At 46.5% G+C, this 71,655-nt stretch overlaps 4 protein-coding genes across 11 annotated transcripts; all 4 read left to right on the top strand.

Annotated features, from left to right (window-relative positions):
- The first annotated feature begins 4,612 nt into the window (after positions 1 to 4,612).
- LOC123135140 (cytochrome P450 89A2) lies at positions 4,613 to 6,431 on the top strand. Its single transcript, XM_044554238.1, has 2 exons — positions 4,613 to 5,660; positions 5,746 to 6,431. Exons 1-2 carry the CDS (start codon positions 4,614 to 4,616, stop codon positions 6,235 to 6,237), a joined length of 1,539 nt encoding a protein of 512 aa, XP_044410173.1. The 5' UTR covers position 4,613; the 3' UTR covers positions 6,238 to 6,431.
- An 8,338-nt stretch (positions 6,432 to 14,769) lies between these two features.
- LOC123135138 (G-type lectin S-receptor-like serine/threonine-protein kinase SD2-5) lies at positions 14,770 to 18,455 on the top strand. Its single transcript, XM_044554237.1, has 2 exons — positions 14,770 to 16,133; positions 17,300 to 18,455. The coding sequence occupies exons 1-2, from the start codon at positions 14,770 to 14,772 to the stop codon at positions 18,453 to 18,455; spliced, it is 2,520 nt and encodes an 839-aa protein (XP_044410172.1).
- Positions 18,456 to 28,195: 9,740 nt separating this feature from the next.
- LOC123139954 (uncharacterized) lies at positions 28,196 to 37,061 on the top strand. 8 transcript variants are annotated; one of them, XR_006469710.1, is made up of 10 exons: positions 28,229 to 28,674; positions 33,643 to 33,957; positions 34,027 to 34,239; positions 34,332 to 34,424; positions 34,542 to 34,625; positions 34,813 to 35,200; positions 35,301 to 35,358; positions 35,491 to 35,624; positions 35,726 to 35,753; positions 36,738 to 37,061. XR_006469710.1 is itself a non-coding variant. In XM_044559676.1 (10 exons), exons 2-9 carry the CDS (start codon positions 33,643 to 33,645, stop codon positions 35,761 to 35,763), a joined length of 1,227 nt encoding a protein of 408 aa, XP_044415611.1. In that variant the 5' UTR covers positions 28,229 to 28,674; the 3' UTR covers positions 35,764 to 35,767; positions 36,738 to 37,061. The 8 variants fall into 8 exon arrangements, 6 of the variants coding, with proteins under 6 accessions (XP_044415607.1, XP_044415605.1, XP_044415606.1 ...); XR_006469709.1 differs by having other exon boundaries at positions 35,726 to 35,767; XM_044559676.1 differs by having other exon boundaries at positions 34,828 to 35,200; positions 35,572 to 35,624; positions 35,726 to 35,767.
- Positions 37,062 to 40,531: 3,470 nt separating this feature from the next.
- Positions 40,532 to 41,545, top strand: LOC123135137 (uncharacterized). Its single transcript, XM_044554236.1, has 2 exons — positions 40,532 to 41,083; positions 41,196 to 41,545. The coding sequence occupies exons 1-2, from the start codon at positions 40,590 to 40,592 to the stop codon at positions 41,218 to 41,220; spliced, it is 519 nt and encodes a 172-aa protein (XP_044410171.1). The 5' UTR covers positions 40,532 to 40,589; the 3' UTR covers positions 41,221 to 41,545.
- Positions 41,546 to 71,655: the final 30,110 nt, after the last annotated feature.

The following is a 71,655-nucleotide window of genomic DNA, read 5'->3' as shown; positions in this document are numbered from 1 at the left end:
TGGAGAGTATTTCCTTCATCACAGATATGTTTCCAGGTATTTTTCCATGAAACTTCACACGGCAGTAGATTGGGAATCCAGGTTTGATATCCCCAAATTTCAGAATTTTTTGAATTTTACAGTATATTTTAGGTTTAATACTCGTATAGGGGTGTGGAGCACCCAGGAGCTCTCGTGTGTTTTCCATTTGCATAAACAGTTATTTGACTTGAAGATTATTTTCAATGACAATACCACGGACCAAGTTGGAGCCTTTGTCAGAATATTAACATGCGGCAGTTCGCTACTATATAACCATATTAAAGAGGATTGGCGTTACATCATGTAAGTACAAGATTTTGTTCTTTCCCTATATTCTTACTTTGAAACTTGCTAAGTATCTATTCCTGATAATATATTAAGACGGCAAGGAAAATCCAGAAGGTCATGTTCGTAGTGTGAACTTTTTTAAATCCTTTAATTGAATTACTGAGATTCGGTACTTCTAATGTTCTTCAGTCTTTAGAATAATTAATAAATTGCTGAGATCTTGATGTTGCAATTTTTCTCTTTGCTCTTGAAGGTTGGTTTCATATGGAGAGCTAGGCCCGTTTTGGATATCAATGTTGGTTTCTTACTTACATCATATGTTCCTTAGAATTTAATATGCAAGGTTTTGATGCTAATGACTACATCCTTAGAGTGTGAAGGGAAGCAAGAGTGGATAGCAGTAGCAGTTCTTGATATGTAACCAGTCTACTCTTCTTCAACCAAGGTAATCATATATATGATATGGACCGCAATATTTTCCAACTTTTAAATAAAGGTCGGTGGTTTCTTACAAATCAAGCATACCTTGTGAATCTTGATGTTGTTTCTTATATAGCATATCTAAATGTGATGTTTTATACAGGTGTGATGCTTCTAATAGGAAAGCCAGATAGAAGGGGAATGTGTGAACTTCCAAACATGGGTAAAGGGGCGAGATTATAACAACATTGGCATTGGCTCTATTGGTTTGATGTTGCCGATTTATTAGTTGTCAACGATCAGACTCACATTTGATAGCAAGCGCGCCTGAGCGTTGTTCGTCCACCTCCAACAGTTTTTGCTTGTTTCATCTTATTCTTCATAGTCCCTCAAGGCAACTATCACTGAAGTCTAACAATGGCCTCTTCTCACTTTTGTGAACAACACTTGCATCTTCTCAATTCTGTGAACTGACACTTGATTTGTCATAGTAATAGTTCTTTACTATTGTTGATACATAAATGGTTCTTTACTTAAAGGTACTTGTATGTGTGTATGGAGAATTGTGACGAGCCTTTTAAACAATTCATTGTCCAACAAGGGGATACTAATATTTGATTAGATTGCACTATAACCCCTGTTCAAGAATTCTTCCGATTAACCAGTTAACTTGCCGATTAATCCCTACTCGTAGGGTCACCGAGTAGCCGATAAACCGATAAATCGTTCGATTAATTGATTAAATGACTGATTAACTTGCCGATTAGCCTTTTAATCCCCTACTCGCCAGCCAGCCGAGCAGCTACCAGTTAACGATTTCCTCAACATTGACTATAACAATATGATTAGCAAACAATCAAACGGTTGTATTTGACACATATTGCAACGGGCCGAAGCCTGCCTGGATATTTTATTTTAAAAAAGTGTCGTGACTTTAGTTAACTGAACTAAAGTATCATTTACGTACCCATGGCTAGAGCTATCAGCGTGATTGTCGTGGCCATAATTAATTTTAAACTGCCCTGCAAGTTTAAGATGATGTACACGTATGTGTTTTTTTATATAAGCACGCATTATATTAAATATATATAGTGCAACCCGTACAAACATACGTGGAGACTGCTAGACAAATTGGACGAAGACATATATCCCAAAAATTATGCAGCTAGGATCCCAAGAAAATAAAATTTACAAAAGGTTTCCAAGAGATCTCTGCACACATCGAAACCAACAGCTGCCTCCACACTCCAGTATGTGTTGTTGCCACTGGCCACTCAATCACTCGCTGCGGATCGACACTACTCTATAAAATAAGAAGAAGAAGGTGGCTAGCTTAGGCATCTTGAGGCATGGAGGACTGGCAGTTTGGTTCGTGACCTCGGTTGCATGCCTGGTAAAAAGCACTGCCTGAAAGTAGCCTGGGAGAGCAGCCATTTTCTGCCTGATGAGGCACGCATGAAGCTGGAGCGTCTGGACATGCGTCTGACTGATCATACTATATATAATCCACTCTTTTTTGCTTCATGTCGGCCATCATGACCAACTGAAACTGATTAAACCGGTAGGTCTCGACCTAAATTGGTGCGTGTGACCATGAAAGCTTGGTCTGTTGTTCTTACAGCCTCAACTAGCTAATTTTATTTTAAGAAAATGATGTTGTATCCTTCCAATTATTGTTATTTAGATCTTCTTTTTTCTGTTGTCAATCAGAGTACAAATGTTATGAGAATTTCAGGAATTTTTTCATATCTTTCTCTCAGTCGCCTTAATTTTGTAAATTGTGTTCTAATTCAATTTAGATTTTCTTTTCAGAAAAGCCTACTTTAAAGCTGTGTGAATCCATTATTTCCTTGGAATTTTCCATGGAGGTAAGTTGGGAACCATTTTTAAACTTGGTGGATGTACTGTTGTAGTGACAGAGACTTGCCTGAATGTTGCTTTAAGTGTAGATTCATTCGTTTTGCTCCGTATGTAGTTTATATTAGAATTTCTAAAAAAACTTATATTTAGATATGGAGGAGTACATAATTAAAGTATGTAGTGCTTATATGAACCGTCGCCTATACATGCCTATAAGAAATACTCATCGTGCGATCGTATGATCAAACCAGGCGAACCTGCGTAGTTTTCCCTTGTCTTGGCTTAGCTGCGGGGTCATGCCAAACTAACAACTTGGACCCATGCTGCCATGCATCACAAGTGTTTGTTTCCTGTTGTGCTGTGTATATGTCAATTACTCCCTCTGTTTCTAAATATGAATCCTTTTAGAGATATTAATAAAGACTACATGCGCATGGATATAGACGCATTTTAGAGTATAGATTCACTTATTTTGCTTCATATGTACTTCCTTTGTCCCATAATGTAAAACGGTTTTTGACTCTAGTATAGTGTCAAAAACCGTCTTACATTATGGAACGGAGGAAGTAGTCTCTATTAAAATATCTAAAAGGACCTATATTAAGAAATGGAGAGAGTACATGTATAGCAGATGTGAGATGCGATGACCGATCGACCAGTAGTGATGGATGGAGGACCAGCGTTAGCTGTACCTCAGGGTGGACACGGTCCGGGCCGGTCCGGTCCCGGTCCGAGCCGTCGTTTGGACCGGCCGCCGGCGGTCCGGACCGGACCGGACCGAGCATCACGACGGTCCTGATTTCTGGGACCGGACCGGCAGCGGCCAAGCCCGGGCCGGACCGAGCGGACCGGCCAACGACCACCGGCGGCGACTTGCACGGGTGCAGCGGCGAGGTGTGCGACGTGCGCTGGTGCTGTGACAAGGTGGGCGAGAGCGCCGGCGGCAAGGTGGGCGAGGTGTGCGCTGGGCGGCGCGCCTGTTACCCACGAACCTGCAGATATTTGTTCATTAGCAGTTTTCCCTATTGCATGCAAGTAATGTAGAACGAGTATGCGGCCAAGATTTTCTGTTTATGGGCCTTGCCGTGATTAGAGGATCAAACCTGACGTCGAGTTCTTCCTCAAATGGCGCCATGAGTTTCGGATCAAATCGTGATTCCGTCGTATTTTTTGTTTCCATCTCGACTGCATAAAAAAGGAAACTGCAACGTGGGGTGATGGCCCATGATTATAGGAATTGGGCGCTATTACATCTACTCCTTGCCTTTCAAAAATACTTGCCTGATTAGTTGGATGCGAAAATCACGGTTGAGCTTTTCTCCCACGATCAAAAAATCACGACCGATCGATTGTTGCTCCCAGATGGTGGCTTGCGTTACGTTCGTGCTGTGCTGAAACGGCTGCCATGGTTGCTCTTCCAAGAAAACTGTATTTTCTGACGAAACTGAAGAAAACTGTATTGTCTGACGAAACTGAATTCTAACATCTTACTGCTACATCTGACGAAACTGTATTTTGTGAAACTTCGACAGCAGTTGTAAACTGGCATGATCGACGGCGGCCAGACGTAGAGGAGGCAGTCTACTACGGGCAGGTGAAGACGGCGACGGTCGACGACGGCGGGAAGGTGCAGCGCTCCCTACACTGCTCCTCCACTACTCCTTTCGCGCAGGTCGCCGCTGGGATTGTCGGTCTGCTCGGTCGGCTCGGTCAAAAACAGGACCGGACCGAAGATTTCTCAGGCCTGATTCTTGAGCTCGGACCGACCAAGTATTTTACCGGGCCAGGACCGTTCGGTCCGGTCCTTCGCGGGCCGCGAGCCGGGCCAAAAGCCCGCTCGCCACGTCCAGCCTGAGCTGTACCCATGGCAAGAGCTATCAGCGTGATTGTCGTGGCCATATTTAACTAATTTTAAACTGCCCTACCAGTCTCAGAGGACGTACACGTATGTGTTGCTGCCGATCGACACTACTCTATAAAAAGGAACGAAGAAGCGAAGGTAGCTTAGGCATCTTGAGGCGGCTATGGAGGAGTGGGTGTACTACTCCCTCTCCATCACCTTGTGCCTCACCCTGTCCCTTGTGTTCTCATCCCTGCGCAAATGCAAGGCGGCGGGCTCTTCGTTCCTCCCGCCTGGGCCGACCTCGCTCACAGCTTTTGGCCCGCTGCTGTTGCTCGCCTGGACAAGCGTGAACATCGAGTCGGTAGTCCGCGTGGCACGCTCATGGTACGGCCCCGTCTTCACGCTCTACCTCCTCCCATCCTTCCCCGTCGTGTTCGTCGCCGACAGGGCCGTGGCGCACCGCGTCCTCGTGCAGCTCGGCTCCGCCTTCGCCAACCGGCCTCCGGCCAACCTGGCCACCCGCATCTTCTCTAGTGATCAGCACAACATCACGTCTGCAGCGTACGGCCCGTTGTGGCGCGCGCTCCGGCAAAACCTCACCGGCCGGGCGCTCCACCCGTCGAGCATCCCGCGGTACGCCGCCGCCCGGGGCCGCGCCGCCTCGGGCATCGTCGACGGCATCGCACGACAGATGCGAAGCGGCAAAGGGGTCGTCGTCATCGAGGGGCTCCTGCACGACGCTGTCTTCCACGTGATTGCCTGCATGTGCTTCGGCCAGGGGCTCGACGATGCCTCCATCGCGGCACTCACGTCGCTGCAGAGGCAGTTTCTCAAGGAGGTGGTGGGGTTCCAGGTGTTCGGGTCAAGCCCCAAGGTGAGCAGGCTCCTCTTCTGGCGACGGTACCAGAGGATGCTGTCCATGCGCCGGCGGCAGGAGGAGGTGTTCATCCCGCTGATACGAGCGTGCCGTGCGCGGCGCAACGCCTCCGGCAAGAGCTTTGAAATGGATTGCTACGTCGACTCGCTCATCAGCCTCCGCATCCCGGAGCAAGATGGCAGCAGCAGGCACCTGACGGACGGCGAGATCGTCGCCTTGTGCACCGAACTCTTGTCCGGGCCCGTCGACTCTACGGTAAACATGTTGCAGTGGGCCATGGCGAACCTCGTCACACGGCCGGACATCCAGGCGAAGCTCCGGGCCGAAATAAACAGCGTCGCCGACGGCCAGGTCTAGCTCGGGCAAATTTTGTGCGAATTCAAAGAACACATTTGATTTTTTTTTATTTTTTCTTAAAGAACATAAACTTTTACAGGTCCGGGAGGAGGAGCACCTGCCGTACCTCCGGGCGGTGGTCCTGGAATCGCTGAGGCGGCACCCACCGGCACGCTTCATCCTGCCACACGCGGCTGCCGGTGAGAACGGCACGGTGCTAGACGGCTTCACCGTGCCCAAAGAGGTGTCAGTGAACTTCACGCTGGGCGACATGGCCATGGACAAAAAGGTGTGGCCGGACCCCACACAGTTCCGGCCGGAGCGGTTCCTGCCCGGCGGCGAGGGGGAGAACCTGGACCTCACGGGGAGCAAGGAGATCAAAATGATGCCGTTCGGCGCCAGCCGCCGGATGTGCCCTGGCATCGATGTTTCGCTACTGCACGTCAACCTCCTTGTGGCCACCATGGTGAGGGCGTTCCAGTGGAGCGAGGTGCCCGGCGAGCCGGTGGACTTCACTGAGACGCTGGAGCTCACCATAGTCATGAAGCGCCCACTCCGTGCCAAGGTCGTGCCATGCCATGCTACTAGCTAGCAGCAGCTCTCAATCGCCGTCCATCATGCATTGTCCCGTCGGAGTAACTACATAAAATATACATATGCTGCCAGCTAGGCAGCTTGATCTATTAGCTCTCGATCTAGAGTTTAATAACTTCAAGACATAAATATTTGTATCCAAATAAAATGTTATGTGTACCACTATATTTGTTTGGGCCGTCCCTATGTTTCCGAAGGCCCTAGGGCAAACTCAGCGACATAGGCCCCCAGGTCCTATGACTATATGTGTGTGCGCGCCTCACGGGGAGCAAGGAGATAAAAATGATGACATTCGATTCCCATCGGCACCACCACAGGCGTCGCCGCTGGGACGCTGCGCCGCCGTGGGCCAAAGTAGGGGCCGCACCTCCGTGAATTTGGGCGCCCGTGCCACCCATGGATCCGGGGGAGAGGGGAGAGGCCCTCCGCCACCGCGTCGCACGCACGGGCTTAGCCCTGCGCCGACCACCTGCGGCAGCAGAGGGGAGGACGGGAACGGGAGGAGTCACTGGCGGCGGCGGCGGCTAGACCCCCCCGAGTCGCCCGCGAGGGGGCCGACGCGAGAGGCGCGCTAGTCGTTCACTCGATAATAATACCTCTACTGGATCGCTAACACTTATTCTTAAATGATTAATATACAATTACCAATTTTAGTTTTCACCGTATACATTAGCTGTCATGTGTGGCCGGTCCGAGCGTGGCGGTAGCGCGGCGAAGAAGGACTTGTGGCGGCAACCGAAGTTATTGGTCGAGATACCGTGGAAGGGGCCGCGGGGGAAGAAGTACGGGAGGAGGAGCTTGTGGGCGTCGACGATCCCACCCACGGCTGCAGACGTGCCGAGACTTGGCCGGCAGGCGGAGAACGTCGAGGAGCACGTCGTACGGGAAGCCTATGTTGTTGCCGTCGATGCTGCCGTGGGTCCGGCCCATCTGGGTCTGGCCGGCCGTCGAGGAGGCACCTAGCAGATCGATCAACTCGATCGGATCGAGAAGGCGCCGATGGAGAGCAACGAAGAGGATAGGTGGCGATCGATGGAGGCGAGTTGTATATAACAAATAAATAGTTTTGCCAGATCGTGTCCGTTGGTAGTTGAGCCTAAGGTCGAATTGTGGTGTGCGTGGTCCAAAATCTCTGCACGTGCTACGTCTCTTGGAAGATATTCAAGTTGAACCGATCCTTCCCGACTCATATACGGTGCTGGCAAGGCGTAAAAGAAGAGAAGAGAAGCCTTCATCGCAATAGAGAAGACAAGACAAGACACGCCTAACCCAAACCCTAGCTAGCAAAACCTCGTCCGGCCGGCAATCCATCCATGAGTCGACCAGTCCGGGTTCTTGGCGGGGAGAAGCATCTTCGAAAATTTCGTGTACGCCGCCAAGGTGATCCAGTGCTGCCATAGGTGTAGCGCCCCCGCTCTTGTCTTCAAGCTCGACTTTGCCAAGGCATTCGACTCGGTCGACTGGGGGGCGCTCCGGAAAATTCTCGTGGTGCGCGGCTTCCCCGACAGATGGTGTGCCTTGATGGACTTGATCTTTAAGTCCTCCTGGTCGGCAGTTCTCCTCAACGGTGTACCTGGGAAGTGGTTTACGGTGCGCCGCGGGCTGCGCCAGGGGGACCCGAGCTCGCCCTACCTCTTCCTCATCGTCGCCGACGTCCTCCAGCAGATGATCCGGCAAGACGACGAGCTTCGCCACCTGCTCGTGGAGCCCCCCCCCCCTTGGTGCTTCAGTACGCCGACGACACACTGGTCATCCTCAGGGCGGAGAGCGGTGCGGCTGCCCGCCTTCGCCGCATCCTCGACGACTTCACGGCGGCGACGGGGCTGGACATAAACTTCTCGAAGAGCACACTTGACCCCATGCACGTGTCTGCCGAGGTTTTGGAGGAGACCGTTGGCGCTCTTGGTTGCGCCGTCCAGGGGTTCCCGCATGCCTATCTCTGACTCCCGTTGTCGTGGGAAAAGCTCACCTTCGCCGACTTCCTCCCCATGCTTGCGAAGGTGGACAAGTACCTGTCGGGCTGGCGGGCTCGGCTCCTCTCCCCTGTCGGGCGGATGGTCCTGCTCAGCGTGGTGCTGGACGCCCTTCTGACGTACGCGATGGTGGCCATGCTCCTCCCACCGGCGGTGCTCAAAAAGTTAGACTCGCTTCGCCGCCCTTCCTCTGGAATGCAGCAGACCGTGCCACCGGCGCGCAATGCCTCGTGGCCTGGGAGCGGGTCTGCAGATCCAAGGAGGAGGAGGGGCTTGGCGTGCGGGACCTCGCGACGCAAAACCGGTGCTTGTTGATCAAAATGCTGCACCGTCTCCGGGAGGCTCCCATGTCCTCGCGGTGGGCAACGTGGGTGTGGGCGGAGCTAGGCGGGCACTCCCTGCTCTCTGCTTCGGGCTCCCGGTCGGCCGGAGAGCACGCCAAGTCGCTGTCCAAGATGATGCCGCTCTATCGAAATCTGACGACGGTGGCGGTCCGTGACGGGCGGCGGACGTCCTTCTGGTTTGATCACTGGCTGTCGTGCGGGGCGGTCTCGGCGGCCTTCCCTGCCCTTCTGTCGCACGCTATGGACACGGAGGTCTCTGTGTGGCAGGTGCGTGCCCACGGCCTCGACCGGGTGCTCGTTCCCAGGCTCACCACCGCCGGGGCCGCCGAGCGGGGTGCGCTTCTCGCATTGATCGCTGAGGTTCGGGCGTCCCCTGGCAACGACGAACGCTGCCCCGTGCTGTGCCGGAGCGCGCGGGGGGGGGGGGCATCTCAACGGCTGCCGTCTACGCCCTGGAACGCTTCGGCGGCACGCGGGCCTCCGTCGCCGATTTCATCTGGGGATGCTCTGCGCCGTCCCGTGTCCGGTTCTTCGGGTGGCTCCTCGTGCTACGGAGGACTCACACGAGAGATGTCCTGCTTCGGAAGACTATTGTGATGGTTGAGGAAGCTACGTGCCCCATCTGTGCACGTGTGCTCGAGACGGCTGACCACCTGATCTTCGATTGTCCCCTTGCCCGCTCATTCTGGCTGGCCGTGGGCGTTGAGGTGGTCGGGAAGGGTTACCATGTTGGAGCGCTTCAGGCCCTGGACGTGCGGGGCGTGGCCGGTGGTGCTGCCAACGCCTCCTTCACCCTCCTGTGCTGTTGGCAACTGTGGAAACATAGAAATATCGTGGTGTTCCAGGGCGCCCGGCCTTCCCTGGCCCATTTGCTCGGGTGCTGCCAGGAAGACTCGGTCCTTTGGAAAGGCCGTTTGAAAGTGGCCGACCGGCCGTGCGTAGATAGGTGGCTGCGCGCGTTCTCTCAGGCGAGTTAGCCTTTGGGGCTCGGTTTTGGCGCATGTGCCACCCCCCCCCCCCCCTCTCTATCTCTCTCCCCCTCCCTCACATGTGTAAAACCCGTCCCCTTCCCAGGGGTGTGATGCAATAGAAAAAGGAAAAGATTCAGGTGGAGGGCAAAAAAAAAAAAAATCCATCCATGATCCATGGCGCTGCGCAAGCTGGCCGCCAAGTTGCGGATCCCCACCTCTGCTGCTGCCCGGCTCCCGTTGGCCCCCGACCCAGCTACTTTTCGGCTCCCACCGGACCCTAGCGTTTCGCGGGTGTCCATTAATCGGTCCCAGGTATACGTATGCCGGCCCCTTCTCCTTGCCTGCTTTGACATTGTTGCATTGTCTGAAAAACTTTTCTCGTTTTGCCTTTGCACGAGGCTGCTAGTCAGAATTTTGTAAACTACCTATATCAGCAGTACTTTTCCATATTTGAATGAGAGGCAAATAGGTTTTGATTTATTATTAGTGTTATCAATTCGATGGTTGACAACTTTATTTTGGGATGATAGTAAAATCCTATGTCTTGTATATATAGTGTATGTTTTGTAAGATCTGATGTTAGAGCACTAGCAGTACTTTTCCATATTTGAATGAGAGGCAAATAGGTTTTGATTTATTATTAGTGTTATCAATTCGATGGTTGACAACTTGATTTTGGGATGATAGTAAATTCCTATGTCTTGTATATATAGTGTATGTTTTGTAAGATCTGATGTTAGAGCACTAACAGTCAAAGGTCTGACATTACTTGGAGTACCAACAGTCAGGAACGCTCCCTTAATGAATTTCTTTTTGCAGCCGTTAGTTGAAAGTTTTGAACTTAGCTCTAGTGTAATATGTGACCTTATCTGCTGTATGATTTCAATACCTTCTAACGCTGCAAATACGGTCTCATGATATTTTCGTCCCCCTTTTATCCTTACACATGAGGATAACAAGGCTAAATCTTGCACTGGTTATCAATTCGATGGTTATTATTAGTGTTATCAATTCGATGGTTGACAACTTGATTTTGGGATGATAGTAAATTCCTATGTCTTGTATATATAGTGTATGTTTTGTAAGATCTGATGTTAGAGCACTAACAGTCAAAGGTCTGACATTACTTGGAGTACCAACAGTCAGGAACGCTCCCTTAATGAATTTCTTTTTGCAGCCGTTAGTTGAAAGTTTTGAACTTAGCTCTAGTGTAATATGTGACCTTATCTGCTGTATGATTTCAATACCTTCTAACGCTGCAAATACGGTCTCATGATATTTTCGTCCCCCTTTTATCCTTACACATGAGGATAACAAGGCTAAATCTTGCACTGGTTATTACCTTCTCAGCTTCTTTTACCTTGTTGAATTGTATGTAGGCCGCTAGAGACTGGTATGAGTTTCAGCGAACACGTTATGACGATGTGACAAGAGAGTTCAAAAACTTCAGGTAAAAGCTAGAACAACTAACATTTCTCTTTAGTACTGTTCATCACTACTACTACTCAAATGATTGATTATTACGACGTAATGCCTCATCTTTTTGGCAGGCGTGAGGTTGTGTGGTCTGAAAGGGCGGCTATCTTTTCTGATTTGGCTTATAAGCTGGGTTGTCCTTTGGTCGTTGGTACTGTGGTCATAAAAGGGATTGTTTATCAGACCATGAGACCGTGTAATGTCCATCCGCCGTTGTAGACATGAAGGTTCATTGGCGCAGATGCATGTGCGCTCGTTGTAATTAAGCACTCTCGTTGTGGCAAAGTGGTAACAGAAGATAACCATGCATGCATGTACAGATAAGGGATTGTTGCATATATGTGTCTTGATCCGTTGTGTGTCTTGGACCAGTGGTTATGACTTTATGTAATTCTGTCTAAGCACATATACTTGTTCCTCGTAATGTTTTTTGCACTTGTTTGTTTGGTGAAGACTGTTGAGTTTGCTTTCAACTTTTGTTTGTGCTTGTGAAAGTGCCGAGTGGTTTCTCCTGTTGCACTTTGTTCAGGGGCCTGGTTTATGTACACTGGACTTGTCCAATTTGCCCTGGTTCAGGGGCTTGAACCGCTGTGCATCCATCTTATCCATAGAATTCTGAGGATGTTTATATCAGAGTAAAATACTCATGGATGTTATAAATAATCACATTCGTGTACGATTTCTTTGCGAGTAGCATATGGTTACTTTGTTGGAAACTTGAGAGATCATCTTTGGAATGTTTTCAAAACATTTATATTTACGAAGCAACTAAGCAAGATGCCTGGGGCTGAATTATCTTGCATGGGCCAAAGTATTTATCAAATGCTAATCGTATGCTCCAATAACAAGCTACTAGGCTGATAATTCACACCGTCTTTTCTTTGAGACGGAGTCGCAGCCTTGCAAGGGTTCTCAGTCCTTTCGCAAAAAAAAAAAGGGTTTCTCAGTCAATGAAACTGCGATCCCGGCGACGTCGTAGTGGTCCAGACCGCCTCACCGCCCTTCCCAACGACCTGCTTCTCGTGGTCCTCGTGCGCTGTGCACTGCATCCGTACCACCGTCAGGACGCCCAACCTCATCTCACGTAGGTGGCGTGAGCTCGGGAGTAGCCTCCTCCATCCTGTCGACCGCGATGTCCTGCCCGCCATTATCAGGGCGGCACTCGACCGTTTTGTCGCTTCAGAACCACCGGCGGTGTCAATGTTCCATGCCTGCTTTCCGATGAGAAAATATATGGCTTGAATTCGAGCCGAGCCACCTCGACTAGCTAGAGATAGATAACAAGATTAGTCAAAGCTTGGCTCGGCTTGAGTAGTTAATATAATGAGTTTGGAACTTCGGATTCAAGCTTGCCTCTGCTCGTGAAACTCGTGATTAGTTAATTTTGGTTTGGCTTCAACGTAGTCAAGAAGTTAAGATTTAGTTACCCATTTTTGCCGAAAGAAGTTCAGAGATACCCATGCCGGGCACAGTCTAAAGATCTGAACAAGCTGCATCTAGCAGAAAGAAGTGCAGAGATACCCACAGCACGGCCGACACAGTCTGAAGTTTTCAAGAAGCTGGATCCTAAGTGATCACATCCTCCATCGGTGGATCAGTTTCATCAGGTGCAACCCGCAGCTGAGCAGTTGGTGGCGGCTGGATTTAGGCAAGAACTATCGAGCAGCTCCTTCATTTTTCTCGCGCTCTTGTCCGCCTCCACTCTCCCAGTGAGGGGTCGTCAGAGCATTCCACTGATGCGGCAGGCGGGGGCTGCTGCTGTTAGCTACCCTAGACAACGTCTCGGGATTTATAAAGAATAGTGACGAATGGGGATTTATATTGGTGTTTGGGGGTAATGCTACCGATCAAATCTAAGGGCTCTCTTGGGTTCAAAGTGTTTCACAGAAATATTTTGGAAATTTTTGAAATTTGGGAAATTATTCTATAGAACTTGTTTGGTATGCAACACTAGAAACTCTACTTTGCATACATCTGAACATGTCAAGCATGGCAGCCCTCGAACAGACTTCAGAGTTCAGATATCCGGGAAGTAAACTGTCATGTGCGAAGTATATATACTCTCTGACTAAATATACTGCACTTTGAAGTGTGCCATACGTAAACTATATATGTTGCGTAATGTTTGAATAAAGAACGTTCAGTTTTTATGATTGCAGAATGTATTCTTCGGCGCACCGCCCGGAGAGAGTCGACAGTTCCGCTAATAAAATTAAACATTTCAGGATCTTCTTGAGCCTTCATTCTAAAAAAAAGAGTGGGTCATCAGGCAACAAGTTAACGCGCTCCAGCTTACCACTGGCAATATGTAAGGACTTCTTTTGCAAGATGACAACATATGGTGGTGCACTCAACATGTGGGAGATATTTAATCATTACAATACACGTAATTAATTTGGCAAATTTGCCAACCCAAAAAAAAAATCCTGAAGAAAAAATTGTCTCTCGCGTAAAGCTATAGACATCCTGTACTCATGGGGTTGCCACCGTCAGGTTGACATAAAAAGTAATTGCAAGCGCTGTCCAAATTAAAAGCATGTAACAATCTTGTCACTGCTAAAAAAACCTTGCAGGATCGTAGCGGCTTATGGAACCCGTCTTTGATGAAAATATCCAGTGGATACCACATTATGGTGAGAAGTCCACGGAACCATCAGGACATATCCGTCCCCTTTTCACTCCTGTTGAAGCTAATACGAAGTTCCCTATGAATTCCTGGAGTGACCTGTATATATACATATATAGACAGCGGTGACCGTATTTCAGTCAAATGGACATGACAGTTTATCAAATCCATGCAGAGGTGTGAACGATGAAATGAGAAGATTATATGTACCAAACAATGCCTTTGTTGGTCTAACAAGAGAGCAAGCTCCTCTATGTTCCATCTCCAACTTATTCTTGTGTCTGTCATAGCAACACATGAATGAACTAGTGCAAATTTTGCAAGGGCATCTTTAACGAAACACATATAACCTGTCTATATCACCAGAACTCTGAGCCATAAATACCAACTAAGCTGGCAGTGCTCAAGCTCTGTATATAATTTCACACTTTTCCACAAGAACATTAATTTTTCGTGTTGAATACTTTGCCCGTACTGAAGAAGGTTTACCAAGAAGAAAACTAGGTAAGGACAACTTGCTGATACAAGCATATCTAATAGTAGATGTTTGTTGCATTAAGAGTTAAGTGATACCTTTGAAATTAACCAAGATATGCCTTCAATCTCTGCGCATCCATGACTAATATTTCCACAAAAGCGAGCAGTGGCTGATACCATATAATTAACAGGCACTTTCCTCTCAACCTCCTATGGATACTTTTCCTAAATGCAGCACCCATCATGCTTCCACGCCTAACAACAATGGTAAACCAAACGACCAGCCCACTAGCTTAATTTTTTTTTACCAACCCACTCAGACTTGTTGACGATCGACGTACACTCCACGGTTCAAAGTAACTAGCACGGACATTGGGCTGGCACAAGCGCACAGCCACTTACTGAGTGACACTTTGGGACTAGCTAGCCAGACCACCATACCATCGAAAATCCAATCCCGGAACTTACTCCAAGTCCCTCGGTGAGGCCGACCGACCATCTCGCCGGTGATCACTTCTTCTCCGTCCATGTCGGCTCAATATCATCAGGTGCGATGAACATGTGTCTTGCTTATACTCTGTAAGCTCTTCTTGAGCTTATTTCTACCTTCCTCCTCGTGCTAACTGGTTCTTCTTAATTAATTACAATTTTCACTGAAGCAGCATGGGCCTAGCCATTCTCTTCTTCTTACTGTTGCATGCGGCTGCAGCACCGTCGTTGCTCTTGGCGGCGGAGATCTGGAGTGATTACTGCGCAGCCACGCCCTCAACAATTTGGATCAACAACGACATTTTCTTTAAAAACCTCGACCCCCGCAACATCGTCACATGTTTAACACGCCACTCTGGCGCCGAACTCTATATTGGCGCAGGCTTCTTCTGTGTTTCCTCTAGATCCCCGTGCGACGAGTTCCTCTTTGCGGTAATCATTGATGCTGTCAGGGGCCAGATAACCATAACAGAGTCTGCGGATGGGTATCACCCTATCAGGGAGTATGCTGCTATCACAACAGAACAGCCGCAGGTGGTCTGGTCTGCTAACCGGGCTCGCCTTGTCAGCGAGAATGCCACCCTTGAGTTTAACACGGATGGGAACTTGGTCCTCTGTGATGCTGATGGTAGCCATGTCTGGTCAACCAACACATCAAACAGGTCTGTAGCCGGGATCACGATCACTGACATCGGCAATCTGGTGTTGTTTGACCACAAGAATGCAACCGTGTGGCAGTCATTTGATCATCCTACTGACACATTGCTCCCGGGGCAGTCACTTCTGGAAGGTATGAGACTCATAGCAAATACTTCTGCAACAAATACGACCGAGAACCATTTCTTCATCACTGTACTCCCAGATGGGTTATATGCTTACGTTGAATCCACACCACCACAAGTCTACTTAAAATTCTACTTTTCATACCACATGGGCCAACATAAAGCAAGAAAAGGTCCAACAGAGGTTACTTTCATCAATGGAAACCTCACCATTTTAGGTCAGCCAAGGAAGCAAGATATGTACATCTTACTGCCACAAGATACATATATCCAGTACATGAGATTAGATTTTGATGGACACCTGAGGCTGTATGGATGGTCTGATGAAGAATGGACTGTATTGTTTGATGTAATGCAGTCTGAAGGTATGAATGACTGTGATTACCCAACAGTTTGTGGGGAGAACAGCATATGCACAGATGGGCAATGTGGTTGTCCAGTTGAGAACAATTCTAGTTCAAGTTACTTCAAGCTGGTGGACGAACGGAAGCCAAATCTTGGTTGCACACCACTAATTCAAATCACTTGTCAAGAAATACAACATCATCGACTATTGACCCTTCCCAACATTTCTTACTTCGATTCAAGCCACATGGTCAATGCAACAAGCATCGATGATTGTAAACGAGCTTGCTTGAAGAACTGCTCATGTATGGCTGTTTTGTTCAGAGCTAGAGAATGTGTGTGGGTAACGAAGGTCTTCTCCTTGCGATCAACACAGTCTGAAGATGTTCGCTACAATTCTTTTGCTTACCTCTTACCTCAAGATTCACCCTTTTGGAAAGGGCTAATGAAAGTTAAGCTTTCATTCTTTCAGAGGGAAAAGCATGTTGTTGGAAACGGTGCCAGCACGAGATTCTGGGAGGATTGTTGGCTCGGTGATACGCCCCTTGCAATCCAGTATCCGGCGTTGTATCGTGTTGTACAAAGGCGCGATGCTATGGTTACAACAGTTTTTCGTTCCATTCCACTTAATATTCATTTTAGAAGATCGTTAGTGGGCAATCGTTGGGAACAGTGGCTGCATCTAGTTGGGAGACTCATGCAGGTCCAGCTTTCACAACAACCTGATAAACTGCGCTGGAACCTCACTAGGTCCGGGGAATTCACTGTTAAATCAATGTACGTTGCTGTTATTAATTCCAGCTCGATCCCGACCTCCAAGCATGTGTGGGATGTTAAAGTTCCTTTGAAGATTAAGGTGTTTATGTGGTTTCTCCATAAACAAGTTATCTTAACAAAGGATAATTTAACAAAGCGCAATTGGACAGGTCCTACTAGGTGTAGTTTCTGTGATCAGGGTGAAACCATTAAGCATCTATTCTTTGATTGCCCACTAGCTAGAATTCTTTGGACAACTGTTCATGTGGCTTTCAATATTACTCCACCAATTTCGGTGAACATGATGTTTGGAGCTTGGCTTAACAGGGTAGAGCCCGGGTTAGCTAAGCATATTCGCGTGGGGGTGTGCGCCTTAGTGTGGGCGCTTTGGAATTGCAGAAATGATCTTGTTTTTAACAGAACAACAAACACTCATGTTTTGCAGGTTATCTTCAGAGCTACGGCACTTATCCGTTCCTGGTCGCTACTCACTCCGACGGAGGCCAGGGAGCGTTTGGTTACTGGTGCTATCCGATGGGAGACGGTAGCACGGGATATCTTCAGCCGGTTTGGATGGCGGTCATGTAATAGGATAGGCAATTAGTTTACCTGTCTTTTGTTCAGCCAACCGGTTGTGGTTTATCCTTTGTTGGGCTAGCTTATGTATCTAGCCTTTGGGCTCTGTGTGAGCCTTGTCGTTTGTGTTTTTTTAGTTTGCTACTACTGAGACTTCGAGACCTTGTGGATGTTTTATTTTTAATAAGATGGCCGTATGCATCGTGCTGATGCAGAGGCCGGGGATCCCCCCTTTTCAAAAAAAAAAAGGTGCAGCTTAGCCCCAACGGGTACAAAAGCAGGGTGCATTTTAACCCCTCTAATGAAAACAAAAGGAAGGTGATGTTAGGTGCTACACTGGGAGTTGTTACTACTCTTGTATTGCTTGTCATTGTTGTCACTCTTTCCCTACATAGAAGGAAGTATGAAGAGAAAGATGAATTTGATTTTGATCAATTACCTGGAATGCTCACCATGTTTTCTTTTGAAAAGTTGAGCGAATGCACTGACGGGTTCAATAAGAAGCTCGGAGGAGGTGGGTTTGGGTCGGTTTTTGAAGGGGAATTAGGTGGAGAGAAAGTTGCAGTGAAACGTCTGGAAAGTGCTAGACAAGGAAAGAAAGAATTCTTGGCAGAAGTAGAGACTATTGGCAGCATAGAACACATTAATCTTGTCAAGTTGATTGGGTTTTGCGTAGAGAAGACTGAGAGGCTTCTGGTGTATGAATATATGTCAAGAGGCTCGCTTGACAGGTGGATCTACTACCGCCATAACAATGCCCCTCTTGATTGGTGCACCCGGTGGAGGATCATTCTGGCCAAAGGTCTATGCTATCTTCATGAGGAGTGCAGGCATATAATTGCTCATTTGGACATCAAACCACAAAATATTCTCTTGGATGGCAACTTCAATGCTAAAGTGGCTGATTTTGGGCTTTGTAAGTTAATAAATAGGGACCAAAGTAAGGTAGTGACTATGATGAGAGGAACACCAGGATATCCCGCACCAGAATGGTTAACTTCACGAATCACTGAAAAAGTTGATGTCTACAGCTTTGGAGTTGTTCTCATGGAAATAGTAAGTGGAAGAAAAAATATTGACACCTCTCAGCCAGAGGAGGATGTTCAGCTTATAAATCTATTACGAGAAAAAGCTCAAAACAACCATTTGATTGATCTGATTGACAAGCATGGTGAGGATATGGTCACACACCAAGAGGAAGTGATTCAAATAATGAAGCTCGCAATATGGTGTCTGCAACAAGACAGTATTCGAAGGCCTTCAATGTCAACCGTGATCAAAGCATTGGAAGGTGCAATTAGCATAGAAACTTTTGAGGCAAATTCAGTCATTCCTCTTCAAGATAATCCATCCGCATATTCAGTTACATCCCAGACATCGACGCTATCTGGCCCAAGGTGAAACAGATGGTTAATCAGCAGAAGAAATAACTCATGTAATTTGTCTTTTGTACCATATCATATTTGTACTTTGGAAGTATATGTTTCTAATGATTGTTCGTTGAAGTTGTATGGTTGTGTACCTTTAAAGCACAGAATCTAGTTCTCCATGAAGAGCGCAATGACTGTTCGTTCTTGACTGGGCCTCCCTAGGAGGCAGAGACGCATGAGAAAGAACCTTTTGGCCTGGGGTTCTAAGGCTCTACTGATTCAAATCGAACAGAAAAAAAATACAAAAGGTTAGGACTCGGGACAAGGTAAAAGCAAGAAAAACTGCTTAGGTATTCAGGAGGGCACATTGAACCTTACTCATGCAACCCTCCTCTTCTGCGACCCATGTGATACAGTTCGGCAATATAACATCTAGCTTCTGAAGGAAAATTGGCTACTACTCCGGTTTTTATTATTCCGATGGACTGAATCGATGAGTTCCGTAATTTTTCTAAGAAGGGAAGGGACTGCTTGCGAGACCATTCAGGTGATAATGGAGGTGATCCGGGAAGTAGTGTTAATAGCAAGCTCAAGTACCTCTAATCTTGTCATACATAGCAACACCGTTAAAAACATGCACTGAATAAACTTCTTTAGTAGAGAGCAGAATAGACAACTCTCCTTCACAAGACAAAATACTACAAATTGTGCTGTCTTTCGATTTCAACTAATCTTGTCACACCCCTAAATTTTCAACTTCAGATGACTGAACTGAAAACGGGTATACCCCCATCGCCAATTAAGCTCTCTACAGACGTTACAATTCTCCTTAACTGAATCTAGTGTATCTAAAATAGACAACCAGATAAATAGAAGCTCCATGAAACTAGACGCGGAAATAACAACATCAACAAGAAAAGTACAGAGCTCACACTATCGATCCATCCATGAACAGAAGTACTGAAAATCCATTTGTTAAACCTCCGTTACCGCAGAATCCATTCACCTGCATACATGCTAACGCACATTATGATCCTCCTTGACTGAATGAATATAGCGTATCTGAAATAGAGAACAGGGATAAACAGATGCTCCATCATAAATAAACACGAAAATAACACAAGCAGCAGCGAAAGCACAGAGCTCACATTATTAAGGTCCTGGATGCTGAGGTAGCTAATTATTTTTTATTCTTCATGCCTCCGTTCTATTATACTGTTACGGTCCCAGAACAAGGGTTCAGTTAACTGAAGAAGGTTCAGAGAAGGAAACTGTCATGTCCTGCTTCTCTCACCTACTCCGTATTCAGATTTACATTCCATGTAGAAAACTCTGAACCTGAGCAGATTCATGTGCTATCGTGAGCAAAAGTTACAGATATTACAATGGATTTGATCAAAAGTTTAGATATCCCCACAAAAAGCTGATGGAAATTCAGATATACCTTCAAAAGTATGTGCGATAGATATTAGCACTAAACTGAATGCTTCTATACAATTGTTTGGCATGCTAATGTTCCAAAGCAATGCACGAAATATCATCTAGTTTCAGGAGGTGCTACGACGGTCACAATATATCGCGCAAGCCGTATTGTGCTCACATTGCATACATGGACTTAGTTTGATCATCCAACTAGACTACCTATTGGCAAGAGGGCCGCCTGAACACGAACGGTCAGGTCCCTCTAGAAATAATGGTTTGCACACTCAGGCAAGAGAGAAAAGCAAAATAAATATCTAGAAACCCTAGCTTGGCCTCCTTCCATTATATGCCTTGCCAAGCATTGCGGCGGACTCTGACAGGCTTCCAGACATATGGGAGTAAGCAATCAACAACACTTCCTCCTCGACTTCCGTGAGGCCGGCTTGACGCGGCGGCAGGGCGCGGCTGTTGCTGCGGCCAATTCTTGACCCAGTCCGTCAAGGCCCCTCATGACGACCTTGTAGTACCGTTCATCCTCACAGGCGCGCCGCGCTAGGCCTAAGAACTTACTCCCTCCGTTTCAAAATAGATGACCCAACTTTATACTAAAGTTTGTACAAAGTTGAGTCATCTATTTTGGAATGGAGGGAATACCATGCAGCATGCAGTGCCTGCATTGCTGGCATGTGTCCATCTGCGGTTCACCGCGGCAGTGCATCTGACATTGCAGCGGCTTGGCTGTCCAGCGTGGCATGACGTGTTGCCTTGGTATCTCACGCACCCCCAGGTGGATCATCACCTGAAAAAAAATCAACGTCTGAAGGTGCAGTGACCAGAATTCTGCAGTAGCAATGGATGGAAGATAGTACTGACAGATAACAATTACCTTAATGGCATGGCAGCAGAGCATCCCCGTGTGCTCAAATTGCTTGCACACGCACATGAACGCTTCACCGTCTTCTCTAACATTGACCTCATATTCCACCCTAGACCACTTCTCCCTGGTTTCACTGCTGGGACGCCGTGTTGTGTACTTCAGGTTGGGGATGACTGCCTCCACCATGTAAGATTCAGATTCGTTTATGGCTTGCACAAACAGTTCGAACACCGCTCTAGTGTACACCTCGCTGGCGTGCTTCTCGATTGGTAGATTTGTTCTCAGAACAATCTCATCCTGCACGACAATAATAATTCATCCTAGCTTAGTCTCAGCTCATCATGAACACGGCACAGAAAACGTGTTAAATTTCCTGATGAAATTAAGCTTACCGTGATACTCCTGTCCTCCTGAAAATCATAGTCCGGTTCTTGATCTGACCGCGGTTCCACGTACTGTTTGACAAAAAGCTCCATTGAGCAATCCCGTGGAACATGTTCTTTCAGAAAGTGTTTTGCGCTCTCGCTCTTGTGTGTGCTAGTCAGTGTAGCACAGAATGTGTCGCCGAAGTATTCCTTGACCCTCATAGATCTCCTGCAGAAATGGATGACTCTCCAATCCATGCTTCTCTAGCAGCACCTCCCATGCTTTCTCAAACTCATCAGTCGTCAGCATGTCAGTCAGAATTCTGTGGAGCTCCACTAGGAAGCTACTCGTTTTGGTGTAATGAGGACCGAGGTACTCCTTTGCCCTGCCAAGGACATGCCACTTGCACCATCCGTGTGTGGTGAATGGCAGTACCTCCAATACGGCCTCCTCAATTGCCTCGCAGCGATCTACAGGAATTTAAACAAAACAAGTTAAATGGTTGCGCTGCAGAAAAATACTATTATTGGATAGAGAAAAGTGTGTACAGAAGTAATCTTACTGGTCAGTGTAGTTCGGGGGTGTTTCCTACCCATTGATTTGAAAATTTGACTTAACACCCATTTGAAACTCTCTGTTTTCTCATTTATCATCAGCAGGCACTATGGTCTCGAAGTTGTTGTTGACTCCAACAAAAAGGCCGAACGACATTCCATACACGTCCGATCTGTAGGTGGTGTCGAAGATAATCACATCACCAAAGTATTGGTACTGAACGCTCTGGCCACTGGTCCAGAGTAGTGGCCTTACTCTACAGTTACTATCAACCTGCAAGCCAGAATATTCAAATGTTGGATCCTTTGCTTTGATCCTAGCAAAGGTTTCCACGGTCTTTCTGAGATCCTCAGACAGCAGATCCTTTGCTTCACTATCGGCAATGTGTGGCACATTGTTTTCCCTTAGTTGGCGAATCAAGTCCCTTGTGTTCTTGTCGATACTACTGTGAGACTGCCAGGATGACCTCTGCGCACACATCTTGGAAAGTGGATGGTTATGCCCCACTTGATGTTCGCACACACACCATCCGCCGTCTCTGGATCTCAGCAAAAGAATCGATGCCGTGCATTCACCGCGACGAAATGAGTTGCTGTCCTTGCTTGGTTTCCCCTGTAGAACATAACATTTTCCGAGCATTGGTACTGGGTTGAGATCAACAACATAAAAAACAGAAGTATTACCTTAACTACAAGGGAACGATGAATGCCATACCTCACACGCGCAAACAAATTGCTGTATGCATTTAGTTCCATGAGAATCCACACTACTCGGTCCATAGCTGACTCCGAATCCAGATTCCCAGGAATAAATGTTGTAGAATTCATAGGCCTCATCAAGAGAAACAAAGACAGTCCCCACGGTTGGATTGACCACGGCCTCAGTTTCCCTCTTCTGGAACCCTGCAATCGCCTTCTCCAATGCGCTGACACGATACACAGAAGCAGATCCATGTTCATCTCCCAGCCGTGCCCTACAAATTTTTTGCATAGATCGGCAGTAAGTTGATGAATGGGAGTACAGTTTCCTTTGCACCAGCCGCACACAACAGAACATCATCTAATAGAGATGATAACATTCAGAAAGTACTGACGCATCCATATATTATTTCACGTATCTGAATTTCCAATCTATGGACTGCAGTTAGCAAAACTGTAGCATAGCAACGCAGCCGAGTAAATAGCATAAAACTACTACTTTACAAGCTAGGGTTCCAAAAAACTACCGGTTTTTAATTTTTCTCAGATAACTACCAAGTGAGCGGTCCGCTATTTCAAAAAACCCAAAACACTCGTTGCTAGCGATTTAAACCATTTTATGACAGGTCGGGCCCACCTCAAGGGCCTGATTGCTTTTTCTAAAAACTTTCAGGGACCCGATTGCTTTTTTAGGAAACTTATAGGGGTTGTCTGTAAATGTATAAAGAATAGATTTTTATATTAGAATATGACAAAGGGACACTGACAAGTGGACCCCACATGTAAGGTAACGGTCAAACAGATGGTCAAACTAACGGTTTTTTTACATGCGGGTCCCAACTGTCATAATTGCGATCAATTTTAAAGCACTCTATGATTAGGGTTTTTTGAAACAGCGGACCGCTTACTTGGTAGTTATCTGAGAAAAATTAAAAACCGGTAATTTTTTGGAACCCTAGCCTGTAAAGTAGTAGTTTTATGCTATTTACTCCAACGCAGCCAGGCTGTGAATGTTTCTTTCCCTATCGATATGCATAGAATGTTCACAAAGTCGGAAGCATCAAATGAGCGCAAATGACGAGACTGAGATATGTACTGCAAGGTCTTAATTAGCAGCAGCCTGCAAATATCGAGACAAACCTAATTAATAGGTCCACCATTGGGCTGTGAATATCAATCAATATAAGTAGAGTACTGCGTACATGCTCTTGATTGGGATTGCCACATCTGCGCAGATCGATCGATGCATTTAGGCATTTAGCTGTCACAGGAAATGGAACTTGTTCTTAATGATTTACAGCAGACCTGGAACAGACAAAAGCAGAGAGTTTGGCTGAATTTGTTTGGGCGCACATCACGAGGGGCAGCAAACTACTCGTAACAAGAACCTAAAATAAAACACTAACCCCAGATCCTTGTGGATTAATGTCACGCCTGCAGCCCAGTCTACAACGGACTAACGAGTGTGAGTGCAAATTGCCACTCGTAACGACCAAGTCATCCTGGGGTCCAGGGGCCAGCGTATGCGTGCGTGTTAAGCCAAGTGTTGGCGTGTGTGAGGGGCCAGATGTGGCCTATTTGTAACGGAACCAGTGGACGAGAATAGCATGCAAAAAGAAATGAACTAATTCTCCCTCGATTGCCTTCTCGCTCTCACCTAACCTTCTCCTCCTTCCTCACCCCGATCCCCTTCTCATCTCTCCCCAAATCCCATCTAGATCGGGGCGTGACAATCTGGTATTCAGAGCCAAAAAAGTTTCCCCAATCCACGCCGCGCGGCCGCTCTCCTATTCTCTTGATCGTCCGGTAACATCCACTGAGCCAGGTGCGAGCCGCTCCGGCGAAATCGCACAAAATCCTGCTCGGGGTTCGGATCGATTCGGAGCGAGACGACGGCGCCGCCATCCAAACCCTCGGCGCAGACCCGCCGTGTCCTGGACGCGATGACGAAGACCACTAACAAGCTTCAGGGCCTTCTCGAGTCAGTGATTCGCCGGCAGGACGCGAGCCAGAAGACCGCGGACAAACGCCACCAGGCAAAGCTCTCCTGCAACGACCAAGCTCCGCCTAACTCAAGCTTCTGTCCAAGCAGATCGACCTCATGCAAGCCGATGTGGACGAGGCCCACAAGGCTGCGCCGACCGTGGATCCTGCGGCGACCATCTCCGGCGTCGCATCTTCGTCTGGCGTCACGATCACCGGGGACTCCTCCGCGCATCGACCACCACCACCACCCACACCACCACCACTGCCACCACCGAGTCGCCCTCCGCCGCTGCCCCTCTACACCGACGGTGCAGCACAGCTTCCATTCGCCCGCCTCGTCAACCACGGGCCACCGCTGCTCACTGCACGGTCACCGTCGTCCTTGGAGCTCGATCACCACGGCGACCCAAGCATGATTTTCCGCGGTTAAAAGGTGTACAGGTTAGCTTCCAGGGGTCATTGTTTTTCCTCCGAGCGCGCACTGTCCCCAAACAGGTGCTCCTCGCTACTCCATCCGACTCTGCCAGACGCGTCTCGTTGACAACAGCAGATGGAATGACAATGGCGAACTTATCTAGTCGCACAGTCAAACTCGATTTCGTTTTCAGGTGGTGTGTTATTTAGACTAAACTTTTTTACCTTGTAAAATCACAAATAATCATTTTCAACATGTGATACTAATTAGTTTTGATAAATTGTGTTGACTTACTAGTTTTCTTTGTTAGTAGCCACCATGTAATGATACAATAAATACTAAAAATATATTATTATATAATCTTAATGTTAGTCATGGGAAATTTATTACACTTAATTTGAAGCGTCAATTAAAAGGATTATAACATGGTTTCTATTTGAAACACTACATTTTATTATTATTTCTTAGCTTAGCCAAAAAACACAGGCCCAGATTTTAATTTGTGCCACTTCAGTGAATTACATATATGTGTTGGTATTTGTATCTATTTTAGTTCACTTATATACCATGACAGGGATCTATAAAGTCTATCGACGTTTCTTGAATCATGCTTGTGTGCCAAAAATTAAAGTTGAGAATTATCTACATACTTTTATTTGCAGGGAGATAGTTCTAGAATATGAAAAACAACCTTCGAATGGTTTGTCCTATGACCGTTACATTGCTTGTTTACCAATTATTATATCGCGAAAGATGTCTTCCGTGTGTTATGGATTCAACAATTAAGATGTGTACCAAATACATACTTTCCATTTGGTCTTAGATGAGCAAGCTCAACCTGCATGAAATTGCATTTTCTTTTATGGTTTGGTGCATAGTTTACATAAAATTACTTGCTTTGTACTTGATAAACATTACAGTTGTATCCAAATAAAACGTTACGCGGAATAGTGTCAATGGTGGTAATAGTGTCAATGGTGAGAAAGCGGTGAAGTTAGTAATTTAGTGTCACCGGTGGTAATGGTGGCAATGGTGAGAAAGTGGCGGAGATGTACGTGGTACGTGGCAACCGTGGTAACGTGGCAATTGTGGAAATGTTGGTAATGGTGGCAATGTTGGTAAATGGCAATGGTGGAAACATGGCAACCATGTCAATGGCGACAATAGTGCCAATCGCGGTAAGTGGCGGAAATGTGTAGATGTGCCAACGGTGGTAATAATGTCAATCGTTGTAAGTGGCAACGGTGATAATCGTGCCGACCGCTGTAAGTGGTGGAAATGTGGCAAAGGTGTACACGTGCCAATGGTGCTAATAATGTCAACTGCTCTAAGTGGCAATGGTGATAATAGTGCCAACCGCGTTAAGTGGTGGATACGTGGCAAAGTGGACACATGCCAATGGTGATAATAGTGCCAACCGTTGTAAGTGGTGGAAACGTGGCAAAGTGGACACGTGCCAACAGTGACAATAGTGCCAATCGTGGTAAGTGGTGGAAATGTGGCAAAGGTGGGCACGTGTCAATGGTGGTACTAATGTCAACTGTTTTTAGTGGCAATGGTGATCATAGTGTCAACCGCGGTAAGTGGTGGACATGTGGCAATGGTGAAATGTGGCAATGGTGAAAATGTGGCAACGGTGGAACAATGGCAATGGTGGCAAAGTACCACTGTTACAGATATATCAACGACTCTATTGGCAACGGTGGAACGATGGTAATGACTAGGGGTGTCCATTCACTACATCGCACCGCACCGCGCCAATTTCAACACACGACTCTATTGGCAGCTGAGGTCTCGTTCGTTAACGGAATTAACCAGACAAATCGCTCCACCAACTAAGAACGGCCATGCACCACCACCCATAGAATCAAGAAAGAGCTCTCAGTCTGTCAATCCTTGTTATGTCTGGACCTGGTACGTTTCCCCGTATTGAGTCAAATTAAGTCACAGGCTCCACGCCTGGTGGTGCCCTTCCGTCAATTCCTTTAAGTTTCAGCCTTGCGACCATACTCCCCCCGGAGCCCAAAAACTTTGATTTCTCATAAGGTGTCGGCGGAGTCCTATAAGCTACATCCGCCGATCCCTGGTCGCCATCGTTTATGCTTGAGACTAGGACGGTATCTGATCGTCTTCGAGCCCACAACTGTTGTTCTTGATTAACGAAAACATCCTTGGCAAATGCTTTCGCAGTTGTTCGCCTTTCATAAATCCAAGAATTTCACCTCTGACTATGAAATACGAATGCCCCGACTGTCCCTATTAATCATTACTCCTATCTCGAAGGCCAACACAATAGGACTGGAATCCTATGATGTTATCCCATGCTGATGTATCCAGAGCGATGGCTTGCTTTGATCACTCTAATTTCTTCAAAGTAATGATGCCGGAAACATGACCCGACCAATTAAGGCTAGGAGCGTGATGCCGGCCGAAGGGTCGAGTAGGTCGGTGCTTGCCGTGAGGCGGACCGGCCGACCTGGCCCATGGTCCAACTACGAGCTTTTTAACTTCAACAACTTAAATATACGCTATTGGAGCTGGAATTACCACGGCTGCTGGCACCAGACTTGCCATCCAATGGATCCTCGTTAAGGGATTTAGATTGTACTCATTCCAATTACCAGACACTAATGCGTCCGGTATTATTATTTATTGTCACTACCTTCCCGTGTCAGGATTGGGTAATTTGCGTGCCTGCTGCCTTTCTTGGATGTGGTAGCCGTTTCTCAGGCTCCCTCTCCGAAATCGAACCCTAATTCTCCGTCACCCGTCACCACCATGGTAGGCCCCTATCCTACCATCGAAAGTTGATAGGGCAGAAATTTGAATGACGCATCGCCGGCACGAAGGCCGTGCGATCCGTCGAGTTATCATGAATCATCGGATCAGCGAGCAGAGCCCGTGTCAGCCTTTTATCTAATAAATGCGCCCCTCCCAGAAGTCGGGGTTTGTTGCACGTATTAGCTCTAGAATTATAAATGTGGTTAACGTGTTAAAATAAAAAGCATGATAAAAGCTGGTAATGGTAAAATGGTAGGTGCTCTGTTTTCTCATTGGGAAAGAGGAGTTGCAAACAAAACTAAGTGGTAAGTGTTGGCAATTGATCCCCGTGGGAAAGTGACAGAGTAACATGGTAAACAAACGGTAACCGTGGTAAGAGTAAAAAACTTGGGAGCCGTGCTAATATGGCAGGTTGTGGTTAAACAATATATGGGGTAAAATGGTACGTATTAAATGTGGGAACCATGGGACACGTGGGAAACATGAAAACCGTGATAAAATGGTAACATGGTGAACATGCACTACAAGAAAATATATCATTTGCCACCAGATATTTTGTCACCAAGCGGTTTGGTGGCTGAAGATGTACTAATTGCAACCAGCTAATTAGTTCCTTGGTCACCATAGGCCTATGTGTTGTACCCTCACGACTTTGTATCCAGTGGAGAAATAGCAACCAAGGGCTAGTATGCAAAAAGGCAAGTCACCTTCCTAGCGTCTCCCCAAATCCCCCAAATCAGATCGACATCCCTGGCGGCGGCCAACGCGTTCCTTGGTGGCTGACTCGTTCCTGCCGGCGGAGGGGGCGGCGGAAGGCGGAGGGCGCGCTCCCCACGACGGCTGGCGTTTTCCTCGCGGCAGAAGAGAGGGGGGCTCTTCCTTGCGGCAGCGGCGGGCGTGTTCCTCACGACGGCGGCGGCGACGGGCGTGTTCCTCGCGACGGCAGCGGCGGGCTTGTCCCTTGCGGCGGTGGTGGCAGCTCGGCTGCGTGGGGGAGGTGAAGCAGCGGCGGCAGCGGCCGCGTGGTCGAAGGGAAGGGGCGCCTAGGGTTCCTCCTTCCCCAACCCCAACCAGCTCTGCAGGAACCGACGCCCCAAGCTCGCCAACGAGATCTCGCTCTCACCGTCAACACCAGAAAAAGCTTCAACCCGTAAGACTGATCTCCTCTCTGTCCTTGCCTCCTTCCCTGTGTCTCTCCATTAATTTCCTTGGAGTACTTGATGGCTAGATCATGCACTTCAGTGTTTGTGGAAATGTGTAAGTAAAATATACATGTAGCTTACCGTTTGTGATTTGGAAACTGGCTTGGCCTACCATGTAGAGTTCGGTTGTGTGATTTGAATATAATGTCAATATTGGCTTGGTCCGGTTGATGTGTTGTGTAGAATAATGGCAATACTGAGAGTTAGATTATCCTGAGAGTTAGATTATCCTCTTCAAAACCAGAGTAGTAGAATAATGGCAATACTGCCGTGCCCAACCGGGCCATAATATACATATAGTCTTGGTTTTGCTTGTAGTAAAATATACAGCATAATGTTACTGCATATTGATACTTACAACATCAGGACTTGTAGTATATGTCAGTAGTACAATGTTTAGAAAGGATATGCAGTTCTGTGATGACTATCTTCAAATACTGTTCTGTGAAGACTGTCTTTGTATAATGTTGTAATATAATATTTGAAGACTGTCTTTGTATACAATTCTAGTATAAAATTATAGAGTTCCATGGCTGCTGTTGTTGTGATATTATATTTTAGTATAATGTTACTACATATAAAATAATTACATAAGCAAGCTGCGTGTTTAGTTTGATAAAGTGCAAGTTTTCTTTTGAAAATACAGTGGCAATGTGACATATATATGGGGTACTGTAGGATTGTTATTTTGATAAATATAAGCCTGATTTAACCGAAATTCAGTAGATCAATTAGTTTATCATGTCGGGTGGACTGGTTGAAAATGATTGACATATCTAGCCTGATTCCTTTCGTGATTGAGGTGTTTACCGGTAGATATAATGATTTGTAGCTAATGTGGTTATGTTGTTATATTTTACATTTCTAGTACTTTGGTTCACTTGTAGAGTGCTTGTGCAGGAAAAGATTGGATGAGGTTGGATGAGGTTGGATGAGGTTGCCTGATAGGTTTTCAAGTGATTACATTTCAGGGGTGAATGCATTCATTGATTTTGCTTGTCAACATAACAGCGGCAATGATAAGATGCGTTGCCCTTGTGAAACTTGTATGAATATAAGTCAGCAGAGTGTCAGTCAAGTTCGAACCCATTTGTTATTGTATGGTATACAAACTTCATACACAAAATGGATATTCCATGGAGAACAAGTTAGCAATGATGAAGACCAAGTTGATGAGTCACTTGAAAATGAGGAAGATCTTGATGATTTTGATGGATTTGATATGGTCCAAGATCTGCTAGGAGATATCCATAGAGCCACGGTTGGGGTTGACGAGCAAGAGAACCATAATCCTGCTGGAGGTAGCATTCCGGAGCCCAATGAGTCATCGACCAGATTTGACGGCTTGCTGAGAAGTGCACAACGTGAGCTATACCCGGGCTGCAAAGGCCACTCGGTGCTATCCTTTGTTTTAAAGCTGGTACACCTCAAAGATCTTAACCATTGGAGCAACAAATCTTTTGACATGTTACTCAAGCTTCAAAAGGAGGCTTTGCCAGCTGGTAACTCGCTTCCAGCCACGTACTATGAAGCAAAGAAGATGTTGAGAGATCTAGGGCTAGGTTATGAAAGTATTGATGCTTGCAAAAATGATTGTGTTCTATTCTGGAAGGAGCATGAGGACAAGGATGAGTGCCCAGTTTGTAAGGAATCGAGGTGGAAGACACAGAAGGGCAAGGGGAAGCAAGTACCTCAGAAAGTGTTGCGCTACTTTCCCTTAATCCCTAGATTACAACGGCTGTTCATGAACAAGGAAATAGCTTCAGATTTGCGTTATCATAGGGATAAGAGAGTTGTCGAACCAAATGTGTTGAGGGGTCCTCCGGATGGCGATGCTTGGAAACATATGGATAAGAAATATCCCTGGCTGGAAGAAGACCCTCGCCATTTGCGGCTCGGGGTTGGCACCGATGGTTTCAACCCATTTGGAATTATGAGTAGCTCATATAGTGTGTGGCCTGTCATTGTAGTTGTGTATAACTTGCCTCCATGGAGAAGCATGAAAGAGCCCTTCCTGCTCATGACATTATTGATCCCTGGGAAGAAGTCACCGGGAAGGGACATTGATGTGTATTTGAGGCCATTGGTTGAAGAACTAAAGCAATTATTTAATCCAGGAGTTGTTACTTTTGACGCTGTTGAAGGAGGTACTTTCAATATGCGTGCAATATTGCTATGGACTATCCACGACCTTCCAGCACTAGGTTCAGTATTTGGGTATTCTACAATGGGCTACAAGGCATGCCCTGTTTGCCTAGATGGAACCTATTCGCAACCACTTCGAAGCAAAATTGGTTTCTTAGGCCATAGGAGGTACTTGCCTATTCGCCATAGGTGGCGCAAAAGTAAGGCCTTCAATGGTAAGAATGAGAAAGCGTTGCCACCAAAACAACTATCTGGGAAAGACATTTTTGAATTGTTGCAGAAGTTAGACCATCTCCAGGGCTTCAAATACGGAAAACACCCTGGAAATAAGAAAAGAAAGGCATCTTCAAAGGACAGGCCAGGGAAAAATTTCACAAAGATGAGCATCTTGTTTGAGCTACCATATTGGAAGGATCTGAAATTGCCACACAATCTTGATGTCATGCACATTGAAAAGAACATTTGTGAGAGCTTATTCGGGACTTTATTAAACATAGATGGCAAGTCCAAGGACACACTTAAGGCCCGCAAGGACTTAGAAGACATGAATATCAGAGAAGATCTACACTTGAATGATACGGGAAGTAGCGTAGAAAAGCATCATGCATGGTACACATTAACCAGAGATGAGAAACTTGAGTTTCTGCAATTCCTAGAATCTATTTGCTTCCCAGATGGATTTGCTGCAAATATATCAAAAGGTATAAGTAAAGATGGGAAAATAACTGGGTTGAAGACACACGACTACCATATTCTTCTTCAGAGAATACTCCCGATTGGAATGCGAGGATTTCTGCATAAAGATATATGTGATGCACTTCTGCAGCTTGGTAGTTTTTTTCGCCAATTATGCTCCAAGACATTGAAGCTGGATATCTTGGATAAGTTGGAACAACAAATAGTAATTGTGTTGTGCAAACTAGAAATGATTCTCCCACCTGCATTCTTTGATATCAGCGTGCACTTAGCAGTGCATCTACCACAACAAGCAAGGCTTGGAGGTCCTGTACAATACAGATGGATGTTCTTCGTTGAAAGGTAGCTTGTTCTTCATAACATTAGTCCTTCCACCCTTTACAGTTCTATTAGTGTGTAAAAATGTGTTGTAGTAAGAAAATTTGGGCTGCAGGTTCCTTGGTACTTTGAAAGGCATGGTGAGCAATAGGGCACACCCAGAGGGTTCAATTGCTGAAGCTTATGTTATGAAGGAGTGCTCAACATTCTGCTCCATGTATCTACATGGAATTGAGACAAGGTTCAATAGACAAGAGCGGAACTTTGATGGGGAGAGACAACCACTTGATCGTTTCTCGGTATTCTCAACTAGTTTCCGTGCTTTTGGCCATAGGGATGACCTTATGTTAACACAAGATCAGTATGATTCTTTGTCTTGGTATGTGCTAAATAATTGCGAGGAACTACAAGAATACCTATAGTAAGTATACATGTTATAAACTTTAAGTTATAATTATACATCCTCAACTAGTTAGAAACTCATCCCTCGACATTTCTTTCTAGTGAGCATGAGGATGCCCTACTGGTTGAAGGTGCAGATAATATTGAAAATAGGCAACGTGAACAGTTTGGTTCATGGCTGCGCCAAAGAGTAAGTCCATGCTATTACTTGAGTTAACTTGCAATGGCTTCGCCAATCATGCTAGAACAATCCAGGCAATGGCTTCCATGAGTTAACTTGCATTACTTGTGGAATTTAGGTGATCAATCTGCGCAACCAAGGAGCATCCCTAGTGTCTGACTGTTTGTATGCATTGGCAATTGGACCGCATAAGAGAGTACACAGATTCTCAGGATGCATTGCTGGTGGTGTTAGATTCTTGACAAAGGAGCGTGAAGAGGGTCGTAAAAGTCAGAACAGTGGTGTATGCACAGAGGGACAACATAAGGGGCAAAATATCACATATTATGGTATTCTTAAAAATATATATGTCCTGGATTACCCCAATGATCGACATGTTGCTTTATTTGAGTGTGAATGGTATGATTTAGAGAGTAACAAGCCTGTGAGGATCGATGACGACTTTGTTAGTGTTAATACAGGAAGCAAGTGGTACCAAAATGACTCCTTTGTACTAGCTAGTCAAGTGAGCCAAGTCTTCTATGTACGTGATACAAAATTGAAGGGAGATTGGCTAGTTGTGCAGAAGGCTCCGCATCGCCATCTTTTTGATCCAGAGGTTTGAAATCAAGTCAATGAAGATGATGCTAGCGATGATATTGCATTTCAAGAGGAGGAAGCTACCAATGTTTCCATAGATGAAACTTTTGAAGGCAATATCTCGTGTCGACATGATGTTGCACCAGAAATTGTTACTGATCCAAAAGAGTTGGCATCTTTGAAGGAGAGCCATGTCTCTCAGGATAATTCTGAAGAGGAACCAGAGTAGTAGAATAATTATGTGTTGTATCGGGTTATATGTCTCCTATTTCAGGTTATGTTAGACTACATGTGTCCCGTGTCAGGTTATATTAGAATAATGGTGTTCTATTTCAGTGTATATCAGACTATATGTATCCTGTTTCAGGTTATATCAGACTATATGTATCTTGTTTTAGGTTATATTAGACTATATATGTCCTGTCTCAGGTTATTTCGAATTATTATTGATACTTATGATTTATTTATGTTGCCACAATATATCTAATTACTATGTAACTCGTGGTTTATTTCTGTTGACGTAGCAAATCTGATTTCCCTATCTTCCTAATATAAACAATCTGGGTATTGTTCCATTCTTTTAATTCTATGGCAGATGGGACCTGGACGAACAGTCCGGCCACCAAGAAATACCCCGCAATCTCAAGGTCAACATTCTGGGTGTACCTCAGCATCAAAATCCAGGAAGGTACGTGGGATAAATAAGGGAAAGGGCTTGGAGCGTTTGATCAAAAGGGCAGGTCATCCACTAAACTTGACCATCTCCGAAGAGAGAAGACCTATTGGAGAAAATAATGAATTACTTTCCAGAGAGATTGGACTTCTTACACGGTACCATGCACCTATCCAACGTGCCGGGTGGCATAGTCTGACTGAGGATGATAAGGAGCCGTTGTATGAACTTCTAAAGGTATGTAAGATTATCAAACTTTCTAACTTAGAATATGTATAGTTTTAATTTTGAGTTCTTTCTTCGTAGCTTAAGTTCAATCTTGATTTCACCCAAGATCATGTCAAAGGCTGTGTGGATCTTCTATTCTCTTCAAGCTACAAAAGTTTCCGTCACAAGTGTTATGAACATTATGTAAAATCTGGTGATGATGCTAGAAGCAATCCATATCCTCCCCTTATTGATAATAGAGTTGGAGACTGGATTTGGCTCTGTGATCATTTTGAAACAGAAGAATTTAAGGTATGGTAGTCTTTGAATGGATGTCAACAGTTTTGCATCTATCTTATCACTTGACCCTGCCTTATTTGTTTACAAAAAACTACCATATGCAGAAACGGTCCACAATTGGGAAGGCTAACCGCTCAAACCTACCTTATGTTCACAAGAAGGGAACAAAGTCATTTGTAGCGGTTCAACATGAATTAGTAAGTCACTATTACTTATCTTTATCTTGTGTCACAATTGTGGTGAAAGCAGAATATCAAAACTTGTAGTTGTCTTATTATATTCATGTCTTTTGACTTTGAATCTTGTATCATCAGAATTGTGGCGATATCAGACTATACAAGGAGTGTTACTCTAGTGATAAGAAGGGATGGGCATCAGAAGATGCCAGGAATAAACATGTAAGTACCATGTAACAAATTAATTTCTGTTGAGAGAGATTAAGCAATGGGAATACTTAGATACAAATGAGAACTAGAGAGCAAGAAATGGTTCTTGTACTTTTAAGTAGTAGTGATGGCAGAACTAGATGATGCACTATTATTAGGAAGATGTGCATGATATAGGTACAAATAATTATTAATGCAGGAAGAAATGTTGCAGAAGCAAAAGGAACCTATAGAGGAGGGTGAAGTACCTTTAACAGAGCAACAGATTTGCGAGCATGTGCTAGGTAAGGCATATGGTTACGTCAGAGGTCGGGGTCATGGACCAAAACCAAATAGAAGGGCTTACTCAAGCGCATCAAGCTCAACTCAGCATGTAGTGGAAGAATTGGCCTCTACAAAGGAGATTGTTGCTACGCAGCAAACTCAAATTGAGGCTCAACAATCTCAACTTGAAGCTCAACAGAAGAAGATCGATTGGCTACAAAGTGTCGTGTCTAACTTGGTTGGCATTTCACCTCCTATGGACGGCACTAGTGCAACAGGGCTAGGTTTCACAACTGAGCGGCCAATGCCATCTGACGGAATAGGTATGCAACACATCAATCTCAACTATTTTTGGCATTTTTTATTCACTGAAAATACATGTAGCATATTGCCTTTTATAAAGCATTCCAATTTCTGCCACAGGTTCGCTGATATCTAACACTGTAGAAAGGATGTCAAGTTTTCCAAGATCATTTGCAAGGTAATGTTATTTTTCCCATGCTCTGGTATTTTAGATGATGCCTCCTACACCTGCAGCTTGCTTAGATATAGCAGTGTACTTGGTATCGAGATCTTCTAATCAAGATAGTTCTTGCTAATAATTCTGTAACAGAAAATGAAGATACTCATCATGAATATATGGACTTACAAATTCCAATGTATAGCTAGTAATACATGTATACATTTTCAACAGTCATTTGAGGCCAGGATATAGACCTGCTCCAACTTCTTCTTCTGATGGCAATGGTATGATCAGTTTGCCTCTCCTTCAAACAATCAAAATACTATGTGATTTGGCAAATTTCTTCATGATCTTAATCTTGATGGTCCAAATTTGTGAATCACAGGCTCTCTGGTGTCGGATGGAGGGTCCAGGTATTCATGATCAGGTTGCTAGCTTTATTTTATGTTGTTTACCTCACCAACCAAACACGCTCCTGCAGTGCTTTCCCCTGGCCGACACGATTCAATGCTGCACTTTCCCTGCTTTTCGTGCCTGCTACCACATCTCAAGAAAGGCACATTGCATTGCCGATTAATTCTCTGCCTTACCTAGTCATTCTATTAGTTAATCGCCGGCACAAGCTTGTCTTTCTCGTCTTGGGCGAATGACACGGCTTGGCACTAGTTAACTTGCCATTTCTTCATTGACGATTAGCTAGCCTTAAACACTACTGGCCTCTGAATTTTTGGGTGTGCCGGTGCACCTAGATCCACCCCGTTGCTTCTTCAAAATGCCAGATCAATCTACTTATCTGACTGAATTCTCTTGACCACATTTACTCTCGCTTAGTCGAGTTCTGCCACCACCCATGCACTCTGGTTATTAACACCAGTTTAAGTTAATTTAATGCGCTCATTTTTATTTGATTAGTTTGCTGCGACGCTGATAATATTAAGTGTACGTAGATTAGCTCAAGTCTTGGATGTAATCACGTATGCAGTCTGTTTACTTTTGCTAGACCTGACCTGACCATGTTCCTTAATGTTGGTTTCACACGATTCGTTAGTTCATTATCCAGCGACGTCTCTTGGTGGACAATTGGATAGTTATTGATTTCTGACCCATGGGAGTTGGAGAATAATGTGATTCAGAGTTAGCTATGTACAAATGTATAGTAGAAATTAAAAGTAGGTAGGTGGCAAAGTAGGTAGGTGATTTAGAGTTAGCTACGTACAAATGTATTTCCTGTGTATGTGTGCAGTTTTTCTTCCTGTGATGTTGTTGAGCTTCTGAGCTATGGCAAAGCTGATCAAGTGACTGGCAATTTGGTGTCTCTAGCTTAGTTTATTGGCATGCTTGCACTCTTTCTGATGTTTGTTAATGAAATAACATGTGCTCTGGCCACCATTATATAGGAGATGACCTTGGAGGAGCAGCGGAAAGCAATACTCGCGCTAAAGACTGAGAAGAGAAAACTAGTTGGATCTAAAGAAAATTCAGTGTACAAATGCTAAATGTAATGTTTGGATCATATTGGGGTTTACTGATTGGATCATATGTTCAGATCAGTACTAAACGTGGTACTGTACTTTGCAAATGCTAGAGTGGTATTTCCTACTTGCAAAACAAAATTCAGTTTAGCGTGTAATGTTTGGATCATAAGTTTACAAATGTTGATTCTGAACTTCTGAATGTTGATTCTGAACTGCCAAATGTCTAAAATTCTGAGATTTCTTGCATACTGCAAATGTCAGCGTGTGACAATATATTGTACCTATGATATAGTTGCTTTCTCATGCATGTAGTTACCAAGGTTTACAATTTTTTGGTTACAAAAGATGTCTAGTCTCCAACATGTAATTGGTCTCTACATTCTTTTAGTCACCAAGCCTTGGCTGGTCACTTGATATCTCTAGCCACTAACCATGTACATGGTTGCTGTACATTTTTAGCAACCAAGTCGTCCATGGTCTCTAGATGTCATCAGTCACCAAGTCTCCCTTGGTCCCTAGATGCCATTAGTCACCAGATTTGGTTGGTAGCTATTGGTATGACATTTAGTGACCAGGGTTCTTAATGTTGGTCGCTCAATATCTATAGCGACTAGACTATAGCCACCACGAAGCGACCAAGTAGTGTTGGTACCAATAGACCACTAGCCACTAATTTTGTACCTTTAGCAACCGATCACCTTGGTGGCTAAAACTCATGTCTCTAGTAGTGATGGTGAAGTGGTAGTAAATGGTAACCGTGGTTATTGAGGTAACTGTGGTAACAATGGCAGAACATGATCCTATGGTACAACGATAAAGGTGGTGAGCTTTGAAATTAAACAAACTACGCTCATGACTTTTTTTTTCTCGAATACGCACGAGTGTGCGTATCATACAAAAAGCAAAAGAATTCCTGGTGAAATTAATCTCCTTTACGATGGCGCCCTGTTCTCCACCAGATTCATTCCGGATATCTTTGAACACCCCATCACAATCTGAAGCAATGTGTATTCTTTGTAAGTTCAGGTCTGTTGCTAGTGCCAACGCCTCGCGAGCCGTGTAAACCTCACGGTTGGAAGGATTAGTCAAGTTTGCAAACACCACAACAGCGGAGCCCAAATACACACCGTCCCGATCTCTGCATACTGCTGCTACCGCTCCCAGTAGCCGATCTCTAGATGATTATACTCCCAGTAGCCCACAGCCTGCCCGCCGAAATTATAGAGCGGCTCAAAGCCTCATCCTCTGAGCGGGCCGAAGTGGCCCATCAATAAAAGGAGGCTCACCATCACTCCATATATGGCTCACTGAGAAAACACAATGCTCACGCCTATCCATGCATCCCCACTGTTGCTCAAAAAGGAGAATGCATGCATCCCCACATGCATAATCGTGCATATCCCGGCATAAGACATCAGTAACCATGCATGCTCTATGGCTAGTTATAGCTTGTACAAAAAATTTAACTTTTATATAAATCATGTGTTAAGAACGAATCACGGAACTTGTTGGTGTGCCTGACAAAGATACACGCACCACTTAAGCATAAGATTTGCTAGCTCCAATTGAGTTGCACGTATGTACAATTAAGCATTCATCCGTACACGTGGGCTCCACTTACATAGACTTTTTGGTCTAGTTTGATGTTGTTTCAAGCAAGGTCACTACAGACGATGTGTTATCTTGTGGATTAGCTTGCCTCCATCACCACCACCGCATAAGAAAGCAAGCGCCACCGACCAGGTCAAGAAGCCTGCTCTGTGCCTCTCTCCATTGATCTAGTATTCCATCCTCTATCTCTGGTACAGTCACACAAACGACGCACCATCATCCAGGGATGTGGCCTCGGCCACGAGATCCTCCGCCATGCAACTGACGAGGAGGCCTCCCTGAAGGCCATCTATGTGGTGTGCTTACAACGCCTCTATGGCTCTACTCTCCACATGAAGTGACATGTGGGTTTTCTAGCCGATCAAGATCGAGTAGTCAGTGGCCACATCACCCAATATTTTTGTCAATTTGTGTGTATAACTAAGAGGTGAAACTTTACTGTAGGCTAGCTATATCGGAGAGGCTTCCTGGCAGCAAGGTGTACAAGATCATAAACTAACACCTTGGGGATGTATCGCTACCTCTCATAATCCTAGCGAGAGGCAGTCTAGGGAACTCCATCTCGTCGCTTGTCCTCTGTCGGTAGGCCGTTGGCCCTGCCGATGTGGGCGTTCAGGGAGTCCCCGGTCTATCGGATGGAGATGTGGTTTCTCTCATTCTAAGATTTCTAGACAGGCCTTCACCGCCTGTCCTCGTCCTTCCGGTTGTGTTGGTAGTTTTTTTTCCAAAAGGGGGTTTACCCCAGCCTCTGTTGGAAATAATGCATCGGTTCAGAGAATTCCAAGTCTGATGCTTTGGGCATATCCTGTCACGTAACAAACTGAAACTTCATGCACACACGTTGCTGGCCGTTCGGCAAGCTGCAACTCCTTCCCGAGTCCTCTGCTAGGACGTGAGCATTATCCTGCTGTTCCTCCCGATTCTCCTGGTTCCAACGAGTGCACCGCGCTTCGCTCGGCAAGACGTTTCATTGAAACGTTGCTCGTTGGACTGCTTCCTTCCTGATCTCTATAAATGGTAGAGAGCATCGGGAGAAATATACAACACATCTTCATCTCCTTCCTCACATATCACAAGTGCTGAGCCGCCGTCGGAACGAAGCCGGCCGTGCTGTCCGTCGTGCAACGGCAGCCCGGCGAGCGGTGTCTCCGTGACTCCGGCCGCATCCTTCGACCCTGCACGGGGGCGGTCTAGAGTTTTCTGGGCAGCGTCCGCGTGACCGCTCCTTCGACGTCCTCGACATCATCATCTCCGGCGAGGGCTGCTTCGTCGACGTCCTCGACAACATCGTCTCCGGCGACCACTGCTTCCTCGACGTCCTCGTCGACATCGTCTCCGCCACCGCTGCTTCCTCTACGAGATCGTCTCCGACAAACTCCATCCACGAACACCAAGTGCACCGACGTCTAGACTGTAAGTTGCATTTGATCATTACTAGTACAAGATAAATCTGTCCATGCTCTAGCCGATTCTTCATCAGGTTTATCTAGTGCTTTAGACTGTCTTTTTGTTCCTGCTGCTAGTGTTTTCAGCCATGTCGTGTGTGTTCGGTAGATTCAGTATCTTTATGTTAATTTGTCTGTATTACTACTCTGCCGTCACTAGTATTGTAGATGGTTCTCGCTGGTTTCGTGATGTTTTCCTTTGCATGCTAATTATACAAGGATGGGTGCTATCAATCTGCTCCTTTGTGAATCTATACTGCATGCTTATGAAGAAAACCATTTGCCTGTTTAACCTGCTCTTGTACGTACTAGGTAAAGAAATTAAATTAATGACAAATTATGTATTGTGTACAACAATCCAGAAAACTCTAGACCGATTTGTCATGGATGCTCATGTTGCGGAACTGATGAAACCTGAAAAGTTTGCCGGTGACAACTTCAAGAGATGGCAGTCCAAGGTGCGTCACTACCTCCTGTCCAAGGGCCTGTGGTGGATTATCCCACAGGTTAGGCCGCTGACTCGTCAGCAGGTAATGGACTTTGAGTTAGCAAACGACATTGTTGTGGCTGTCATCTTGTCGCTCCTTGAGAACCAGCTCTATGATGTATACCATGGGTCACCTCTGCAATAGAGCTTTGGGAGGCGCTGGATCACAAGTACGCGGTCTCTGACGCAGGGCGATGGATTTATGTGGTTGAACAGTACCACGATTTCCGCATGGTGGACGGCGTCTCCGTCGTCAAGCAAGCTCATGATCTTACATCTATTGTGAGTGAGTTGGCTCAGTTTGATGTGAACGTCAATGCCAAGTTTGTGGTGGGGGGCATCATTGCCAAACTCCCTCCTTCATGGAGAGATTTTGCCACCACGCTTAAGCACAAGAGGGAGGCAATGAGGGTTGATGACCTGATTGCTCACCTTGATGTGGAAGAGAAGGCACGTGCTAAAGACACACCTTCCATGGCAAATGACGGCACCTCAAACGCCAACTTTGTGCAGAAATCTGGTGCTAAGTACAAGGGGAAACAACAGAATCCAAAGGCCAAGAATACAACCAACTTTAAGAAGAAGAAGGAAGGCATAATCTGCTATGTGTGTGGTGAGCCTGGCCACAAGGCCAATAAATGCCACAATAGGAAGGGCAAGAAGGGTGGGCAGCAGAACGGACAGAACACTGTCAACGTGGTTGTTAGCGAGCCTAGTACTGCGGGGTATGATTCGAACCCTGCTGTTTTAATGGCGTGTCAATCCGCTGAATGGCTGGTTGACACGGGAGCTAACATTCATGTATGTGCTGACCTTAATTTATTTTCCTCTTGTCAGGCTACAAGCGGTTCCCCCATCTTGATGGGAAATGGCTCAGGTGCTGCTGTTCTGGGAGTAGGGAAGGTTGACCTGAAGTTTACATCAGGAAAAATCATTACCTTAAAGAATGTGCAGTACGTGCCCTCAATAAATAGGAACCTGATTAGTGGCTCTCTTTTATGCCGAGATGGCTTCAAATTAGTTTTTGAGTCGAATAAAGTTGTTATTTCCAAATTTGGTTTATTTATAGGGAAAGGCTATGAGTGTGGAGGCTTGTTCCGCACATCTTTGTTGGATGCTGAGAATAAATTTGTTCACAACACTATTAGTGTTCTTAATTCAAATAAAGATGCATCCATTTGGCATTCCAGATTATGTCATGTTAATCTTGGTAGTATTTCCCGCATGAGCAGCCTGAATTTAATTCCTAAATTTTCCGTAGTCAGAGGTTCTAAGTGCCAGATATGTGTGCAAGCAAAGCAACCTCGGAAGCCTTTTTTGGCGGTCGAGGAAAGAAGTACGGCACCACTAGAACTAGTTCATTCCGATCTCTGTGAGATGGGTGGAGTGCTGACTAAGGCAGGGAAAAGATACTTTTTATCTTTTATTGATGACGCAACTAGATTTTGCTACCTGTACTTACTTAAAACTAAAGATGAAGCATTGAACTATTTTAAAATCTACAAGGCAGAGGTCGAGAACCAATTAAATGGAAGAATTAAACGTCTAAGGTCCGATCGAGGTGGAGAATATGTTTCAAGTGAATTTTCCCAATTTTGTGCGGAGCATGGAATAATCCATGAAGTGACACCGCCCTACTCGCCCCAATCGAACGGGGTTGCCGAAAGAAAGAACCGCACTCTAACGGACTTGGTGAATGCCATGTTAAATAGTGCAGGTATGTCTAAGGCATGGTGGGGTGAGGCTGTCTTGACCGCTTGTCATATCCTTAACCGGGTTCCCACTAAAAATAGTGAGGTGACTCCATATGAAGGATGGGGAAAAAGGAAACCTAATCTCTCGTATTTGCGCGCTTGGGGATGCTTGGCGAAAGTCAATATACCGATAACCAAGAAACGCAAACTCGGACCTAAGACGGTTGATTGTGTCTTTCTTGGTTATGCACATAATAGTGTTGCCTATAGATTTTTAGTAGTTAGATCCGATGTACCGGATGTGCCGGTAAACATGGTGACGGAATCTAAAGATGCTACATTTTTCGAGGACATATTTCCCATGAAGAATACAGGAGCATCATCTAGTCAAGCAAACTTTAATCCAACTCTGGAACTACCCACTCATGAAAATTGTGAACACACACATGTGGAGAATGATAATGAAGTGGCTCCACGAAGGAGTAAGAGACCAAGGATTGAAAAATCCTTTGGTGATGACTTCATTGTGTATCTCGTGGATGATGTGCCAAAGTCCATTTCAGAGGCATATGCATCTTCTGATGCAGAGTACTGGAAGGATGCAGTCCGTAGCGAGATGGATTCCATCATTGCAAATGGGACTTGGGAGATCACTGACCGTCCATTTGGTTGCAAACCAATTGGATGTAAATGGATCTTTAAGAAAAAGCTTAGGCCCGACGGTACTATTGAAAAGTACAAGGCAAGGCTTGTGGCAAAGGGGTATACCCAAAAAGAAGGCGAGGATTTCTTTGACACTTACTCACCCGTTGCGAGATTAACCACTATCCGGGTGATGTTGTCATTGGCTGCCTCATATGGTTTCCACGTTCATCAAATGGATGTGAAGACGGCTTTCCTTAATGGCGAGCTAGATGAGGAGATCTATATGGAGCAGCCCGATGGTTTTGTAGTACCCGGACAAGAAGGCAAGGTGTGTAAGTTGATGAAATCTTTGTATGGCCTCAAGCAAGCGCCAAAGCAATGGCACGAGAAGTTTGAAAAAACCTTGACATCCGCAGGCTTTGTTGTAAATGAAGCCGATAAATGTGTTTACTACAGATTTGGTGGGGGTGAGGGTGTGATTTTATGCTTGTATGTTGATGATATACTCATCTTTGGAACAAGCATTGCTGTTGTAAAAGACTTAAAGTCATTTTTATCCCAGTGTTTTGACATGAAGGATTTGGGAGAGGCTGATGTAATTCTAAACATTAAATTGATCAAGGGTGAGAATGGGATTGCTCTTACGCAGTCTCATTATGTGGAGAAAGTCCTAACCCGCTTTGGGTTTATGGATTGCAAAGAGGCTCCCACACCTTATGACCCTAGTCTAAAGCTTAGAAAGCATGATGGACAAGGGAAGGATCAATTGAGATACTCCCAAATTATAGGATCTCTTATGTATCTGGCTAGTGCCACTAGACCCGATATCTCATATGCTGTTAGTAAATTAAGCCGGTTTACTTCTAATCCGGGAAATGATCATTGGACAGCACTTGAGTGTGTATTGAGATACTTGAAGGGAACCATGTCTTATGGGATTCACTATACTGGGTACCCAGCGGTACTTGAAGGGTATAGTGACTCTAACTGGATCTCAGACGCGGATGAGATCAAAGCCACAAGTGGATATTTATTCACCCTCGGTGGTGCTGCTGTCTCATGGAGATCTTGTAAACAAACTATTATAACAAGATCAACCATGGAGGCAGAATTAGTAGCACTTGACACGGCCACTGTTGAGGCGGAGTGGCTACGTGAGCTCTTAATGGATTTACCAGTAGGCGAGAAGCCTATTCCGGCTGTCCTCATGTACTGTGATAACCAAACAGTTCTCACAAAGGTTCAAAGTACAAAGGACAATATGAAATCCAGAAGGCATGTGAAACGACGCCTGAAATTCGTCAGAAAATTAAGAAACTCCGGAGTAATCGTTGTGGACTATGTCCACACCTCGAAAAATCTGGCGGATCCCTTTACTAAGGGTTTATCACGAAACGTGATTGAAAATGCATCAAGGGAAATGGGAATGAGACCCATGTGAGTTACACTGCAGCGGTAACCCATCCTATGTGATCGGAGATCCCGTGAAGTAGGTAATGGGAAAAACAAGTTGTCGGTGTAATTGAAGAGTGCAATTCTAAAACCCATTCCCGTTGGAGATGCGGTACTCTCATACTGTATGGTAGGATGACTTATGTCTTAATGTGCTTTGAGGTCCTTTACAAAGGCGAGGTACTGTCCTACGGGGTACACTCGAAAAGCCACACCTATATGAGCCTGACTATGAGGTCGTAGTCTATGAGACTTGGGAACTCTCTATAAAGCTCACGAATAGACACAGGAGCATGACCGTTAAAGCTCCAACCAGAGGCCTAGTTCTTGGCGGCCCAGTATTAGCAAAGTCTTGAAGGGAAACTTGGTCGCAGAAAGCTAGCAATTCAAGGTCTCGTCCATTGTCTAGCTGCGAGTGAGTGAAACTTCAAGTTCTAGACGTTAGTTCAACCCGAAAAGGGACTATTGTCGAAAAGTTAATATATAAACAGCACTGTGGTATGATCTCTATTTCTTCTAGCTCTGGCACCTGACATTGGAATTGGTGGGGACTATTGGAAATAATGCATCGGTTCAGAGAATTCCAAGTCTGATGCTTTGGGCATATCCTGTCACGTAACAAACTGAAACTTCATGCACACACGTTGCTGGCCATTCGGCAAGCTGCAACTCCTTCCCGAGTCCTCTGCTAGGACGTGAGCATTATCCTGTTGTTCCTCCCGATTCTCCTGGTTCCAACGAGTGCACCGCGCTTCGCTCGGCAAGACGTTTCATTGAAACGTTGCTCGTTGGACTGCTTCCTTCCTGATCTCTATAAATGGTAGAGAGCATCGGGAGAAATATACAACACATCTTCATCTCCTTCCTCACATATCACAAGTGCTGAGCCGCCGTCGGAACGAAGCCGGCCGTGCTGTCCGTCGTGCAACGGCAGCCCGGCGAGCGGTGTCTCCGTGACTCCGGTCGCATCCTTCGACCCTGCACGGGGGTGGTCTAAAGTTTTCTGGGCAGCGTCCGCGCGACCGCTCCTTCGACGTCCTCGACATCATCATCTCCGGCGAGGGCTGCTTCGTCGACGTCCTCGACAACATCGTCTCCGGCGACCACTGCTTCCTCGACGTCCTCGTCGACATCGTCTCCGCCACCGCTGCTTCCTCTACGAGATCGTCTCCGACAAACTCCATCCACGAACACCAAGTGCACCGATGTCTAGACTGTAAGTTGCATTTGATCATTACTAGTACAAGATAAATCTGTCCATGCTCTAGCCGATTCTCCATCAGGTTTATCTAGTGCTTTAGACTGTCTTTTTGTTCCTGCTGCTAGTGTTTTCAGCCATGTCGTGTGTGTTCGGTAGATTCAGTATCTTTATGTTAATTTGTCTGTATTACTACTCTGCCGTCACTAGTATTGTAGATGGTTCTCGCTGGTTTCGTGATGTTTTCCTTTGCATGCTAATTATACAAGGATAGGTGCTATCAATCTGCTCCTTTGTGAATCTATACTGCATGCTTATGAAGAAAACCATTTGCCTGTTTAACCTGCTCTTGTACGTACTAGGTAAAGGAATTAAATTAATGACAAATTATGTATTGTGTACAACAGCCTCTGCATCAGAAAAATGCATACGGCTCATCTTATTAATAAAAATATCCAGCAATAGTCTCCAAGTCTCATATTAAGAAGTAAACAAATGCTCACAAGAGCTAAACAAAAAGGACAAAGCCACAACCGGCTGGCAAATAAAAATAGGAGCACTACATGCCTATCCTATTACATGACCGCCATCCAAACCGGTTGAAAATAGCCCGAACTACCATCTCCCATCGGGTAGCCGCAGTAACCAAACGCTCCCTGACCTCCTTCCTTTCAGCGAATAATAAAGTTATCTTTGTTGGTGGTCGTGCGTCTGCCTGCGAATAATTATTCCTCAAGCCTTTGCATCTCAACGGCGTGGTCTGTGGCGGTGTCGATGGTAGGCACACACATATTTTTGTCGTCTGTTCTGGAGGATGAGGCCAGGGTTCGTCGACAATGGTGGCTTTGCTTTGTGGTCCGGTCCAGCGGCGTCATCTCCTTCATGTCGGTGCACCCTCAGGTGACTGTGTGAACCCTGCAAAATTTAATGGAGGTTGGGTCTTGGATTTGCGGCTCTTCGTGTTGTGACATCTACGCCTCCGGATAGTGGCCTTGAAGACTTCATGTCCACGATAAGTAACGTTGTAGTGTATTGGCCGAAGAAGAAGATGGTCGTTCCGCACGGACTTCCTATCCGTGATAAGTAACCATGCAGGCTTTGTTGTGATATATACACGTGTGTGTGTGTGTGCACGCGCGCGTATCATTGAACCAAAACACGCACGCTCACAGGTGGCCGGTCCATGTCCAACGTCGACCTTCTCCCGTCCTCTATGCCACTGCGACCATGAGTCCACGTTCGAGACGCAGACCCACCTCCTTGCCGCCGTCCTGCGCCATTGCCCTCCGCCGCCCTCGCCTTCATATATATATATATATATATATATATATATATATATATATATATATATCAATCATTAGATTGCATTGGTGGTGTAGTGTCATTCTACGGCGTGACTGCAAGTGCATACATTTGTAGTCAAGCATCACTTGCCGTCCCCCAAGATACAATTTGCTTTGCTTTGTGCTCGGTGGTGCTTTGTTGTCACTCGCTTCGCCGCTCCTAATTAACCACTTGCTCATCTCCATGTCCAATACCGCTTCACACTGTCGTCCACTCCGCCTCGCAACTTTAACTAACAACTAGCTCATCTCCATCTGATGTGTCGCTTTGCTTTTTGCGTCTGCCGCATAGACTCTAACTCACCAATTTATCATCTATCTATTTGGCGTCACTTTGCATCATGTTAAACACCTCCTTGCAGACTCTGAAGCACCGCTTCCTCAGCTTGCACTGTTGCCGACTCTGTCTCACAAACCCTGGCCACTTTTAAGCACTTCACAAATGAAACAATCACAATAAACCCTAGAGTGCTGGTATAGATTAAATATCTCAATAAACCATTACATATTTTAGCTATTGACCACAATGTATTTCAAATGTGCGAATATTGTACTTCTTTGAACAAACATAATTAAGATAACACCTTAACTCCTATAAATATGACCTTTTGATCAGCTACCGAATCAGTCATCGCCGTGTATTCCATAACATACAAAATTCCAGGTCCATGTCCGGCGTTGCTATGCGCCATCGTACACACCTCATGGCCCTTAACTAACCACTTCCACATCCCCGTGTCCAACATCACTACACGCAATAATACACTCCTCACAAACCTTGACTACCCACTTGTCCATCTCCGTGTCTGATGTCGCTTCTTGCCGCCGTCAACTACGACGCATAGCCCTTAACTAGCTACTTTCTTGTTTCTGTTTCAGGTGTCGCTCCGGGCTGCCATCACACCACCGTTAGGACTCAAAAAATACAACTCACTCGGCTCCATCTCCGGCATTATTGCTTCGTCTCATGGACCTTAACCACCGCATGCCCTAGAATTATCTCCGGTCCCTTTCAATGAAATATTTTGATGAGGTCACTGCCTTACACGCTCCTAAAGACAAAATCTGTAGAAGGGCTTGGTGCCACTGATTAGTGACAGTAATATCGATCCATGTGTTCCACGCCTTTCTAGCTTTACTCATGACATTCCCCATGACCTACCTCGGGTTGCACCTCTTGATTGAGAGCCTAAATCATGTCCACTCCCCCCCTCCCCCCCCCCCCCCCCCCCCCCCCCCCCAGGACAAGATTTCTACTCGCCTTCTCGCTATATGTCCAGGGGATGCACTCTGGCCAAGTTGGTCGTAATCTTGTAGGTTTCGTAGAGCTATAGAAAATTTTCTATGGACATCCATTGACAAATCCACCAAGGAAAAGTGTAAGGTTAGCTAAGAACTTGCATGTCATGTGGCAGCGAGGGCACTAACGGCGGTGTTATTGTTGTTGGGGTGGTGGCGGCAGCGAGCATGTCAGACCAAAATGTAGCATCGCCGTCCCCTCGCCGTCGGTGCCACTGCCACCATCGCGCCCGTGTTCCAATCGCACACCCATCTCCTTTGTTAGGTTTTCCCAGGAACACACACACACAAACTGAAGGTGAAAGAAGATAATGAACACGTAGAATATTTTATTTGTGGCACACACACTTGCCTTTTTCTCTTGTTTCTTCTCTCACAACAATGAACATGATTTAAATGGGATTAAGTAGACGGACCAACCCAGCCAAAACGCACCCACTAACCACTACCTTGCATGCACACGCACACATTTCTGCATGCAACACACCCGGTCATGCCACTAATGGCTCGACCCACTAATTACGCCACCGGCTACACACACGTTGGCCACTGCCAAGTCTATGCAGACAACTCGAAGCTCGCATGCCATAGCTAACTATGTGTGCTTCTTCCTCAACGTCCACCTCATACTCGGTACGTGCTGCTCCACATGTGCATGCATGCTGCCACTCTCACGCGGCCTAAACTAAACACAATAATCAGCTTGAATGTGTACACATGATCACATCTCTATGTGCACAGATCATCGCAGCCTCATATTTCATAACTTAACTACATTCATGGATTGGGAATAAACATGATGAATACCTAGACAACAAGGTTAACTACAACAATCACCCCCTTAACCTTGGTGTGCTTTATGCAAAGGTCAACCTTCTAGGACGGACATGGAAATGTCGGCAATGAAATTTTGTCGCACCTTCATCTTCTAGTAGCCTCATAGTGCCAACATTGCCGGCTCCATGCAGATGCCTCCCACAGTGGGTACCCCACTGCCACCCCCATGACCATGTAATCACACCACCACTCATGGCCTTCATTGTGAGTGTACCATCACGACACACTCGTTGTCTCAGGTTCGCCACCAGTGACTCACCCCATCGTCGCCGTCGATGACGCACCTTCCCGATGACTCTGACATGGACGATGAACTCCTCATGGCAATGGCCTCCACGCCATGGCCATCACCTCCTTGCCGTTGGTGTCACGACTTACCGTGCAACATGTTCTTCTCCTTTGATCATGATGCGACTCGACAATGACGAAGAACTGGACCTCGACAAACACAAGGCTCTGAGACCAAATGTTTGGTTTGCCAAGGAATGCGCGCACACAAACTCAAGGTGGAATAAGATAATGAACATGCAGAATATATTTTTTTGGGTGGCACACACCCTTGCCTTTTTCTCTTGTTTCATCTCTCACAACAATGAACATGATTACATGGGATTAAGTAGCCAGACCAACCCAGCCAAAACACACCCACTAACCACCACCTTGCAAGGCCACACATACATATCTGCATGCAACACACCCGGTCAGGCCACTAACGGCTAGACCCACTAATTACTCCACTGGCTAGACACACGTTAGCCACTGCCAAGTCTATGCAGGCCACTCGAAGGTCGAAGCTCGCATGTTGCAACTATGTGTGCTTCTTCCTCAACGTCCACCACATGACTCGGTGTGTGCAGCTCCAGACGTGCATGCATGCTGCCACTCTCACGTGGCCTAAACTAAACATAATAATCAGTTCGAATGTGTACACATGATCACATCTCTATGTGCACAAATCAGCGCAGCCTCATATTTCATGAATTAGGGGCATCTCCAACACCGACCGTCAAACTGCCCGCATTTATCCGGACCGCGGAAGTCATCCAACGCATGCATGTATCTGTCAGCGGCGCGGTCCGTATGCACTTTCTCCCTCGGCCCACCCGATCCCCCGAGGTCCCTTCCTTCCACTTCATCCCTTCTCCCCCTTGCTTTGCATCCGCATGCTCCACCTCCGCCGCCGCCGTTGTACCTCTCCGGCCGTCACAAAGGCATTGCCGAACGTCCGCAACCAACACTGACGTGCCTGCTTGCCCTATCCACCCTGGAGCCCTTTGTACCAAGGTACACTACCCCCCCCCCCCCCCCCCCGCGGTTGACGACCTTCATGGTGGACACCACGCCCGGCAGGTGTTTGGTCAAATGCCATTGAGCTTATTTTTGAACGTTATGTCATTTTTTAGAGTACGGAGGATGGTGAGCTACTCAACCATGGAGGATGAGTTGTTGTGTGATGCGTGGTTGGTCGTATCCGCTGATTTCGTAGGCAGGAGCAAAGGGAGACCTTCTGGCAGCAAGTGCACAAACCGTTTCACGCACGAAAGCACATTGCACCCTATGACATGTACATCATTTATGAACGCAACTTGAGGTTGTTATCGTATCGCTGGTACACTATCCATACAACTGTCACCAATTTTTGTAATGTGGTTCTTCAGCTGTAGGCAAGGTGGCCATTGCACGCGATAGAGGACGAGATCGCAAGTTGTGCTTCCTCTTGCTCAACTTTGTTGATTAATTCATTCACTCAATCTTGTTCTACACATTATGTAGCCTGCCCGCACTGCCATGATGTACCACGGGACAAAAGGACGGCCATTTACGTACACGCATTGCGGGATGAAGCGAAGGGGGAGTATGTGTGGGACGACATTGTCCATTGATGAAAAACTTGTTGGACATCCGGTTAATCTAGTCGAATTTGAGACATTGTTGTACTAGACTTAATTTGCTTGCTATATATGGATGCTTTTTCCAATTTTCTATCCGACCTCCGATGAATATTGGCCGGTTTGCATGAATTTTGCCCGGTTAGTCGAAAAGTTGTTTGAAATATATGCGGGCAGCGTTGGATGGCCGGCTCCCGCATCCATGTCCATGGACTGGTCCCACTGTCCGCGGGTCGATGCGGGAGGAAATTTGCGGGTCGCCGTTGAAGATGCCCTAACTACATTCATGAATTGGAACCTGATGCACAGAATGCACTCAGCATCTCTAAGGTGGCAACTTTCTTAGCCGCGTGGTTTAACGAGAAAGGAAGGTCCTATTTTGCAACACAAAACCAATTTCTGCTCCCAACCGCCAAAGGCATGCACAAGACGGGCACGTCGTGGCCCAAGGGGCCACGGTGCGCGTATCTGGGAACGTGATAGACTTCCTATTGAGGGACATGCAAAGCAGCGACGAGGTGTTCGTCGTCATGCTCAGGCGGTCCGGCAAAAAGTACTAGGATGCGAATGTGGCATCATCTGGGCCATACAGTTTAGGAATGTTGTCGCTCTCTAGTCCAGTGAATTTTTTGGGACCATTATGATCATGTACATAGACAAACGCCACGAAGCATGAGGGGTCGTCCGGGACACCGGTTCCTCATCTTGTGTCTGCCTTGTGAACCCTAACCAATATTAATCGTTTCACAAATGAATTGATCACAGTAAACTCTCTAGAGTTGATACATATATTAATTGTTGCAATAAAAACATTTGAATGTTTTAGTTCCACATGATGATATCTTTCTATACTAGTATGGCACTTCTTGTAAAAAACATTAAATAACGCGCTAATCCCTATAAATATGATTGTCTGATCGCCTACCGTGTCCGACATCCATTATCTGTATCCCTTAAAAAAACCTTGTTTGTCTCTGTGTCCGATGTTGCTACGCACCACGTACACTCCGCCTCGCAGTCCCTTGAATGACCATCCATCGTGCCTCACAACCATTAACTAACCACTAGCCTCTATTCATGACATGTTTCGCTTCGTGTTGCCATCAACTACCCATTGCAGACCCTAACTCCCCGATTCCTTGTCACCGTGCACAGCATCGCTTCATGACATCGTTTGTGTCACTCTCAGGCCCCTAAGAACACCTACTCGGCTATGTGTCCGGTACTTCAAGATACTGCAGGGCCCTCAAACACCATTTGCCCAGCTCTGTGTACAGCGACACCGCACCGTCGGACTCGTCCTTGCAGAACATAATGACTATTAGAAATCACTTCACAAATGAACTAATCACCTCAATGCATATATAGTGGGTATAAATTAAAAATCACAAGAATCGTTTGCATCTTTGAGCTTCACGCAACAATCTTTCAATCTAGACATATTTATATTTAATGCCTATGAAATCATTATTTCTCACCTGCCTTGTCCAACATCGCCTCGCATCCCCTATGACACCAATTACTTGGCTTCCTACTAGGTGTCCACTTGCTCTCTCTGTGCCAGGTGTTTCTTCATGAAACGTCCATGATTCTTAGTAGATCCGAACTCACTATTACCCATCTCTTTTTCATGTATTGCTTCACTCCACTCTGCATCACACATCCTAACTCACTAGTTCGTCATCGTCATGCACAACGTTGCTTCATGCTATCCTTCGCAGCACTACCCACACTAAAACAGCAGGTGCCTCGCTCTGAGTTCGGTGTCGCTTGGCGTCATCGTCGACTCCACGTACCAGTCCCTTATCATATGCTAATATTAATAACTTCATGGATTAAGCAATCACCTCATTACATATACTGGATATATATTAATTATTGCAAGGAACCGTTCGAATCTTTGAGGTTCACATGTCGATATCTTTCAAACTAGACCAATACTTTCCTTTTTTTTGGCAACCATAAAATAACACCCTGGTGCCTATAAAATCATTGTTTGCTTGCCTACCGTATTCGACATCGCCTCTCATCTCGCAAGACACACATTTCTTGGCTTCATGCCAGACGTTGTTTCACACCAATGTCCACTGTATTGTGCATCCTCTAACACCCTAATTGCTTGGCATCGTATTTGACGTGTGTGGGTTCATGCCTTGGTCAACACCACTGTCGGGGGCCCTAAACATAAACTTGCTCGGCTCTATGTCCGACGTTCCTTAATGATGCCGTCAACTCCGGCTCACTGGCCCCAACCACTAAGAATATTAAACACTTCACAAAGAAAATAATCACCACAATGCAAAGAGAGTCGATACATAAATTGATTATTTTTTGAATTTTTTAGCTCCATCGGAAGATTACTTGTCAGTTCTTTGTGAAGAACATGAAATACCTAATGCCTATAAAATATCATCATTTGCTTGCCTACCGTACCCAACTTCTCCTCGCATCCCCTAAGACACACCCTGCTTAGCTCTATGTTCGGTGTCGCTTTGTGTCACCGTCCACTCCGCCTCGTATCCCATGAGACTCCAACTGCTTGGTTCAATGTCTAGCATGGCTTCACATGGTCGTCCACACCACTGTCAGGCCATGTAAAAAAGCTGCCTCGGCTCTGTGTCTGGCATCGCTTCGTGCCACCATCGACTCTGCCTCATTAACCCCAAGCACTAAAAACATTAAAACACTTCACGAATGAATTAATCACTGCCGTGCTTGATAAGTGGATATATTAAATGTTCCAACATACAGTTTGAATTTTTTAACTCCACGTGAGACATCTATTCCAGAATAGACCAATTCTTCATTATTTTGGAGCAAATGTAAAATAAAACTACATATATCATGGGTTGTTCCCCTACCGTGTCCTCATCCCCTAAAATTTCAATTGCTTGGATGTCCAACGTTGCTTCGTATCGTCATACACTCTTCCTCGTCGCACTTAAGTAACCACTTGCTTGTCGCCATGCCAGGTGTTGTCTCACACCACCTTTAGACCGCTTCATAGACGTGACTTATGAATTGATCTGTCACTTTGTCCGGTGTGACTTTGCATCAAAGTCCACACCAGCTCGCAGCCCATAATACAGTGAACCCTAAAGTGTTGATATAAATTAACTATTTCAATAATGAAATTTTAGCTCAATACGACAATATATTTCAAATAATTAAGCGAATATTGTACTTACTTCAACAAATATAAGATAACACCATAACCCCCATAAATATGACAATTTGATCAACTACCTTATCGGACATCGCCTTGTATCCCCTAATACACAACTTGCTCAGCTCCTTGTCCGGCGTTGCTACGTTCCATATTATCAAGGGTGTATTTCATCCAGCAATCAGATATTTTTTTCACACAAGAAATAGTGATTCTCCGAATAAAAATATAGCATGGGAAGTCCACTCCTGTGTTGCTCCTGAGTGGAACTGAGGCACCCAACCTATGCACTCGCCTCATGCCACCAACGGTCGGGCCTTTTTTTCATAGCGCGGTAGGCAAGATCTAGCAAAGAACGCGCAAGACCTGGCAACATGGCCATTTGTACTGCGGAAGCTTCCCCGGCGACATGACAGCTCGGATCCCATGCAAGGTAGCATGAGGGTGGCGCGGAGGCGTGTACCAGAGCGGTCGGATGTTGGAGTTCCGTCGCGCGCGTGTGTGTGTGTGTGTGTGTGTGTGTGTGTGTGTGTGTGTGTGTGTGGCAACTACGCATACTAGAGGTGGAGGATCAACAGCATATGGTGCTCCTTTTGAGCTCATATACGGTGCAGCTGTTCCAGATCACCACACGTCGTACGTTATGGTGCTCCTTTTGAGGATCAACAGCTGGGTGAGGCCTGGCCAGCGGACGTGCGGTGATCAGTGGTCGGCTGCTCGAGGTCTCCCAAACAATAAATCAGTAACGCCAAGATGCATGGAAAAAATAAGAGCATCTATAGCCGGTCTCCCCAAACGCTTGGCCTGGCGGACGACCTGGTCGGTGACCGGTCACAAAATCATGACCCTGATAGGCCCCTCATATCGGCTCTATACACTCGGCCTGACTAACAGCTATCATATCCCGTCCATAACTGGGGCAGATATGAGGAGGTCCGGTCGTGCTCGGGCACATCCGCCACGTCAGACTGACGGGCAGAACCCACATGAACACATGTCTAAGCAAAAGGGTCCGGTGAGAACGTCGCTCCAGCATGTTACCCGAGGGGCCAAATCTGGCTATTTAAGACAGACGGTGGCACCCAACCCTAACATGCCCCATTTTCCCTCTCCTTCCCCTCCATGCAACCACTGTCCAATCTGCTCGCCCATCGCTGGTAGTCATGGCCCGGAAGTGGATCACCACTTATGCCATGCTCACCACGGAGCGCGGTTGGAGCTGCTCGAGGAGATCCGGGCGAAGTGCAAAACACATATCAGCCTCTGGACCCGCCGAACTAGGAGGAGGAGGAGGAGTCCGAGGAGGAGGCGTGGGCACATGCACAAGAATAGGAGTAGGCATCGGACGCGGTCATGAGAACACGGAGCCGTAGGAGGAAGAGGGTGTTGGCGAGGAGGATCAAGCGCCTTCGGCTGCGGGCTTCGCCATGGCCGACTCGCTGGCGGAGTTCAAGGTCACCCAAGCAAACTAGGCGACTGAGCAACAAGCCATCCTCGACTCCATCCAGTCGGAGCTGGAGGTGGAGGCCAACCGCCGCTTCCTCTGCCGGGCAGCTGTAGAGCGCGACGAACTCTTCATGGATGTGGAGTCCGACGAGGGGCCGGAGATGTGGGAGGCCAGTCCATCCGTCACCACCGGCACGGATGTCGTCTACATCTCCGACGACTAGTAGTACATGGGTTATTTTGTGTTTGGATGGGTAGTATGGATTTGAGGGTGTAAGTTTGTGGTATTTGGTTGTAGCGGATAAAATATGCGAGGTGAGCAGGCCCTGTCGGCTCACGTTTGCCATATGTGATTGTAGATGCTTGTAAGAAGGTACGAATGACTTCAATAATTCGTGATGTTTTATAAATACATTGTAACGTCATTGATCTCAAGCTTGCTCTCTTCAACATACTCGTCGATGAAACTGCCCGCATGCCAAGTTGGCTGGCCAGCTTCAAACCTATGTATGAAACTCCTTTTTTTTGTTTTTCTCTAGAAATTATATTCCCATATATATGATACAAACACGATATATCAATTGATGGATCGACCTATAGAATATCAATCGTCACCTCGCAATTGTTGTTGCTGCTTTAATAGACATCGTCGGCGGCGGTGAATGAGGGTTAATTCATGGGTGAGCAGCAAATGGCCTTCCTTCGCTTCGCAGAGTTATTCTATCAACCCGGTATTGACTCTGATTTAGTCCATTGTTTATTACAAGTACTATTTTGAATGGTCCATAATTATATTCACATATATATGATACAAAAACCATATATCAATTGATGGATCGACCTATAGAATATCAATCATCACCTCGCAATTGTTTTTTTGAGCTGCTTTAATAGACATCGGCGGCGGCATTGTAAACCCCTCCGGCGACCAAGGGTTAGAGCATGCTTGGATACGTTTTAGTCCCATGACTAAAAGTAGTGGGACTAAAACTTGCTAGTCTCACTCATGCTTGGATTCAAGTACTAAAAAGACTAAAATCTAGTTATTGAGCATTTATTATCCTCCAAACCCTCCAATCCAGAACTAAGGAGAGGAATTAAATGAGGAGAGAGAGAGCTAATACATATTTTAGTAGGTTTCCCATGACTAAAAGATTTTAGCCTCAAGACTAGTCCTAGCCTCTCTTTAGTCAGGGGTGCTTGAAACTTTAGCCTCTAAAAAGACTATTTTTAGTCAGACTAAAAATAGTCCCTTGTATCCAAGCACCCTCTTAATTCATGGGTGAGCAGCAAATGGCCTTCCTTCGCTTCGCACAGTTATTCTATCAACCTGGTATTAACTCTGATTTAGTCCATTGTTTATTACAAGTACTATTTTGAAAATATCTATCCCCCTTTCATAATATTTTCAATTTATGAAACTTTCATATAGAGTTCTTACTTTATGTTATACGTGTTGTGATAATCAAATAGTGATACCCGTGGAAACTCCAAGACCCCTCTCTTCCCAGTGAAACAAGGTTGCAAAAGACAACTAGAGAGGCAAATATTTTTTGTTTGTTTCAACAGAAACATCCGCACTTTGTTGTATTGATTACAACTAATCAACATACAATCCCCACCTGCCGGATCGAAATGACAAAAAAGACCACCTCTGGATCAAATTGACAAAAGAGACCCCCACGGTCGTGGCGGCAGGCGCGCCAGGCAACACGTGGAACCTGCCGCCACGCCGTGAGGCGGCCGGCCCCGCCGCCACGCTGCCAGGCGGCGAGTCGCTGGCGACAGGATTCCAGGCGGCAACGGAACGGTGACTGGTCTGGTGGGCCACGCCGCAACCATTTGAGGCGGCCGCCACTGTACCTGTTGCGCTCGGGCCGACACACTGCTACTGCCACACGCGGGACGGGTGGGCCCCGCCGCCACCGTGTGAGGCGGCCGGCACTGTAGCTGTTGGCACTGTATTATGTGTACCACACACTGGAGCGCATTTGCTTGAACCGGACATAGCAGCTTTTTGGTCGTCCAATCAGCCTAATCACTAGAGATGATCTTAGCTAGCACCGGAAATGCATCTAGTCAAACCCGTGCATGCAATGATGCCACTCAGTGACCCAACCCGTGCATGCAATGGTGGCAGCAACTACAGTTCCGGCCGCCTCATACGGTGGCGGCAGGGTCCACCATACCCATGCTCCGTTCCGTCCTGTGTGGCGAGGGGCTGAAAAACTATAATGCACAGGCTGCCGCCTGGCAGCGTGGCGGCAGGTGCCACGTGTCGCTTGGCGCGCCTGCCGCCACGGCCGAGGGGGTCTCTTTTGTCAATCTAATCCAGAGATGGTCTTTTTTGTCATTTTGATCCGACAGGTGGTCTCTTTTGACAAAAAATCCAAAAAGAAATGACTCAATATACAATGTCACTGTCACCAGATCAGGTCTGGAGCACAAATAATGAAGACACAAACGTTCACACCTAACTCATAGGCCTCACATGAGGATGAGGATGAGATTTTGATGACAACATTCATCAAGACAGTGCAAAAGACATCCACAACTCTCTGCCATGCCCGTGGGACATGACAGGAGCTTCTAGTCAAGTCAGCATTACACAACATCGACAGCTGAAATAACATCCAAGAATAGGAGGGAGGCTGAAAGCAACAAGGTTCACCGAGAGACGGTAATAAAGCATAAACTCTGACGTGGGAACGGGTTTAACCCGTCTGCCAAACTGACTAGTACCACTCCAGTTCTTGATCTTCTTCTTCTTCTTCTTCTTCTTCTTCTTGGGCCTATTGCCGGTGCAGGCACGCATAGCATCTGTAGATAAGTGGAAACATTAGGATGTGTAAGATCAAAGTGTTGTCAGACTGCACACAAAGTTAATTGATCAGATCAAGGAAGATTTGTCACAAACTACTGTAGAATAACCAGCGGAATATAAAAGATTGGGAAGGGCAAAGAAAACGACATAAAACCTAATAGAGTAAATTGTACAGAAGTACCACAATTGGGGCATTGGAAGCAGATTGGTACCAAGTTTGGTAATTTTTACATGTCAGTACCAAGTCTGGGGCTAGCCGTTACAAAAAGGTCTAAATCGTGTATAAACGCGTATTGACGGTGTATCTGACCGGCGGGGCCCGCCTGTTAGCTGCTGATGTGGCAATTTTTTTGCAGAAACCCCCCCGCACCTCCTTCCTCCTCAAGCGCGGCGGCGCCCGATCTGGATCGAGGGGAGGAGCCCCCTCGAGCCCAGCCTCCTCCTCGCCTTGCCGCCGGTCGGCCACCGGAGCACCACCACCGACCACCTAAACCAGGCCGTCCCCGCACCCTGCCTCTCTTCTTCTCTTCCTCCTTCCATTCTTTCTTCTATCTCTCACCCAGAGCTCTCTCTCTCTCTCTCTCTCTTGCCCACTCCCCTTGGACAGGAGCCCGATGCCAAGCCACCATGGATGGCCTCCGTAGCTCCTGCCCGACGCGCCGATACGCGTTGGAGAGCCTCGGATCTGTCTATCCCCTTTGTCCCTCGACGCCGGAGCCCCTGCACCGTGTCGCCTCTTTCCCGTTAACCACGATGCCCCAGCGCGCCCGCGCCACCGCGGGGCTCCTGCTGGAGAAGCTCGGCTGAGGAGCTGCACCGGGTTGCCGCCGGCAGGCTGCGCTGAACCCGCGTCGCTTCGCGTCCCCTCGTCCCAGCCGAAAGCATGCCGCCGTAGGAAGCCGCACTCGCGCCGTCGTAGGAAGCCGCACTCGCGTCGCCGCTCCGCCTCTGCCGAGGGAGTCCGGTAGGGGAGTTGCGCCGAGTCACTACCGGCGAGCCGGGCCGAGCCAGCGCCACCGCAGGGCTCCCGCCGGAGGAGCTTGTCGGGGCCGCGCCGAGCCGCTATCGGCGAGCTGGCGCCGCCTGGGCCCGCTTCGCTGCGCTTAGGACCGGCTAGTATTCTGCGGCCGGGGGGTGTTTCTGCAAAAAAAATGCCACGCCGGAAGCTGACAAGTGGGCCCCGCCGGTCAGATACACCGTCAATACATGTTTATACACGATTTAGACCTTTTTGTAACGGCTAGCCCCAGACTTGGTACTGACATGTAAAAACTACCAAACTTGGTACCAATCTGCTTCCAATGCCCCAATTGTGGTACTTCTGTGCAATTTACTCAACCTAATATGACTAATCAGAATCCACCATTGAGGCTCTCATTGATGGGCATTTCCCAACTTTAGATTTCAATAGGTTCCTTCCATTTAAAGTTCTACTACAGTAGTAGCATGTCAAGATCCTAAGATAAGTACTATCAAACATCAACAAGCAGCATTTTGTTTTATTTGATAGCCGTTAACAAGTCAAAAATCTAGCTAGCATTGGGATTCTATCAAACAAAACATGTACGCACCTCCGTCATGTCACAACAGTAGCGTGGAGTATGAAATCTAGCTAGCACAGGAGTATATAGGAGGGACAAGAAAGATCATGGTAAAGACATGATTGTGGTGGACAGAAGACCACCACCACAAACAACATGACAACATAACCAGACCCAAAATCATTGCCTCAATGGCCACAGGGAGGGAGAGAGAACACCAGGGACTCACCAGAACCAAGAAATGTTGCAGCGAAACAGTTGTCATCTCGCGGCGGGGGAAGCCGTCGCAGCCAGGGTGGTCGCCAAGGAGCAGCTTCTCTGCTGAGCCATAAGTAGCCGGACTTGGAGGTTGCAACGCAGCCACCACCATCCCTTTTGCCCTGCACAGGTAAAACACTTGAAAATTTAATCCTTAACACTAAAGCACAACACATAAATAAGATTAATTCTGGGAAAATGGCAGCACCCGTTCTATCAAAATGGTAATCAAGAAGAGCATGATTAATCCTACAAACAGCAGCACTACACAACACATAGGCATTTTGTTGTATTTGATAGCCGCAAGTCAAAAATCTAGCTAGCATAGGGATCCTATCAAACAAAAATGAACAAAAACCAAATAATGTCGGAACAGTAGCATGGAGTAGGGAAATGGACTAACTAGCGAGCACAGAAGTATAGGAGGCCAATTTCATAGATCATTGTAAGATATCCAATTCGCTAATTGAGTTGTTGCACAAGCAAGGATATCCAATTTTATGTAGCATACAAAAAATGAATGATGTGAGAGTGGTCTTCAATTATAGACCTCAAGTTACGGAAATGTAGCAGAGGCCCTGTCGTACTTACCTAGATAGCTGAGAGAGAGTGACGCCCAGGCTGCACCATCGGTGACACAAGAGGTGCGGTTTGACCGGGAGCTGTACCCCAGGATTGAGTTGAGCTCCAGGAGGAACCGTTGTTGGTTGATACTGAAATGTAGCATTAATTTACTTGTCAACAAGGAAAAAACTCTAGTTATTGACAGGGAGAAGCACTGCTTATATAGACATCAAAGAAAAACAGTGAGGAACAAGGCATGTGTTATAAGAAGCATATGGGTGCCCAATACACATACATATTGTCATCTCGTGACGGGGGGAAGCCGTCGCAGCCAGGGTAGTCGCCGAGGAGCAAGTAGTCTGTTGAGCCATAAGTAGCCGTACTTGGAGGTTACAACGTAGCCACCGCCGTCCCTTTTTCCATGCATCAGGTAAAACACTAGAAAATTTACCCTCAACACATAGATAAGATTGATTCTGTGAAAATGGCAGCACCTGTTCTATCAAAATGGTAAACAAGAAAAGCATGATTAATCCTATAAACAGCAGCACTACACAACACACGGGCATTTTGTTATATTTGATAGCCGCCAGTCAAAAATCTAGCTAGCATAGGGATCCTATCAAACAAAAAATGTACCAATACCAAATTATGTCGCAACAGTAGCATGGAGTAGGAAAATGGCCTAACTAGCTTGCACAGAAGTATAGGAGGACAATTTCATTGATAAGATGATGGTAGGATATCAAATTCGCTAATTCAGTTGTTGCACAAGCAAAGGATATCCAATTTTATGTAGCTTCCAAAGATGAATGATGTGAGAGCGATCTTAAATTATACTCCCTCCATTCCTAAATATAAGTCTTTGTAGAGATTCCACTATGGACTACATACGGAGCAAAATAGATGAATCTACACTCTAAAATGCATCTACATACGTCCGTATGTGGTTTATAGTGGAATCTCTTCAAAGACTTATATTTAGGAACGGAGGGAGTATGTATCAAGTGATGGAAAATGTAGCAAAGGCCCTGCACTACTTACCTAGCTAGCTGAGAGAGAGCGATGCCGAGGCTGCACCATCGGTGACACAAGAGGTGCGCCTTGACTGGGAAGTGTACCCCAGGGTTGAGCTCGAGGAGGAACCGATGTTGGTCATACTCATCGACATGCAAGTCGTGATTCCTATTACAAGAACATGATCAATCTCATACATCACATATCATTCATCACATTCTTTTGGCCATATCACATCACATAGCATACCCTGCAAAAACAAGTTAGACGTCCTCTAATTGTTGTTTGCATGTTTTACGTGGCTGCTATGGGTTTCTAGCAAGAACGTTTCTTACCTACGCAAAAACCACAACGTGATATGCCAATTGCTATTTACCCTTCATAAGGACCCTTTTCATCGAATCCGATCCGACTAAAGTGGGAGAGACTGGCACCCGCTAGCCACCTTATGCAACCAGTGCATGTCAGTCGGTGGAACCTATCTCACGTAAGTGTACGTGTAAGGTCGGTCCGGGCCGCTTCATCCCACAATACCGTCGAAATAAGATTGGACTAGTACCGGGGAACGTAGCAAAAATTCAAAAAAATTCTACGAGTCACCAAGATCTATCTATGGAGAGACTAGCAACGAGAGAGAGGAGTCCATCTACATACCCTTGTAGATCGCGAGCGGAAGCGTTCAAGAGAACGGGGTTGAGGGAGTCGTATTCGTCGTGATCCAAATCACTGAAGATCCTAGTGCCGAACGGACAGCACCTCCGCGTTCAACACACGTGCAGCCCGGTGACGTCTCCCGTGCCTTGATCCAGCAAGGAGAGAGGAAGAGGTTGGGGAAGACTCCGTCCAGCAGCAGCACAACGGCGTGGTGGTGATGGAGGAGCGTGGTACTCCAGCAGGGCTTCGCCAAGCACCGCAAGAGACGAGGAGGGAGAGAGGTAGGGCTGCGCCTTGGAGAGAATAACTCGTGTGTTGGGCAGCCCCTAGACCTCAACTATATATAGGGGGAAGGGAGGGGGATGCGCCCCCTCTAGGGGTCCCACCCCAAGGGGTGCGGCAGCCCCTAGATCCCATCTAGGGTGGCGGCCAAAGGGGGATAGGGGAGGCGCACCTGGGGTGGGCCTTAGGGCCCATCTGCCCTAGGGTTTGCCCCCCCCCCTTCTCTTGAGGCGCCTTGGGCCTTGGTGGAGGGGCTCACCAGCCCACCTGGGGCTGGTCCCCTCCCAAACTTGGCTTACGCAGCCCTCTGGGGCCGTTGGCCCCACCTGGTGGACCTCCGGGACCCTCCCGGTGGTCCCGGTACGTTACCGATAGCACCCGAAACTTTTCCGGTGACCAAAACAGGACTTCCCATATATAAATCTTTACCTCCGGACCATTCCGGAACTCCTCGTGACGTCCGGAATCTCATCCGGTACTCCAAACAACATTCGGTAACCATGTATATCTATTCCCTATAATCCTAGCGTCATCGAACCTTAAGTGTGTAGACCCTACGGTTCGGGAACCATGCAGACATGACCGAGACAACTCTCCGGCCAATAACCAACAGCGGGATCTGGATACCCATGTTGGCTCCTGCATGTTCCACGATGATCTCATCGGATGAACCACGATGTCAAGGATTCAATCAATCCTGTATACAATTCCCTTTGTCTACAGGTATAGTACTTTCCCGAGATTCGATCGTCGGTATCTCGATACCTTGTTCAATCTCGTTACCGGCAAGTCTCTTTACTCGTTCCGTAACACATCATCCCGCGATCAACTCCTTGATCACATTGTGCACATTATGATGATGTCCTACCGAGTGGGCCCAGAGATACCTCTCCGTCACACGGAGTGACAAATCCCAGTCTCGATTCGTGCCAACCCAACAGACACTTTCGGAGATACCCGTAGTGTACCTTTATAGACACCCAGTTACGTTGTGACATTTGGTACACCCAAAGCATTCCTACGGTATCCGGGAGTTGCACAATCTCATGGTCTAAGGAAAAGATACTTGACATTTAGAAAAGCTTTAGCGTATGAACTACATGATCTTGTGCTAGGCTTAGGATTGGGTCTTGTCCATCACGTCATTCTCCTAATGATGTGATCCCGTTATCAATGACATCCAATGTCCATGGTCAGGAAACCATGACCATCTGTTGATCAACGAGCTAGTCAACTAGAGGCTCACTAGGGACATGTTGTGGTCTATGTATTCACACATGTATTGCGGTTTCCGGTCAATACAAATATAGCATGAATAATAGAAAATTATCATTAACAAGGAAATACAATAATAACCATTTTATTATTGCCTCTAGGGCATATTTCCAACACTAGGAAAGCTGGGTATCACCGAGGAAGAAGCTACCCCGCTGGTCATTGACGACCGCGAGGAGGGTGCGCCGGAGAAGGGGCTGGAAGGTTCTCTACCGCAATCTGTTGCATATCCACACCATTGCTAATGCCCTCCGCCTGGCATGGGGAAGCCCCAGGGGACTCCAATTCAGATCTATGGGGGAGAACATGTTTTTGGCTGATTTTGAGTCTCAGAGAGATCGTGATCGTGTTTGGGATGGATCCCCATGGCACATCAGCAAGAATGCAGTAATTCTGGCTGAGTTTAAAGATTGCATGAGGTCGGACGAGGTTCGTTTTTACAGGCTCCATCTGTGGGCTAGGGTTTTGAACCTGCCCTATAACCTCCGGGATGACTCATGGGGAAGGATGATTGCAAAGCAGATTGATCCACAGGCGTCCTCGGTGCAGTTCGATCACATGGGTGGTTTTCTGCGAGCAAGGGTGTCCATTGATGTGAACAAGCCTCCGAGAAGGTGGATTGTAATTGATTCGGCGAAAAGGAAGAAGCAAGATGCATATGATATTCAGTACGAGAATGTTCCTCACTTTTGTTTCTCCTGCGGCCAATTGGGCCATGCTGACCCGTTTTGCCCTACTCCTAGCCAACGTGATGCGAATGGAGATCTCCCGTTTGGTTCGAAGCTGAGGGCGTCTGATGAGCGTAAGAGGACTGCATCCAGTGACTTTGCCGGGAAGGAATATCATGTTGATCCGAGCAGTCATAGGGATTCAAAGCACTCCAGCAACATATCGGCAGGTGGTACTGAGGTGAACTCTCCTAGAAAGAAGGGCACGCACTTGAACAAGAGAAAGGAGGCGCCAAAGCAGGTTTATCGCTGTGTCGACAGTGCAACTCCCCTCCTACTGACAGCAGCGGGCGAGGGGTTGCAAAACCCTGAGCTGGGTCGTCCTAAGGAACAGGGGGATGGTGAAGATCTTGGGACTGAGGGGGAGTTCGATAGGCTATCGAAAAAGAAGAAACCAACGCCTGATAATTCGGCAGAGGCTGTTATGCAGCCCTGCCCGTCCCAGTGAATTGTTTGAGTTGGAATTGTCGAGGGCTTGGGAACCCTGAGATAGTTCGAGAGCTTCGCAAAGTTGTGAAGCAGGAAAGTCCCTCCCTTCTGTTCGTTATGGAAACAGAGATTCAAGGGAAACGTGTTGAAAGTCTTAAGAACTTACTTGGGTTTACTGGTTGTTTTGCTGTTGATAGCAATGGCCTTAGTGGAGGCATTGGGATGTACTGGAATGATAGCGTGCATGTTGAACTCAAGAATTACAGTAAGGCTCATATTGACGTGTATGTCAAGGGGAATGATCAGACTGAACCTTGGCATTTCACAGGTTTCTACGGAGAACCTCGAGCGGAAAATAGACATCACAGCTGGGAGTTTTTGTGTACCTTACATGGCGTCCAGCATGAAGGGTGGCTATGCATGGGTGACTTCAATGAGACCATGTATCCAACCGAGCATTTTAGTGAGCACGCAAGGCCGGAGTGGCAAATGCGCTCGTTTCATGATGTTGTTGATTTTTGCTCTTTCCAAGATCTTGGATGGAGAGGTGTTCCCTTTACATGGGATAATAAGCAGCAGGGTAATGCTAATGTAAAAGCTAGACTTGACCGTGCTCTTGTTAATGCTAATTTCCTATCCTTGTATGTGTATTCGTGTGTCAAGCATATTAGCTCAACAGCATCTGACCATTGATATGTTCTAGCTGAGTTGAGGGATGTACAGGCGAGAGGGGGTCGGCGCGGTCCGTGACAGTTTCGTTATGAAAATGTTTTAGCAGACTCATAGTGACTATGATTCTCTTGTGAAAGAAATATGGCAATCTGAGTCTGGCCGTGAGGGTTTGGAGGGTGTGGTGCATGCACTTAGAGCTGTCCAAAGTGGTCTCGGATCATGGGGTGATCGCGAGTTTGGAAATATCGCCAAAAAGGTGAAGAAACTTCAGAAATAGTTGGAGCAGCTACGGGCAGCCTCCATTGGGAGGGGACCAAACACTGAAGAACTGCGAGTGGCGGCTCAACTTCAAGAAACTTTGAGACAAGAAGATGTGTGGATGAAACAAAGATCAAGAGTTAACTGGCTGCGCAAGGGGGACCCGAATACAAAATACTACCAATCTCAGGCAGCGCAGCGTAGTAGAAGCAATCGGATTGTTTCTTTGGAGAGAGCTGACGGCTCGGTCTGTGATGACCCTGATGAGGTGGAGGTCAAGGTTATGGATTTCTATCAGAACCTCTATCAGTCCCAGGGATACAATGACATGTCAGATTTGTTACAATTTGTTCCGCCTCGTGTTAATGATACTATGAATGGTTTACTTGAGAAGGATTTCACGGCGGAGGAGGTACGTAAAGCTCTTTTCCAGATGGCATCGTCGAAAGCGCCAGGTGTGGACGGGTTTACCGCTGGGTTTTTCCAGCGACATTGGGATGTTCTTGGAGGCGATGTTACGGCGTCCGTGCTCGACTTTCTAAATGGGGGGGAGCTGCCTTTGGGCCTCAATGACACAACCATCACTCTCATTCCCAAGGTACAGAACCCTCAGAAGATATCTCAATATCGACCAATTTCTCTTTGCCCGATCATGTACAAAATTGCAGCGAAAGCTATTACCAATAGGTTACGCGGGCTGATGGATGAGATAATTGGGGAGGGACAAAGTGCTTTTGTGCCGGGGCGGTTGATCACTGACAACGTCCTGGTAGCCTATGAAAGTGTACATGCAATAAAGAAAAACAAGCAATGTAAACAAATCTCTTGTGCTATCAAACTCGACATGTTGAAAGCCTATGACCGTGTTGAATGGCACTACTTGGAGGCAATGTTAGTCAGACTGGGGTTCTGTGATAAGTTCGTGCATCTCATTATGAAGTGTGTCACCTCAGTCAGATTCATAGTTAAGGTAAACGGCTCACTTTTGCCCTTTTTTACACCTTCCAGAGGGTTGCGAGAAGGGGATCCAGCATCTCCTTTTCTCTTTCTTATGTGTGCAGATGGCCTCACATCCTTACTGAATTGTTATGGTGGTGCATATATTGACAGAGGCATTAGGGTGAGTGTTCACTCGCCTTGGTTTAATCATTTGCTCTTTGCGGACGACAGCTTGATCTTTATGAATGCAAAGGTGGCAAGTGCAAATAGATTGAATGTCATCCTCGGGATCTATGCTGCTTGCTCTGGACAGGCAGTAAACCGGGAGAAGAGTGCTGTTTATTTCAGTCCCAATGCGTTACCACCACTAAAGACAGAGATTAAACAGACACTGGGATTTTTGTAGAAGCATTTACCGAGCACTACTTGGGTTTACCAACAGCGGTCGGCCGAATCACAAGTGGAAGTTTTTCTCACATTGGTGAGAGAAGCCGGAGTAAAATGCAAGGTTGGTCAGAGAAGAACTTGGCATGTGCTGGGAGGGAAGTTTTGCTCAAATCAGTGGTCCAAGCCATTCCTACTTTTAGCATGACTTGTTTTCAGCTGACCAAGGGGGTCTGCTCACAACTAACCTCCTCTAAGGCTAAATATTGGTGGAGCAGCGACATTGACAGGAGATCTCTACATTGGCTATCATGGAAGAATCTCTCTGTACCGAAAACAGAAGGTGGTATGGGATTTCGGGATTTTGAACTTTTTAATCTAGCCCTACTCGGCAAGCACGGGTGGCGGCTGATGATCCACCCTGACTCCTTGTGTTCCAGGGTTTTGAAAGGCAAGTATTTTCATAACTGCGGTTTCATGGAGGCTACAGCGCCTCGCTTGGCGTCTGCTACGTGGAAAGCGATTATTTCAGGACAAGTTGCGTTGGAGCAAGGTTTCAAGAGAGTTGGGGATGGCGAATCCATCTCCATCTGGACGGATCGCTGGATACCAAACACGGCCACTCTCAAGCCTATGGGACGTATTGGGGACGATCCAATACATCATGTCTCTCAATTAATTGATCATGACAATGGTACGTGGGATGTGGATCTAGTTCGAAGGAATTTTCTTTCACCAGATGCGGATGCTATTTTGAATATACCATTGAGATCGGCTGGTGGTGAAGATTATCTTGCGTGGGACTTGGAGAGATCCGTTGTCTACTCTGTTAAAACGGCCTATCGTGCTCTAATGACTCGGAAAGAGCACTCAGCTCTAGAGGAAGGAACGATAGCAGAGACTTCAACTTGAGATAGACCCATGTGGACCGCCTTGTGGAAACTAAAGGTTATTCCCAGAGTCCGTGTGTTTTGGTGGCGAGTCTTACGTGGAATTCTGCCGGACTACGCGACTCTCCAACATCGTCATACTCGGACGACGGCGGTGTGTGACTTATGCAAGGCGTCAGTGGAAGATTTGCAACATGCACTGATAAACTGCTCACATGCCCGACTGTTTTGGACAGCAGCCCGAGATTTCTTGGGTCTGAAACTACCAAGGCTACACCCTGCCACTTGGGCGAGGGATGTGCTGATGGATGATATCATCGAAGACCAAGATAGATGCAAGATTATTACTATTATGCATGCAATATGGTCCGATCGAAATCGATGGACTCATGACAAGGTGTCATATGATCCAGTACAGGCGGTAAAATCAGTTCGTGATGATCTTATTATGCTTGATGTGCCGAAGCCCCCACGTGGTGTGTCGGGAGCCCAGTGGCGTCCGTCGGATGTGGGGTGGATCAAGATTAACACAGATGGTGCTATCAACAATGAAGCTCGATGTGCGGGAGGGGGTGGGATAGCTCGATCTCACCTGTCATTCATGGGAGCATGGATCAAACCCTTCCCGGGGGTGACAGATCCCCTCATTGCAGAGGCACTAGCTCTACGGGAGGGAGTCATCTTCGCTCAGCTCCGTGGTTTCTCACATGTGCTGATGGAAGTGGATTGTTTAGAGGTGGTCAACCTCTGGTCGTCGCGTGACAGTTCGAGATCAATTGTTGCGCCTATTCTAGATGATATTGGGGAGAAGTCATCAAATTTTATCTCTTTTTCTGTTAGATATGTCCCACGGGATGCTAATACTGTGGCAGACTTATGTGCTAAATAGGTCTGTTCCTTATTGGTTTCAGATTGTTGGCTAGAGGGCTGTCCACCCTTTCTTCTTAGTAGACTGAGGGCAGATTGTAATCACATGTTAGCTATGCAATAAAGCCCGCCAAGTACGTAGCAAAAAAAAGAGGTGATCGTACCAAGACAAAGATGGAAATTACATTATATTGTGTTTCTGAGTGAGAAAAAGAAGAACGTGAAAAATGGAATGAATAAAAATATATTTCTTTTTAACATTATTGTCTTGCTCTCTACCCATGATATGATTTCTGATCAGATTCCATACAATAGATAAAATGGAGCCCAAGAAATGGAAATTTCATCTCAAGAAATTGACAAATGGCATTATGTTTATGGATGGGTGACGGTATAGTATATGTGATTGCTCTCTAATATAAATCCACATTTTTATTAATCAATGAATTGGAGCCCAAGAAATAATTGTCTGTGTACTAGCTATATATATATGCACCTCAAGAACACCCATCTCATTCTCACGATCTTGTTCTGGTCTTTCTGTGTACCCATCCATCACCAGCTCGATCAGACGATCACGCTATGACGACCACCGCGTCGCTGCTGTCCGCCGCTGGCAGCATTAGCCGGCTCTCTCGCTCTGCCTCCCGCGTCGTCGGCAAGCCGGCGGGCGGGTTCCACCTTCTCCGCGTTGAGGCCTACTCGCAAACCAAGACGCTTCCCGCCGGCCAGAGCATCACCTCCACTCGTTTCTCCATCGGCAAGTACAAGTGGTACTTCAAGTACTACCCCAACGGCCGCGACACCTCGACCAACTCAGACTACATCTCCCTCTACCTCAAGCTGCACGGGCAGCGTCAGCTGCAAGCACAGTACAAGATGAGCATCCTCGACCAGGCCGGCAACATCGCGTACGGGCTACCCGCCAAGACCGAGCTCTTCAAGCGCAGCGCCGACAACGCCGCCTGTGTATGCGCGCACGAGCACTTCATCCGCCGGGAAGACCTGGAGAGGCGCGAGGACCTGATCATGGACGACTGCCTGGTGTTCCGGTGCGACGTCGGCGGTTTCACGGACCTGGACATCTCATGCCTCGCCCGCGATGAGAGCGACAGCGACGATGGTGTCAAGGACGACGATGAGTACGGGTTGAAGCCACAGCGTCCTGGCTCCAGTAGCTCTCGCCGCCGACGTCGCCCGGATGACAGTGAATTCATCCAGTGGTGTTTGGCCCAGAAACGCATGGGGTGATGACGCCGGCCATTTATGCAAGCAGGACGGCCTAGAATAAATTATCATGCATCCAATGGTTGCTTTGCTAGGAATTATTAAGTGGTGGTATTTTGATGTCCCTAAAAAAAGGCATTTCAATGAATAAAGATGTGTCTCTCTCTCTTTTAATATGATTATCTCTCTTGGATTATGATTTATTGTTTGTTGTCTCAATATTAAGATTCCTCGGTTTGATGATGAAGACCTACACTTAAAGTCATGATTTTCTTTGCTCAATAAAAAGAAAATCTGATGCCCAAGTATTCACATCTAGGTATGAGGCAGTACCAGCCAGTCAGTTTCACATCCATAGTCTGAGTTTTAAGCAGCACTACGTATTCATTGAACAAATTTGATACACAGAGTACATACGCAGACACCCTTACAGAAAAACAGAGAAATATAAAACATGAAAATTTGCACAAAGGATCCCAAATCAAAAAAATGTAACAGCATAATCAATCAAAAAATGAAAATCTACCTAACCGTCGTCTCCAAACAGCCGTACCTTTGCTGAAGAGAGATGGAAACTGCCACCTGGATCAGGAAGATCACCATCATAGACTAAGCTGCTTTTTGAGCCGATGAAATGTCCCGCCGCACACGACGACAAAGCCGAGTCTTTGTGGCGCATCGGCTGAAGATCATCCTCATGTCCACCTGATCCAAACATTGTCGACTTCAACCAATGCGATTAATGAAGATGGACGTCGATGCACACTGCTATCCGTACATCCCGCTTCAAATCCTCGGCACACTCTATCATGGCCGACGCCATCACCATGGATGACAAGAAACGCTAGCTGACACAACCTAAAATCACCTGATCCGAAGCCTGACGCGAAGAAGAGGGTGTACCTGCTTCCCAACAACATCGATTGGAAGAACGCGGGGGGTGGGGCTGAAACAGGGCCAATTTATTCTGACGCAGCGTCGATCCCGCCACCGATGTGGCGCCTCTGCGAAAACCGAAGCTCGGACTAACTATTAGTCGGAGCAGCAGCGTCAGGTCCCCTCCCCCTCCCGTCGTCGGAGCGACTGTCGGAGAGGCAGAGGACCTACGGCCACGCCGACGAAGATGCGGGGAGAAGGGTCGCCACCCAAATCGCCTTTCCAAGGAGAGAAAGAGGAACATGGGCGAAGTAGTTGAAAGAGGTTCACCCCATAGTATGAGTTAGGTGCGAGCTCAGGGTTTGATGGTTCACTTCCGCTTCGATACAACCCACTAAACACATCAAGGGAGGAGATCTCTCCACACCCCTTCGTAATAAAAGTGTAGGATGGCCTTTTTTTTAACATACGTCATTCGCGATGATACGCGGCCCAGCCCGGCCAATTGGTTGTGCTGTAATAAAACACGCCTCGTTGGTGTGAAATAAAACATCGGAAAATAGGTGTGCCTAGCAATCGAACCCCAGACATCATGCATGTCAAGGGAAGTTCAAAGCCAATGGAGCCAGCAAGAATGAGTGAG

The sequence above is a fragment of the Triticum aestivum genome, chromosome 6B, assembly GCF_018294505.1.
Source record: "Triticum aestivum cultivar Chinese Spring chromosome 6B, IWGSC CS RefSeq v2.1, whole genome shotgun sequence".
NCBI lineage: Eukaryota > Viridiplantae > Streptophyta > Magnoliopsida > Poales > Poaceae > Triticum > Triticum aestivum.
The sequence above is the reverse complement of the archived record's forward strand: the minus strand, read 5'-3'. Positions and strand labels throughout refer to the sequence as shown.

Bases quoted from the DNA above. Each gene is read 5' to 3' on its own strand.
- LOC123135137 (XM_044554236.1), top strand. From the start codon at position 40,590: ATGGTGGACGGCGTCTCCGTCGTCAAGCAAGCTCATGATCTTACATCT. The intron at 41,084-41,195 runs GTATGATTCGAA...TCCTCTTGTCAG, and splicing joins AGCGAGCCTAGTACTGCGGG to GCTACAAGCGGTTCCCCCAT.
- LOC123135138 (XM_044554237.1), top strand. From the start codon at position 14,770: ATGGGCCTAGCCATTCTCTTCTTCTTACTGTTGCATGCGGCTGCAGCA. The intron at 16,134-17,299 runs CTTACCTCAAGA...TTTCAAAAAAAA, and splicing joins TACAATTCTTTTGCTTACCT to AAAGGTGCAGCTTAGCCCCA.
- LOC123135140 (XM_044554238.1), top strand. From the start codon at position 4,614: ATGGAGGAGTGGGTGTACTACTCCCTCTCCATCACCTTGTGCCTCACC. The intron at 5,661-5,745 runs GTCTAGCTCGGG...AAACTTTTACAG, and splicing joins ACAGCGTCGCCGACGGCCAG to GTCCGGGAGGAGGAGCACCT.
- LOC123139954 (XM_044559670.1), top strand. From the start codon at position 29,658: ATGAGGTTGCCTGATAGGTTTTCAAGTGATTACATTTCAGGGGTGAAT. The intron at 31,910-32,000 runs GTAGCTTGTTCT...TTTGGGCTGCAG, and splicing joins TGGATGTTCTTCGTTGAAAG to GTTCCTTGGTACTTTGAAAG. The intron at 32,478-32,586 runs GTAAGTCCATGC...TGTGGAATTTAG, and splicing joins GTTCATGGCTGCGCCAAAGA to GTGATCAATCTGCGCAACCA.